This window comes from Hemiscyllium ocellatum, chromosome 16 (genome assembly GCF_020745735.1).
Source record: "Hemiscyllium ocellatum isolate sHemOce1 chromosome 16, sHemOce1.pat.X.cur, whole genome shotgun sequence".
NCBI classification, from domain to species: Eukaryota; Metazoa; Chordata; class Chondrichthyes; order Orectolobiformes; family Hemiscylliidae; genus Hemiscyllium; species Hemiscyllium ocellatum.
Genome location: NC_083416.1, coordinates 47,183,081 through 47,250,471, shown reverse-complemented (window position 1 = coordinate 47,250,471; position 67,391 = coordinate 47,183,081). Strand labels below are relative to the sequence as shown.

At 40.9% G+C, this 67,391-nt stretch overlaps 2 protein-coding genes and 1 long non-coding RNA gene across 5 annotated transcripts; 2 read left to right on the top strand and 1 right to left on the bottom strand.

Annotated features, from left to right (window-relative positions):
• Positions 1-23,829: 23,829 nt before the first annotated feature.
• LOC132823408 (thymosin beta-11-like) lies at positions 23,830-25,487 on the top strand. 2 transcript variants are annotated; one of them, XM_060837218.1, is made up of 3 exons: positions 23,830-23,897; positions 24,728-24,832; positions 25,121-25,487. In XM_060837218.1, exons 2-3 carry the CDS (start codon positions 24,733-24,735, stop codon positions 25,156-25,158), a joined length of 138 nt encoding a protein of 45 aa, XP_060693201.1. In that variant the 5' UTR covers positions 23,830-23,897; positions 24,728-24,732; the 3' UTR covers positions 25,159-25,487. The 2 variants fall into 2 exon arrangements, with proteins under 2 accessions (XP_060693201.1, XP_060693199.1); XM_060837216.1 differs by having other exon boundaries at positions 23,835-23,897; positions 24,725-24,832.
• A 6,511-nt stretch (positions 25,488-31,998) lies between these two features.
• On the bottom strand, positions 31,999-53,023 carry LOC132823409 (uncharacterized). 2 transcript variants are annotated; one of them, XR_009645544.1, is made up of 3 exons: positions 52,496-53,023; positions 44,779-44,905; positions 31,999-33,426 (listed from the first exon to the last, which is right to left on the bottom strand). It is a non-coding gene; the product is annotated as an uncharacterized LOC132823409 (long non-coding RNA). The 2 variants fall into 2 exon arrangements; XR_009645545.1 differs by having other exon boundaries at positions 44,779-44,892.
• Positions 53,024-53,091: 68 nt separating this feature from the next.
• On the top strand, positions 53,092-65,050 carry rack1 (receptor for activated C kinase 1). The gene is made up of 8 exons (XM_060837215.1): positions 53,092-53,311; positions 54,290-54,461; positions 55,770-55,917; positions 61,861-61,956; positions 63,481-63,591; positions 63,883-64,023; positions 64,481-64,591; positions 64,909-65,050. The coding sequence occupies exons 1-8, from the start codon at positions 53,203-53,205 to the stop codon at positions 64,972-64,974; spliced, it is 954 nt and encodes a 317-aa protein (XP_060693198.1). The 5' UTR covers positions 53,092-53,202; the 3' UTR covers positions 64,975-65,050.
• The last annotated feature ends 2,341 nt before the right edge of the window (positions 65,051-67,391 follow it).

Here is a 67,391-nt window from a genome sequence, read left to right as displayed (position 1 = left end):
AAAATACACATGGTTCACGGACTCCATAGCGCCACAGAACAAGCAGTTGGGTTGGGAGTCCATGAAGCACCGCAATCTGCGGTTGCAGGGGACTGCTGCATGCAGCACCCTCCACCCAGATCCCAGAGAGAAACGGGAGGACTCCTGCGTAGAGAGCCCTCCACTGGGGATCCCCACTGCCCGGTGGCAAATGGGTATGCCAAGGCGCATCTGGGAAGGTGAATGAAGGAGAAGAGGTGGACGGTGTGCAGCAGCAGTCGATACAGGGCCTGTCATTTTATGTCCTTAAAGGGGACAAGACTAAAATTCTGGAGGCGGGTCAGGTTGTGGGGCAAGGGTTCCTGGGGGGAAAAGATCGCTTGATTATACCTGTCAGCCAGGACTCTCTGATTGGTCCAGGTAAACAGCTCCAATTAGGGAACTTATGTTCTGTGAGGTTTATCTGGCTGATCTCTTTACAACCACTACTGAATTTAATTGGTTGCACTTACATTTGTGCCCTATTTCCTATGTCCCTACCACATCAGCCCTTCCAACCCTCATCCTTCTGTAATGGCTGGCATGCTGATATCCAGATTTTCCTGCAATTTTTGTCAATATGATTTGCAGTGATGATGCAAATTTTTGAAAATATGTATATCCAACAACTTTTGGGTCAAGATAGCTTCCATGGTGTGTTCATTTGCGATTGTGCAAGCACTGATATAAAATCAATATAAAGCCAATGCAAACAGCTGCACCAGCAGGAAACCTTTATAATATCTTTTGGATGTGCTAATCAGTCTATGTTAATACAATACTGCCGTCAAGAAAACAGCCACCAATGTCTGGTCAATCACATTGTTATGATTTGTTCATATCTTTAAGGTGTTATGAAGCTGCTCCATTCAACAAGGTTATGTTGTCCTTTTTCAGAGAGGTCATAAAAGATGCAGACTCCAAAAAGTCTGGAGTTGAAGGATTTCAGGGCCAGTTTGATTATAGTTAATAGATACTGTCTCAGGAAACAGGCTTTCAAGTTTTAGAAAAAAAAGCACTGTGCAATGTAAGGGGGTGATCAGTTCTCCCAACTCAGCTTTTCTCTGGTTTGATTTGATTTTTAGCAGTGGTGTTGAATAACTGCTGGACCGAAAAAAACAGGTCCAGGCTGGTACTCTCTCGCTGCTTCTCTCTTGTAAGACCCTGTGTTTGATTTTATCTTTTGTGCCAAAGCTTGTTTATGGGGATTGTTGCAAGTATTGGGAGCAGCATCACTAAGTTGGGATAATCTGTTGGGTTTTCACATAGGTTACATTATTCTGTAATCTGTAATTTGCTTTAAACAATGTGGTTTGACCAGTGGTATCTCTCCTGGAGTATCCACTTTACTCCTGCTTAAAACAATGAGCAAAGTTAGGGTCTTGGCTACTTTCTTGAAATGTTTTGAAGGTGTCTGGCCTGGTCCTTAACAAAGGTTAAGAGAAATAGATAATGGCTATTAGTTGTCTTCGAGCACAAATAAATAAGGAGCACTGTGACACCAGATACAAGATGAGAAGTCAGGCCTGACCAAGTTGATAAATGCTCTCTAAAAAGAAAAGATATGTATCTTGGTTTCTATCTCACCATTCAGCTTGGACTGTGTTAACAACGAACACTGGTTTTTGCATCATCCTCCGATTACTTCACTACATATCTTAGAAATATTTTAATTACATTTTGACAGAACTATGAAATGTTATGTACTATCTACTCCCAGAGGGCAGCAGCATGAAGCACCAAGACATCCTATTAACTACCTCCTGTTTCCATCCGTATACTTCCTTGCCAGTTAACAAGAGTATGTGAAGACTAACCACACTACTGACACTAAAACCTATTATCTAGCCCTTCATCAATTAGCCTGTGATTGAGAACAGTACAGTCACAAGTTTCGGTGAACAGTTTAATATTATCACAGGAAGGTAGCGGTCTCCAGCTATTGTGAGAGTGAAAAACACATATTATTAACGTGATTTGTATTCCACCCAGTGATGTCAGAATCCTTTGTCTCAATTCTACTCGAACGAATATAAAAATGCAATTTACTTGTAATGTTCAGAGACTTACTGGAAAGTGACTCCACAAGAAGACTGCCAGACCCCTTTAGTGGTAGTCTGGATCTCTTCTGCAGTTTTCAGATCTGAAGATGGTGTCATCCAAAATTACTTTAACAGGTGGAAATGGCAGGTGAATTTTAATGCAGAGATGTGGTTCATTCTTAGGGGAGGAGCATGATGTAAGGAATAGCATATAAAGTTGGAACTCTAAAGGAGCTACAGGAATCAAGTTCTGGGGTTACAAGTGCATAAATCATGAATGTGACAAAGAATTTGAGATAGCCTAGTTAAAAAGGTATACAGAGTCATGGACTTTATAAGTAGAAGCGTGGGGTTGGATTTTGTCATCCCAGTTGGTGGGGAAAGGGAACAAACCCATGGTGTGTGGGACCATAATTCTGAAATTTCCATCTGATTTCACCCCTCACCCCACTTGATTTTAAAAAGCAGCAATCATTGCCACTATTTTCAAAAGCAGAGCTTCCATGTTACTGCTATCTCAATTCTGTACTGTATATCCTGTAGTTCGAAATATTCCATTAGGTGGTAGGTTTCTGAAGTCTGTGAACCATGTTGGATCAGAGGGTCGTGATCCAAGACTGTTTTGCAATCTTTCCACAGGTAAGGACATCACACAACATTGATGAATGCTGTGTGATATTTTAAGGACATACTTAATACAAAGATTGTTGATTTTTCTTAAAAGTAAGTACCATTAAAATGACCAATATCTTGAAAGTATAAGGCAATACCCTTGGGGAGGGTTAACGTGGCAAAAGATTATGTTATGAATGGTGTGAGCCTGGAAAGAATTGAGCATCAGAAGGACTTTGGCATGCATATCCACAGATCTCTGAAGGCAGCACGGTGGGAAGATATGGTGGTTAAGAAGCCATATGGGATATTTGCCATTGTTAGCCAAGACATAGAATACAAGAGCAGGGAGATTATATTGGAACTGTATAAAATGCTGGTCAGGACACAAGTGGAATACTAAGTGCAAGTCTGGTCACTACATTTTGGGAAGAACATGATTGCATTTGAGATGATGCAGGTGAAATTTACAAAGACACTGTTTTGGCTGAAGTGGCTGAGCTATGTTGGATAGGTTAGTGTTATTTTCCTTTAAGCTGCAAACATTGAGAGTATCCACATTTAGACTGTATTGTTGTGTATCCTCAAGTACAAGGCACGGGTGTATGGTGAAAAGATTTATATGTCACCACACACGGCGCCATCTTAGGTACAAGTACCCAAGGTACAAAAACTTAAGAATAAGGTAGAAAGAAATAAACAACAAAGTTAAAAGCTAAGCATTACGGTCAGTCTTAATATTGTGTTAATATGAAGTTGAAAAATAAGGAAATGAAGTTCAAACATTGCAGTCTTAATTGTTTAGCCATGCTTGGGACTGCACATCCAATGAAGGGTTAATCATCTCTGCTTTGTCTTGCGAGCTCAATCTCCCCTACTCTTGTTGTCACTGCAGATTCTGGGAAACCTCCATTGCCACAATGGGTTTGCTCCTAGAATCCTCAGATTGCCAAAGTCCTGATCCAGGGCTTCAGTTGCTGTCACACACCTGACTGCCAAAGCCCTTGTCCAGGCACTATCCCCGCATTGCCTCAGCCTTGCAACTCACCGAGAGTCCTGGTCAGGCCCCCAGCCGCTGCCAGGCAATCTGCTTCGCATTGAGCTGACTGCCAAATTCAATGAGCTTGATGTTGCCATAGCCTCTCTCCAGAAGTAAGTTAATAGAAAAGAACTGAAAAAATTAAAAGTGAAAAAGAAAAATGGATGAGGAAAGAAAGACAAAGAGTAGATGAGCCTACTCCACTGCCATGTTGCCGGAGAGAGGACCTGATGGAGACGTTTAAGATTGAGCAGCAAAAACAGGGTGGAGCTGAGAGCATGTTTTCCAATACTAAAGAGGTCAATAACCAGCAAGCACTACTGCTGCAGTAATGCTTATTTTTGCTCCTGTTTTTTTTTGTTATCCCACATTATTGCTACATAGCAGGACTGCTTACTTTAGCTCTTGTGTCTAAAAGGATCAAAGGATATGGGAAGGGCTGTATTAGAATATTGAGCTAAATGATCAGCATGATCATATTGAGCTAAATGATCAGCATGATCATATTGAATGGCAAGCATTCTGGAGGGGTCAAAGAGCCTACTACTGCTCATATTTTCTATGTTTCTATGTAGGGCAGGTTATGTATGAATACTTTAAAGTTGAATCGCCCAAAGATATCATACAATCATTATCATGAGACATTTATTGATCAACACATAAAATCAAGAACTGCAAATAACGCAGTTTACAGAAATAACAAGGTTCACATCTTCTCTACCCTTATTAGGGAAGGGACAGATCTAAAACAGGACTACCAACATTCTGAAGTCACGTATGCTGAATGACTTAATAGAAAGAAGCCAACCCCGAACATGAGGTGAATGCTTTCTCCAGGAATCCATTAACTCCCCCCCATAAACTCATTAGCTATTATTGATTAAACCACAATGACTAACTGTAGTTCAAAACAATCTTAATAAGATGGAAATGAATAGAAATCAGGTTCTGCCATTCAAGGGCAAGGTTCTGAAGTCACCATTTAAAGCTTGAGGGAAAACTCATTTGAGGTTTTCTGGACTGATTTTTTTCATTCTTGCCCAATTTTATCATCATATCTACCGTTATTCTCCCTTACCCTTATATACCCTTACCCGTAAGGGTAAAATTTCATGCCACTGCTCTAATCATTCTATAGAACTGAGTTCGCTCCCCTTGAGATTTGATTCTATTGTTACGTCACTGATGATGCCATAACTCCTGTGACTGCAGCATATTAATTTTTATCGTGCATCATTTATTAAAATTTTTACTGGTAAAATTTTGTTCATGCTTGATATTCAGAATTGTGGAATGGTCAGTGAATGTTATATGGTGTAACTAGTGTATGCGTTCCTGCAGAATGACATTGGACCTTCTAAGATTTTATTCTTCAGATACTGCCAGTTCGATTGTACCTCACTCAAATCCATGTTATTGTTTGCGGGCTGAAGCACATGTAGGGGAATAGGCATGACTACTAAATCATAGGGACTCTGGTATCCGCACATTGACAATTTAGCACTGAATTTATCTAGAGATGATAATTGCTTTGTTTTTCATGCCCTTGCTATAATATTTAGGCAAATTGCATTAAACTTGCATACTTGTTTAAATCAGTTAACTCATCATTGACTTGAGGTGATACATGGTAATTCCCTTGACCACTTGACCACGGCATCAAAAGCAACTCTGATGCCAATGCTGGTTCTAAGAGCATTTGTTCAGGAAGGTTGTGGACTTTGATACTTCAATTGATTAAGATGGCAACAGCATCAGCAAGGTGGGCTCAGTGGCAAGTGATGGCAATGGAGCATGGCAACTTTGATGTTGGTGGGTCTGGCACAGACAGCAGCGAGACGCAGATCTTGAGGCAGTGGCATTGGTGGTGGCGAAGCAGCAGTTTCAGTGATGATGGCACCGTGGAGTTGATGGATGCAGGACACACGGCATTGGTGAGCCGGCTTCAGACTCCTGGCGGTATTAGTGGAGAGGGTGATCTGGACATTTTCTTTTTCTTTTCTTTAATTCTTTAATTTCTGCTCTCATTTTAAATTCTAACTATTGTATTCTAAGATGGTGCCATAGAGTGACAACTCTGTCCACTTTTCACTGTACTCCTCTACCCTTGTACTCAGATACATGTGCCAATAAATAAAATCTGCAATCTGGAAATCTGAGATCCATTTTATCAAGACAGCTAACAATTGTGTGAACAATGGGAAATTGAGATTGGTGTGTTAAAGGTTGTATCTCTGAGGTTGGGGCAAAAACACATTGATAGGTCAGGATAGAAAAAAAAATCACCATCATGAAATCTGCTTCCAGTGCACCCTCCTTGTCATTTGTAGGGTGAAGTTCTTCCATTTCAGCTTGTCATTCTTGCCTTAAGCTACCAGAACCAGCGAGTCTTGCTCCATTGTATAGTACCTCTTCAGAGGCCAGCATGCCAGCATCAATCACTCTTTATTTACAAATGCATAGCCTTTGATGACAGCAGTGCCTCTCTGAATTGGGCATTCTGGGCTCAATATTTCTGACATTTACCCTTTATCAGCCATATTAACAGTCCAATCAAAGGATTCATACTCTATGAGGTCCAGCTGGTTGATCTTATTATAATCACTACTCTTTGTGACCAGAAATACAGCAACATATCTATCAGGATAAGATGAACAGGTTAGGTCTGAGACTGTAGGTAGAATTATTAGACATGCATAAATCTATGAAAGGCTTTAATAAAATAGACAGAACTAAAGAGTCTTCTGTTTTGCTGTATAACTGTGGCATAGGCATGAAAGTGAATTACTTCTGCTCATTGGTTGGTCAGGTTATCTCATGCAATAACGTGCTTCTCAGCTTATTAAAATGAATGCACAAGGAGAATTTTATTGGTAGGAAGTTCTCACCCTAGCCAGGAGCTTCCAGGATCAAGATTCCAGGCACCATACTAGAGGCCACCCAGACAGCATTTCACTCCTTCCAAGTCTGGACTATAACTTCACTGTGTCTGTCAATCCAACCTACGCTGGGGATGTCTGAGACCAGGTAGATAATGGTCTGATGGATTAATGAAACTTCATTTAAGCTAGTTCTCTGAGGTACCAAGGAAAGAAGGGATTTTTTTTTTGCGCAGGAATGACAACAGCAGTCAGTTTGGCCTGAATACATCAGACTGGACTGAGGTAGCAACAGAAGTCAGAGACCAGGAGTGGCACTGGAAACCCTGGCTCAAGTGCTGCAAAAGGACAAATGATCTGCTGTTTTCCACAAGAGTGCATGGTACTGTCTGCACAATGCAAAGCCACATTAATAGGGACATGAGGCTTTGTACATTTGTAATTACAGAAGACTGTCACACTGGAGATTGGGTAGCAGGCACACCTATCAGATGCCTTAGGTGCACTGAATTTGTCACTTAATGTGCACAACATAGATATTGGTTTCCACACATGCCAGTATTCACAGGTTAAAAGCAGAAAATGTTCTAGAATGCTTAGCAGACTGTGCACCATCTGGTCTCAGATCTTTCATCAAAAGAAGAACTTAGTTTTTCAGCAAAGGGGCAAAAACAGAACTAGAAATGTGGTTTTGGCTTTCACAGCTCAGAGACAAAAATAATTCTTGAGTTTAACTTTTTGACAAAACAAAAACACAATACATCTAGGAATTTTATCTGCTCAGATAGCCCATCACATTTTTCTCACCAGTTTAAGGCATACACAGAAATTGGCTGTTCGGGAGGCCTGTTATCAGAATCTGTCGATATGAATACAGTAAGTGCTAAAGTACCCATGCCCAAGTCTCTTAATTATTCTCCCTGTCTGCAGAAGAACATGCCCAATTAAATGTGAATGTGCCTAGAAAGGAAGGAGGAACGTTTGACAATGGGATCCTGTCCCCCTTCAAAGAAGAGGCTGCTGAGTTTTGGCAAGGGAACAATGGTCAGGTAAATATGAAAGGGGAGAGTGAATTTATACAACCAGCTAGTGAGAATGCCTCCACTCTGCTACTCCCAACTGCACATGAAGCAACAGCGTCTAATTCATATCTTGTGTAAGGATGGCAACTCACAGCACTAATAAATTGCCATGTTCGATTACACAGCATCCACAGTTCTTCACTAAAAGCTTAATGTTAGAACAAAGAACAGTACAACACAAGAGCGGGCCCTTCTAAGCCTGCACCGACACATTCTGCCCTTCCATACTAACACTGTCTTTACTTATGGGATCGATATCCCTTTATTCCCTTCCTAATCATGTATTCATACAGTATTTCTTGAATGCAGCTATTGTGTCTGCTTCCACCATCTCCTCTGGCAGTGTATTCCAGGCATTCGCCACCTTTTGTGTGAAAAATTTGCCTCATACATCTCTTTTAAACTTCCCCTCCAGCATCTTGAACCTGTGTCCCCTGGGGGAACTGGGACCCCTCCACCTTGGGAAAAAGCCTCATACTTTCCACTCTATCCATGCCATTCACAGTCGTATGAATTTCTATCAGGTCGCCCCTCAACCTCTTGCGTTCCAGTGAAAACAAACCCAATCTATCTAAATTTTCTTCATAGCTAAACTCCCCCATACTAAGCAACATCCTGGTAAACCTTTCTGTACCCTCTCCAAAGCATCTGCATCCTTCTGGTAGTGTGGTGTCCAGAACTGTATATAATATTTTAAGTGTGGCCTAACTAGAGTTCTGTAAAGCTGCAGCATAATTTGCCTATTTCTACACTCCATATTGATGTGCGTCAATATTGATACTAGTAGTTATACAATTTTCTTGGGTTTTTGCAGTTCTTATATTGTAAATGCAGCAAATTTGTAGGAAATCATCTATGATATTCAGAGAATGGTTATTTCACAGAAAGAGGTCACTTGGCCTACATGCTGGCTCGCTGAAGGGACAGTTCACCGAATGCCACTTCCTTGCCATTTTCTCACAATCCTGTTCATTTTCCCCTTTTTAATAACTGATTCCTTCTTGATGCCTCTGTTGAACCTGCCTCCACCATATTCCCAGACAGCACATTCCCAATCCTAACTACTTGCTTTGTGAGATACGTATTAGTCATATTATCTTGTCTAATATCTTCACATTCTTCCTATAGTCTGGTACTCACAATGGTTGCAATCCTCCAGTTGAGACTAAATCCATGATTTATACATTTAACGTCACTAAGTCCCCAATCTTAAAACCGAGAATGTTGCATACTTTGTTAACCGTACTCTCAGCCTGCCATCTTTCATGATTTATATTCAGATACACTCAAGTCCCTTTGCTCCTGCGTCTCCATGTTCATTCTATTGTAGCCACTGCACTTATTTTTATTTGTACATGGAATGTGGGTGTTATTGGCCAGGCCAGCTTTTAATGCCCAAAGTCAGGTAAATATCAACCACACTGTATGGGTCTGGATTCACATATCGACTAGACCAGGTAAGGAAAATAGATTTCTTTCCCTAAAGGACATTAATGAATCAGGTGACTTTTTTTAAGACAATCAACAATGGTTACTCAGTCACCATTAGGCTTTTTTTTTAGTACATTATTTTAAAATTGAATTAAAAGTTCACACTCTGCCAGGGTGAGATTCAAACATGAAAGTAAGTCAAACAAGCTGTGGAGAATGGAATTAAAGTGAATGGGACAGAAATTGCCCTAGTTGCCTTCAAAATCATCAGGCAGCCTTCCAAACATTATTTTTCTGTGTATCTATACACAAATTCTTTGCATCTGCTTTAAAGTATAGAAAGTTTTTTTTCTGTGCTTCTGCATTTCTGATGAATGTTGAGACCCATTATCCAAAACTTCCATTCTGATCACTAGCACAGACCAAGAAAAGGGAACAATTGGGAGTAGAAAGGTTTTCCTTGAAAAACTCCAGGGGTACAACACAATGACAGCACCTTTTGCTGTTATTGGGATAGGTTATTTCAACATAGAACTGGGATTAAATTTGGACTTCTCTGTGTAAAATGGTTCACTTTACTCCAAACAGTACACTTAACAAAGCAAAAGCAAACTATTGCATAAGTTGGAATCTTGAAATTAATTAAGAGAGAAAATGCTGAGAATATTTAGATGATCAGGCAACATGTGCAGAGAAAAAAAAGTTCACATTTAGGTCAATGACCTTCAATGAGAACTGTAAAACTTAACCGGTTTTGAAAAGGTACTGGACCAGAAAAAAGGGGATAGGGAGGAAACAACTGAAGAGAAGCTCTGAGGTTGAATTGCAGGCAAAGAAGACAAAAGAGACAATGTACAAGTAAAGAAACTAAAAAGAAGCTCCAGAGGACCTGGAAGTAGGAATAGAGGAAACAACACCAGCTGTTGGCTGTAAATGTGGAATTATTAGGTGTGACCTGAAATTTTTGAGCTGGGAAGGCTGAAGAATTACTAATCAAAACATGAGGGCTCATAGTCAAGTAATTGCTATGTTCTTAAAGCTTGCTTGTGATATGCTGTCATGCTCAGATACCTATTGTTGAATCTACCTTAAGCTTTCACACAGTTTTATTAGATAATTGAAAGAAACCAAGGTTAGAGTGGGGTGGAGAATTAAAATGAGAGATGACCAGAGGTTCAAGCTTGCAGACTGTACCTTTTTTATTCATTCAGATGGCCTTCAATGGCTGGGCCAGGATTTATTATTCATCTCTCGCTACCCTTGAAGTAATGGCGATTAGCTGCCTTCTTGGATTACTGCAATTCATCTCGTGTTGGAGTCCCCACATAGGTGAGAGAGAGAGGAAGTTGCATGATTTTGAGCCAATGACATTGAAAGAATACCAATATACTTCCAAGTCAGGATGGTGAATTGGAGTGGACCCTTGCAAGTGATAATGTTGTTCCCATGTTTTTGCTGTCCGTGTACTTGTGGACAGTAGTGGTCATGGGTTTGTTAGGTGTGTACAAGGAACTTTGATGAATTTCTGCAGTGCATCTTGGAGATGGTGCACGCTGCTGTTACTGTGAATCAGTCATGAAGACAGTGAATATTTGTTGATGTGGTACCAATCAAGCAGCTGTTTTGTCCTGGATGGTGTCAAGCTTCTTGAGTGTCACCCATCAGCTGCACCCATCCAGGCAAGTGGGAAGTATTCCATCACACTCCTGATTTCCTCCTTGAAGATGGTGGACTGGATTTGGGGAGTCAGGAGGTGAATTTGTTGCTGATATCTTACCTACTCTTGTGGCAACAGTATTTATATGGCTAGTTAATTCAGTTTCTGTTCAAAGATAATCCTCAGAATGTTAATATTAGGGGATTCCAAAATGATATTGGCATTGAATGTCTGAGGGTGATGGTTAGATTCTCTTTTATTTGAGACAGTCAGTGCCTAGCACTTGTGTGGTCCAAATGTTACTTGCCAGTTGTCATTCTGAGCCTATGTTTGGACATGGACTGCTTCAGTACCTGAAGAATGACAAATGGTGCTTAACATTGTAGAATCATTGGCAACCTCCCCACTTCTGACGTTATGATGGAGGGAAGGTTATTGATGAAGCAAATGGTTGGGCCTAGGACACACACGGAGAAGCTCCTGCAGAGATGTCCTGGAGCTGAGATAACTGACCTCCAACAAAGATAACTATCTTCCTTTTGCCAGTATGACTCCAAACAGCAGCGAGATTTCCTCCTGATTCCCATTGACTCCAGTTTTGTCAGGGCTCCTTGATGCTGCTTGAAATTGTTGCATTTCTTCTTAATAAGCCTTTGCTGAGGACTGAAGATTTTTCTCTAAACACATCAAGTTCTTTGTCCATTATACAAAGATTTGTGCATGTAATTGGCTTCTGCCTGTGCAGTGTGGCTCCATCCATTCTGATTGCAGCTTCAATCGTCTTGAATTTGTTTTAAAGCTCTGAAACCTCAATAACACGAACTCTAGGTTACCTTTACTGGCTGTAGAAAGTTCTGAAGCTTCATTTCTTTTCCTTATTGATTGAACAAGCAAAAATGACCAAAGTTGGAGGTGTAGTGGACAGCAAAGAAGGTTACCTCAGATGAGCCAATGGGCTGAGTAGTGGAATTGGAATCTAATTTAGATAAATGCGATCTGCTGCATTTTCGGAAAACAAACCTTAGCAGGACTAATGGTAAGGTCCTAGGAAGTGTTGCTGAACCGAGAGACCTTGGAGAGCAGGTTCATAGCTCTTTGATAGTAGAGTCAGCTCCTTGAAAGTAGATAGGATAGTGAAGAAGGCATTTGGTATGTTTTCCTTTATTGGTCAGAGTATTGAGTACAGGGGTTGGGAGGTCATGTTGCAGCTGTACAGAACATTGGTGAGACCACTTTTGAAATATTGTGTGCAATTCTGGTCTATCAGAAGGATGTTGTGAAACTTAAAAGGGTTCAAAAATGATTTCCAAGGATGTTGCCAGGGTTGGAGGATTTGAGCTATAGGGAGAGGTTGAATAGCTGGTGTCGTTTTCCCTGGAGCATCGGAGGCTGAGGGGTGACCTTATAGAGGTTTATAAAATTATGAGGAGCATGGATAAGGTAAATAGACAAAGTCTTTTCCCTGGGTTGGGGGAGTCCCGAACCAGAGTGCATAGGTTTAGGGTGAGAGGAGAAAGATATAAAACAGACCTAAGAGGCATTTTTTTTCACGCAGAGGGTGGTGCATGTGTGGGATGGGTTGCCAGAGGAAATGGTGGTGGCTAGTACAATTGCAACATTTAAAAGGCATCTGGATGGTATATGAATAGGAAGGGTTTGGAGGGATATGGGCTGGGTGCTGGCAGATGGGACTAGATTGGGTTGGGATATCTGGTCGCCATGGATGATTTGGACTGAAGGGTCTGTTTCTCTATGACTCTATGATATTTTTGTTTCCCAGCATTATAACTCTGGAAGGGACTTTTTGGTCCAATGTGATTGCAATTGCTGTTGCTGCATCTGCTGGGCAGATTCTGTAAAATAAGTAGACAACTTTACTACTTTATCTTTGCCAACAAAAGACTGAGTCTGTTTGAGAGAGACGGCTGGATGCTCAGGAACAGTGTCCTCTGAATCCAAACATGCAGCAATCCAAAGGTCCAAAATTTCTGATTTGAGGAAATAGACAACACATGGGCTGGTTTTCTTGAAAAGCAAGCCACTTACTGGACTGACCTGTTGGTTGGCTGCCACCTTCTTTGGAATTTTCTTTTCCTGCCACTTTTAGTTTCTGTTTTGAGTGAAATGGAGAGTCTATCCTGGCCTCTTGCAATGATAGAGTCGTGGAGTCATGCAGCAGAGAAAAGGCATTTCACCTGTGGTGATTGTAACAAGGTCAACCAGATGGACCCCATAGAATATGAGTTCCCTGATTGGGCTGTTAACCTGGTACAACCAGGGGTCCCCAGCTGACAGATATAAACAGGAATATCCCAGGTTCTGTTCACTCTGAGAGCTAACTCTGAGAAAGCCGGACCAGTGTCAAGTGCTATATACATGTAAATAAAGGGGGATTTGGTCATGGGATACCAGCCTCTGGAATTATTTTAGTGGCAACCAAAGAGGAAAATATGCTCCTGAAGAAATTTGTTTGCAATCGTCTTTAGAGTCATGGAGTCATTGAGATTTACAGCATGGAAACAGACCCTTCAGTGCAACTCCAGGTATCCCAACCCAATCTTGTCCCACCTGCCAGTACCCAGCCCATATCCCTCCAAACTCTTCCCATTCATATACCCATCCAAATGCCTCTTAAATGTTGCAATTGTACCAGCCTCCACCACATCCTCTGGCAGCTCATTCCATACATGTACCATCCCCTGCGTGAAAAAGTTGCCCCTTAGGTCTCTTTTATATCTTGCCCCTCTCACCCTAAAGCTATGCCGTCTAGTTCTGGACTCCCCGAACCCAGGGAAAAGACTTTGTCTATTTATCCTATCCATGCCCCTCATAATTTTGTAAACCTCTATAAGTTCACCTCAGCCTCTGACGCTCCAGGGAAAACAGCCCCAGCCTGTTCAGCCTTTCGCTGTAGCTCAGATCCTCCAACCCTGGCAACATCCTTGTAAATCTTTTCTGAACCCTTTCAAGTTTCACAACATCTTTCCGATGGGAAGGAGACCAAAATTGCACGCAATATTCCAACAGTGGCCTAACCAATGTTCTGTACAGTCACAACATGACCTCCCAACTCCTGTACTCAATACTCTGACCAATAAAGGAAAGCATACCAAACGCCTTCTTCACTATCCTATCTGCCTGCGTCTCCACTTTCAAGGAGCTATGAACCTTCAGTCCAAGTATTTCTGACAACATGCCTTTATTTAGAAAGCTTGACTTGTTTGATACTGCTGTCGAAGACGGGGGCCAGTATGGGGAAAGAATATGTCTTTTTTCTGGGCAAATGACATTGGGACAAATGGAAAGCAATGAGTAATTCTAACAGCTTGTGAACCCACACCTTTTTTAATTATTAGGTGCCTAATTTTCCCTGAGGCATGAGATATAAAATCTTTCAAGAGTTCATGATTTAGTTAAGGAATATTATAACTCCAAGCCTCCCCTAATCCTGAGACACTATCAGGTTTGCTCAGCAATTCAAAAACTTGGAAATCTACGACAGGATTTTGATGAGGTTAACTTGACAGGCAGAGGCACGTGACTTTGGTTTAACCCTTTACGAGATGCTGAGAGACTGTTTGGTATGTGGGATTAATTATATAAGCATGTAAAGGTGCCCACTACATGAAGTCCAACTGGACTTCAAGCAGGCAGTACAACTGGCTTTGCCATTTAAAAAATGTGGCAAATGGAGCATATGAGTTACAGGGAATGGCAATTGAAGAGGACACCCTCGCCAGGCCAATCTTGCTTGAACGACACAGCTTGACTGAAGGCAATTGCATAGCCTCACTCACAACATATCCTGGATGGAGGGACTCTAGGTCAGCCCACAGCAAAACCCCAAATCAAAGCCAAGCCTCAACCAAATAGTTAAAATTTTCTTAAGGTCAAGGCCAGCAAGCCATTGTAGTTGCTACCGGTATGCAGACCGGAAATAGCAAAGAAGTCTCACTAGACTTACATTGGTTAGGCCACTGATGGAATATTGCGTGCAATTCTGGTCTCCTTCAAATCAGAAAGATGTTGTGAAACTTGAAAGGGTTCAGAAAAGATTTACAAAGCTGTTGCCAGGGTTGGAGAATTTGAGTTATAGTGAGAGGCTGAACAGGCTGGGGCTGTTTTCCCTGGAGCGTCAGATGCTGACGGGTGACCTTATAGAGGTTTACAAAATTATGAGGTGCATGGATAGGATAAATAGACAAAGTCTTTTCCCTAGGGTGGGGGAGCCCAGAACTAGAGGGCATAGATTTAGGGTGAGAGGGAAAAGATATAAAAGAGACCTAAGGGGCACCTTTTTCACGCAGAGGGTCGTATGTGTATGGGATGAGCAGCCAGAGGAAGTGGTGGAGGTTGGTACAATTGCAACATTTAAAAGGCATTTGGATGGGTATATGAATAGGAAGGGTTTGGAGGGATATGGGCCGGGTGCTGGCAGGTGGGACAAGATTGGGTTGGGATATGTGGTTGGCACAGACGGGTTGGACCGAAGGGTCTGTTTCCGTGCTGTACAACACTATGACTCTATGACATAGAGTAAGAGAGCTCATAGGCTGGTATCCAGGAGAGTGCACACCCTGGAAAGTCCACCTCTATCTGGTTTGGAATAGTTACGTTGCTTAGCAACATCCAAATCAGAATTAATCAAAATAAATGGCTGGTTAAAAGGTCACCCAGTTCTAACAGGTTCTGGCACGGCTGTGTCAGTGATTGCAAAACCAGTCTTTAACAAAATTCGTTCTGGGCTCCAACCCTTAAGTTTGCACATGATCTCGGCTAAACTGAGAACCTTCTACCAGGGAACCTTTAAAGATTAAGGGTACAACTTCAATCCCGGTCTTGTATGAGAAACAGCTGGTTCAGTTACCACTGATTGTAATAAAAGGTTCTGTCCTAAGCCTAACTTAGTTGACAAAGATTCACTTTGATTTTCTATTAGAAAATGGCTGTCTGAGTGAAGTTCAATTTAAATACCTGGAATTTTTTTCCAGAAGGTTTAGGGACCATCAAAGGGTGCAAGGCCACCTTGTATATTGACCAAGAAATGATTCCACAATTGTGCAAGATCCTCCCAGTGCCTTTTGCCTTAGGGGCAAAAGTAGAGACAGAAATTAGAAGGCTGGAGATCAAAGGAATTATTAAACCAGTACAGTTTACAGAATAGGTAGCACAGTCTTACTGATTGTGAACCTAACGGGTCAGTTCACCCTTATGGATATTTGAAACAAATGATAAACAGCTTCTCTCAGCTGGATAAATTTCCAAACCCTCACACAGAGAGGACCTCTATGCAAAGCTGGGGTTGGGGGAAGGGGGGCGCTATTGTTGTCCTCGACAAAGCTGGAAATGAGCCATGTGTTCTTGCATTTGCGGTTAGATGAGAATTCACAGAAGTATGCTACAATTAATACTCATAAGGGTTTGTACCAATATATGAGACTCTAATTTTGGATATCATCAGGCGGTGCCATTTTCCAGCCATGGAGAACAATTTACAAAGACAACCCCAGGTCATCATTTATCTGGATGATGTGCTATTAACGGGACACAGATAAAGAGCACTTAGAGAACTTGGACATAGTCCTTAGATATTTCTCCAAGGCGGGTGATATGACTTAGAAGGAAAAGTGTATTTTCCAGGCAACCCAAATGACCTACTTGGGCTACAAAATTAACAAGATTGTGTTACACTTGTTGTAAGATAAAGTGAGGGCGATCAAATGTAATTTGGCTCTCATGTCTGTCCTGGAACTTAAGTCTTTTCTTGGCTGGTGAACTATTATTGAATGTTCATATGTAACCTGGCCTCAACCCTGGCATCTTTGCATCAACTCTTAAAAAAGGGTCAGCCTTGGAAATGGTCTCGTAACCGAGACACAGCCTTGACGGAAGTGAAGAAGCAGCTATCATCAGCTAAGGTGTTGGCACACTATGATCGCTAGCAAGTTCTGATGCTGACATGCGATGTCTCCCCATACAGTTTCAGGGCAGGGTAACTCACAGATGGCCCAATGGAGAGGAATACCAATAGCATACATTTCCCAGACATTGGCTGATGTAGAGCGCTGACACGCCCAGATAGAGAAGGAAAGTTTGGCAGGCATCTTTGGTGTGAGAAAGTTCCACCATTACGTTTACAGATGTAAAATTGTAATAGGAACAGATCACAAACCCCTGCTAGAGCTACTCATAGAGGACAAGGACGTGCCACCCATAGCTTCAGGTTGAATTCAGCAGCAGACTCCCATTGTAAGTGTGTAAAATTACAAGTTTGAACACCATGTGGGAGGCCAAGTAGCAAATGCAGATACCTTGTGCTGCCTCCTGCTGGCAGGTACACAACCAGTGGTGCTGCCATTAGAAGAATCTGTTCTGCTTTTAAACTTTCAAGATACTTTTCCTGACACTGCTGACAATATCAGACTGTGGATACAAAAATATCTGGTCATGGACACAACTTAACAGCTGGTGGTAGTGGGGCCATCATAACCAGAATTGAAATCTTTCTGGATCCAGTGAGACCAGATCACTGTAGAGGATAGCATTTTATTGTGAGGAGGAAGAGTGATTGTCCCAAACAATGTTTTCTGCCAGATACTGCTGAACTCCACCAGGGTCATCCAGAGGGGTCCAAAATGAAAATATTGGCGAGAAGTTATGTCTGGTGGCCAGCATTGGAAGAAGACATAACTACGTTGGTGAGGCAGTGCCCAGAGTGCCAACAAGGATATCAATTATAACCAGCAGCTCCCCCACATTGGTAGGAATGGCCGGGTAAACCCTGGACTCCGTTACGCATTGATTATGTTGGCCCTTTCATGAGCTCAACATTCTTAGTCATTGTGATGCGCACTCAAAGTGATTGGACATGCATGGAGTTCATTTGTTACGCAGAATGACGATGATAGGAAAGGTGCAAGCAATTTTTGCTATACATGGGCCCCAGAAGTGTGTTACCAGCAGGGAATTCAAGTATTTCTTAACGTTGAATGGTACTCGGCATGTAAGGACAGCACCATACCATCCATCACTAGATATCAAACTGACCTGGTGCCTATTTGATTATCAGACCACCCTTCATGCAACTACAAGGATAGCTCCAGCAGAGTTGCTAATTGGGTGAAGACTCTGCACCAGGTTAAATCTGATCTTCCCAAATGTGGGGAGAAGGATGACATGGCGTCAGGAACACCAATGCCAGACATAAGACACCGCTAAGCAAGAGAGACAGTTTATGTTAGGGACAAGTTTGGTGCCAAAAACAGAAATGGCCTGGCATGGGTAATAGGCATGGTCAACACAAGGTCAGGTCCCAGGACATACAAAGTTTGAATTGGTGAAGTGGTCCTGGACAAACATGTGGACCATATGAAAGCTGCAAACTCGCAAATGGTTCAAAAGCAAAATATATATGGCCCCTCAGAACAGCAGGAAAGGTCGTCAGAACCCCTAGGTTCTCCCAGTCCATCCAGCATCAAAGAAACTTTGGAGTCTGAGATGGACATGGTGGATGTCACAGCCTCGATGCCACTATCACTTGAAGGAGAGGATGAATTTCTTCCAACATGCTCTGGGTTCAAGAGGCAGGCTATAGTCCTGTACACACCATTATATCCAAGACTCAGTCAGAAGAATCGGATCCAGTGCAAAAATGCCCCAAGACAGTCTACAAGAGAAAGAACAGGCTTATGTCCCCACACCTGGAGGGTAAGGGATGTAGTAATTGTAACAAGGTCAGCCAGGTGGTTCTCATAGAAAATGAGTTTCCAAATTGGTTCCAGTCAGGGAGTCCTGGCTGAGAGACATAAACAAGAGTGTCAGGGGTTCTGTTCGCTATGAGAAAGCTGGACAAGTGTAAGAGCTATGCACATATAATTAAAGGGTGACTTGGTGACAGGATACTGGCTTCTGTGGAGTTGTTTCACAACCCATTGAGTCTGTGTCAATCAATCTACACGAATCCCACTTACCAGCATTTGGCCCAGAGCGTTTTGATGTCAATTGCTCACTTACATCCTTTCTAAAGGTTGTCAGGTTTCCCACCTTTGTCAGGTAGTGCATCCAGATTCTCACCACACTTTAGATGAAAATCTCCTTTAAAGCTTCTGCTCTTCATCTGAAGTCCAAAATTTTGGCATAGTTTTTAACTGTTTTTGGTATGTGCTAATTGAAAAATGTGGAAGCTGTACAAGTAGCCTTGCTCAATAAAAAAAACTTCAGGAATTACATGTGAAGGTCTTACTCTGATTATTGTACTTCTCAAACACCAAGGTTTAACAGATGACAGTCTGAGGATTTCTGGTTTCCATCATGACATCTGCTTCTGTATCCAATTTCAAACTTTTTTTTTGCCATTCACTTTAATCTCTGCATACCAAAATTAATCCTGTGGGACTATCACTACACGCAAGTGGAATGCATTGTAGTCATCTTGTTCATTTGGGGCATCTGTTTCTTAAACTGCTGCAGGCCTGAAAAGACTGATATTTATCTTTCAAAATGTAGGTTGTGAACTCCTTTGCTACTTCAGCAAACCACCTGAAAATGGCCTGTCCTCTGGCATACGTGTCACTCAGCATCTGTGATGGCACAGTTCTGTCACTGATGTGGGCTTTACCTGCCACAATTAAGACACAAAGCAATGACAGAAGCAGTGTCATACTCTCCTTGTGGTTCTGAACTGTTTGGATCTTTCTGATTGACAAAACAGAATGAGTTGAAGTTAGCAGTCTAACTCCAGAAAGATTATCTGACTACTCAGATAAAAATAACCTCTTAAGGGCACTGCTTGTCACTGGCCACTTGGGTGTTTTCCTATTTTTTCTGGTGGTGGAAATTAAATAAAGATTTGTGCACTTTGTGTCTCTCACTGTGTCTCACACCTGCACACACACACACACCATGGGTGCTAGGGAAAATAAGCACTACCGCAGTTAGGCAGTAGTGTGGGAGGGAAAAAAAGAAACAAAAAAAATTAACAATGTTAGTCTTTTAAAAAAAAGAAAAAAAAACCTCTTTTGTTTGTGAAGTTCGGTCTATCTGACATACTGCACTATGTGAGTTTTGAGAAGATTTGTAGCTCATGTTGAGGTTTTGGATGTGGGTTTGCTCACTGAGCTGGAAGGTTCATTTCCAGATATTTCATTACCCCACTAGATAAAACCTTCAGTGGGCCTCAGGTGAAACAATGCTGAAAATTCCTGTTTTCTACTTATATGTTTGGGTTTCTTTGGGTTGGTGATGTCATTTCCTGTGGTATGTTATTTCCTGTGGTGAAGTCATTTCTCATTCCTTTTCTTAGGGGGTAGTAGATGGGCTGAAAATGTGTTGCTGGAAAAGCGCAGCAGGTCAGGCAGCATCCAAGGAACAGGAAATTCGACGTTTCGGGCATAAGCCCTTCATCAGGAATGAGGAAAGTGTCTGGAAAATGAGGAATGAGGGTAGTAGATGTGTTTGTTGATAGAGTTTTGGTTGGAATGCCATGCTGGTAGGAATTCTCGTGCATGTCTTTGTTTGGCTTGTCCTACGATGGATGTGTTGTCCCAGTTGAAGTGGTGTCCTTCTTCATCCATATGTGAGGATACTCGTGAGAGAGGGTCATGTCTTTTTGTGGCTAGTTAAAAATCACACAACACCAGGTTATAGACCAACAGGTTTAATTGGAAGCACACTAGCTTTCGGAGCGACGCTCCTTCATCAGGTGATCACCTGATAAGGAGCGTCGCTCCGAAAGCTAGTGTGCTTCCAATTAAACCGGTTGGACTATAACCTGGTGTTGTGTGATTTTTAACTTTGTACACCCCAGTCCAACACCGGCATCTCCAAATCATTTTTGTGGCTAGTTGGTGTTCATGTATCCTGGTGGTTAGTTTTCTACCTGTTTGTCCAATGTACTGTTTGTTACTGTCCTTGCACGGTATTTTGTGAATGACATTAGTTTTGCTTGTTGTCTGTATAGGATCTTTTAAGTTCATTAGCTGCTGTTTTAGTGCGCTGGTGGGTTTTGTGGGCTACCATGATGCCAAGGGGTCTGAGTAGTCTGGCATTCATTTCCGAGACCACACATCATGTTACTGATGATCGAGAGTAGACTAATGCAGCAGTATTTGGATGGGTTGGATTTATCCTGCTTTTTGTGTACAGAACATATCTGGGCAAATTTTCACATTGTCAGGTTGATATCAGTTTTGCAGCTGTACTGGAAAAGCTTGGCTAGGGGTGTTGCAATTCTGTAGCATACATTTTTGGTAGTATTGCCTGATACTAACTGCATGTTCTGCCATGGGCCTTCTCCCATTCTAACTTCAGTTTCTGTACATAGTTTCCTGTTTCATTGCATAGGTATGCCTCAAACTCTGTCACTTGCCGGCCTCTACCACTATTGGGTTTCATTTCAGGTATTTCCTCCACCTCTGGCTTTGGATCACTAGGTTGATCTTGTGGTTTACTATGATTGGCTGTACAGGGTTTTACTGTCTGCCTAGAATTCTGTGGCTCATGCCAGTATTGCTACCATGTAGTGAGATCTGCACTGTTATGATTGAAAAGTGACCGACTTTATTGACCATAATTAATTACAAACCGTCAATGGAGTCCTACATACCCAGGTTCCAGTTTAATGTGATCTGATCTAACTATGAACTGATTCTTTTTGATCACACTCAGTACATTTTCCAGAGTAAAGGCACAGTTTCGTTTACTCCACAGTGTATAACTTGAGGTCACCAATATAAGATTATCACCAAGAAATCCAATAAGGACATTCAGAATAAACTCCTTATCCAAAGAGTGGTAAGAATATAGAACTTGCTGCAACAAGCTGTGGTTGAAGTGAATAACATAGATTAAGGCAAAGTAAAATAAGTATTTGAGGGAAAAGGGTAGATTTAGATGAAAATCAATGGGAAGATGGTCAGGTGTGCAATTCTGGTCTCCTTTCTATCAGAAGAATGTTGTGAAACTTGAAAGGGTTCAGAAAAGATTTATAACGATGTTGCCAGGGTTGAAGGATTTGAGCTAAAGGGAGAGGCTGAATCGACTGGGGCTGTTTTCCCTGGAGTGTCGGAGGCTGAAGGGTGACCTTATAGAGGTTTATAAAATCATGAGTGGCATGAATAGGGCAAATAGACAAGGCCTTTTCCCTGGGTGGGGGGAGTCCAGAACTAGAGGGCATAGGTTTAGGGTGAGAGGGGAAAGATTTAAAAGGGACCTAAGGGGTAACTTTTTTATGCAGAGGGTGGTGCATGTATGGAATGAGCTGCCAGAGGAAGTGGTGGAGGCTGGTACAATTATAACATTTAAAAAGCATCTGAATGGGTATATGAATAGGAAGGGTTTAGAGGGATATGAGCCAAGTGCTGGCAAATGGAACTAGATTAGGTTAGGGTATCTGGTCAGCAAGGATAAGTTGGACCAAAGGGTCTGTTTCCGTATTGTACGTCTCCATGACTCTCTGTCTAAGTTCAGTATGAACACTGGACTTAACTCATTGAACTGAATAGCTTGTTTCTGTGCTGTATATCCTATGTAACCCTCTGTAGTTTCCAAGTGTATTGCTTTGAATTCTTCAGTTCTGCAGCAGGACGGATGTCTTGGCTAACATTTGACATGACAAATGCACATTCGTTTGTTGAATGGGAAACTGTGAACATAGTTTTCATATTAAATCTCTTTTAGAAGTTTATTTCAGTGTAAATAGTTATGTGTTCAAATGCAGCTGAGAAATAGAAAGCTATTCATCCAAAAACAATTCATACATCACACTGCCAACCCAGTTCATTAGCATCGGGAGACAAAAAAACTTTGTATTTTGTGATAGACAAAGATTAAAAATGGAACATACTTTGATTTCAAGCTGAAGTAGGGAGCTTGCAAAATGAGGTTTTTAAGGTTACCATGCTAATATTGTATTAGTTGGCCTAATTGCCTGTAAGAAACTGGAACTTTTTTTCACAAAAAAATGTTTACAAATTAATTTTGCATTCACATAAATATCATCTTGCCTCATTTTAAGAGCCTCTAGGAGAAAGTGAGGTCTGCAGATGCTGGAGATCAGAGCTGAAAATGTGTTGCTGGAAAAGCGCAGCAGGTCAGGCAGCATCCAAGGAGCAGAAGGGCTCATGCCCGAAACGTCGACTCTTCTGCTCCTTGGATGCTGCCTGACCTGCTGCGATTTTCCAGCAACACATTTTCAGCTCATTTTAAGAGCCACGGAGTAGGGAAGTATTGTTATCACAATGCTAGTTTGTTAAGCTATAATATAATTAATCCCTCATTCCCCCATCCCTGTAGCTAGTTATTCGTTTGAACTGAAATAAAACCTTTCAGAAAATGTACAGCTAATTCTACTTTATAGAATTGTGTACGAGGGGACTGGGTTATTTGAAAATGAAGCTAAGTCTTTGTCACTTTTTACCCTCCTTTGTAGATCTTCGATTAGTGACACTGATAATAATAATAGAACAATACATGTTTCATTGGAACTGATCAATTGAAAGTCTAGACTATTGTGACGGATGTCATTCTGATTAGAATCTGCACAACGCGCTTTATAAAGCGCGATTAAGTTTATTTTTCAACGTGTTCAGATAAACTTTGAGTGTTCCTGCCTAATATCAACAATACAAGAAAATGTCATTTTAATGTGTCATGATAATTATAATTTGTATTACACTGAAAATAATATTCGGTTCTTCTATCTCCCTCAAATAAAAAAAAGGTCTCATTATTGGAGTATCCTCGCTTTTCCGAGTATGTTGTTCACGCCTGTTTGTTGTTCCGTGAATGCGAGGGTGTTGGTGCAAAGGTACCTTTCTTCCCATCTCTGGGAGAGGACAATACCCCATTCACTTGTCCATCACAGTACAAATCTCCAATAGTGCAATTCACTCGCGCCCTGAATCCGGAGAAATGGCTTCTCCAGACCTCAGCTTTGCATCAGTTTTCTGCTGATGCTCACCGCCTGTTCCAGGAATACTGCAATGCTATTTGCTGCACGCTTGATTTCCGGAAAGGCGGTCCTTGTTCTGTCAGATATTTATGCTAATCACGCGGAGCTCTGCGCTTTTTAATCCACGCCCAAGCAGTGCAGATAGAGAATTGTATCTGAATCTTTCGTAGAGCGGGACAAAGATAAGGGTAAGTAATACTTTTACGATCGCTTTTTAAAACAGAAAAAAAATCTGATCCCCTCACATTTGGTGACTAGAACATTCAAATTTCTTCTCATTTTGTATATATTTGAATTTAAGCTTTATTGATGCTCGCAATTTTAGCAGGTTTGCTGAGCAATCACATCCTTTATTAAAATTAATAACGGATAAAGGTGTTAGTTTATTTAGACTAAGGCTGGATAAATCTTCGTGACGAATTGTTAAAGGGTGGAAAATTAAATAAAATTACAAACACTGGCAATTTAACTTAGAATAATACTATTTAATTTCAAATTCTGGGTCTTGGGAGGTCTCATTGTTAGCCTGTTTCATTTCAGATCAGTTATATGAAACGCAATCATCTAACCCCCGTAATTTGTGTTTTCTAAAACAATAACAGTAAAAAGTCTGAGCCTGAATTAATGTAGGGCGGCTCCCATTGACAACAATGTTAAACAGAGGAATGTAGGATTAGCGTGATCTTAATCCAATTTTAGGGAGGACATCAATCCCAAAAAAGCCAAATGAAAGGTCATTTAGCAAAACATAATTTTGAAATTTATGTTGTCTGCAGGGCTACTAACACCTTGTAGTTTTTGTTGCAGTTTTATTCTATGCATGTTTTAGCATTCATCTAACGGTCGTTTTGCTGATTTTTGCACAAAAGGGCTATATTTGAAATATTATTCTGAATTTAAATGTGTAAATGCATCACCCTTCTAATGTGCGTGTTCTATTCACAATAGGAAGCAATAAATGACTTTACATGCCGCATTGCACTGTACCGTCTTTGATAGTGACTTTATTTTGCAGCAGACGCCATGTCAGACAAACCAAGTCTTTGCGAAATCATACAATTTGATAAGAAAAAACTGAAGAAGACAGAAACCAAAGAGAAAAATCCTCTGCCAACAAAAGAGAGTGAGTATGTCAAAGATGGAGGCAGCTACTGACTACTGACCACACCTGTACGGTACCATTGTGAAGGATAATTATAAATTACCAACATTTGGCACGAAATAGTGAAATCGTTGTTTAATAAAGCAGCATACTTTTAATGTCTGGTGTAGTAGCAAATTGTGACCAATGTTAAAATCGATATATAGTACCGTAGTTTACTCGGAAGGTTATTGTTACAGAAACCTGGCTTGGGCAACTGAAATTAAATTGCATAGGTTTTGCTAAAAGTTTGGCTTCTTTTTGTTGCAGCAATTGAAGAGGAAAAAAGACAAGAATCAACTTCATGAATGTGAAATGGAGGAGATGCAACTTGTTATTTTTTTTTAAGTTGACTGGTTTTTGTTTCAAAATCCTTACTGCTAACTGACTCGCGGATGGGACTCTGTTGTAGCATACTGTCCACTCCCAAGATGGAGATTACTCCCTGTAGTGCACCAAGGGACCAACTTATCAAAATAATGGTGTTTGGACCATACAATGATAGGAAACAATGTATCTGCGCACTAAATATTTGAAGTCAGTTTAATTTTATTTATGTATTTAAAATCCATCTTTCCATGGACACTTCTATGCTTAACATGTTACAAATCTAATAAAAACCAATGAAATAACCAAATGTATGGAACAGTTTAGATTTTTTTCTTGTCCTTCCACACCCCAAAGAAATCTTTACAGGTAATTGGCAAAATCCGTGGCGTTTCTTTCCTTAAATCTTGCATCTAATAAATGTTTGCTCCTCTTTAAAACACTAATTAAATGAATGTTGTAGTTGCTTGATGTGTTTCTTTCTATGAGACTTCTATAACCTGTTTCAAAGGAATGAGACAACAGTTAAGTGTCTAGGGACAAATGTTATCTTGCAATGTTTAATTGCATTTGCAATTTTTTGTTAACATATACCAATCATGAAAATGTTTTTGGGCAGTCCTCTGTCATAAGTAATAATACTGTAATGTATAGGAAGTTCTGTTCAGGCTCCTTAACAACCTATCATTGCTTAAAATAGTCACTAATGAACATAATTCAAGTGTACCTGTCTTTTTAGAAAGTCTTTTTTGTGCAATACAAAACATTGAAGCTGTGATTTAATTAAGAATTGTCATATGTGATATTCTAATCATCTCTGCCTGCCTACAAACTTCAAGAGAGCATTGTAACAACATAATTTGTAATGGTTGTGATTTGTGAATTTTGTTTCCAAATCATAAAGAACCTTTTAAATTTTAATTTGTCCAGTAGACACCAGGTTTTAAAAATTGATACTTCTTGTAAAATTGCATATTTTTGTTTCAATTACCTATTTTGTAAACTGGAAGATTACATTGCAAAAAATGCATATTATATTTTGTTCTAGTTAAAGTTTAATGTTTACTCAAATCTTATGACACTCCTAATCAACAAGCTGAGGTCAGGCAGTCTGTTCCCAAGTATTTGTAAGAAAAGTTGGTGAATGGTTTATTTAGTCCTTCCTCCTTGAGGAACAACCTCAAATTATCCAGTGAAAACAAACTATTGTCAAATTTGTGTCCTGTTTTCATACTGTAAATCTTACAACTTCAATGTATTTTGGTATGTAGTGTGGCTATTCTTTCATATTGTATTAGGAAGCAATGATTAGGTTCCTGACAGCCTGTAAAACATAAATACAGGATTGCCTGGCTTGGCTCTCGATATACTACAAATAACTCAAAATCCCCAAATTAGCGGTGAATTGCACATCTCCTGCTCGTGATATGAGTGTATATGGACATGAGATGGAAGTACATTGGTGGTAGCTGGATGACCCTCCTCTCCTCACCGTTAAATGCCTAGGCTTATACATAAATCGAAGTTAGAAGATGGCTGCTGCTGCAACCTGTGGAAATTATGCTGAACTACATCATTTTCAGGAGAAAGAAATTAGGAAAATTTGTGGGAAAAGGAACAAAGTCAATTAATATTTTATCAGGTATATAATATCTTAAATTGTGTATTTCATTTTAATTACAGTTACAAGAATTTAAGATTTACTCCATTAAATTATTTTGTTAATTTTCATTATATCCTTCAAATTTCATGACATATCTCCCCTTCTTATTTATAAGGTGGAAATGGTTATATATTCTAACAAACAGACAATACGCAATACTTCATATTGGGTGAAATTCTGTTTTATAATGTATTGTATTCCTCAAAGCTGGACTTCAGAATGCCTTATCTCGATGACGTATAAATTTCGTGGGAGCCGGGAGAAACCCACTAGACACAATAGTCCTCTGTATTGTACCGTTGTTGGCAGAGGTGGTTTTTTAAAAAAAATTTCATATTGTATGTTCATTTTTGAAAACTGCTACCGCACAATTAGTTCTAGGTCAGCGACTCTTTACACAGAAAAAGCTAATCACAACTTTCCGTATTCGTGTATTTAATAACCATGTAAAGTTACTAAAAATAATAAGACATATAATCTGTTCAGTTTCTAGAATTGAAACAGAGGGGTTACAATTGCGCAATTTAGAATATATAAAAACAAATACGGCTCACATCTTTGACCAATAAAAACTTATTTGATTTTCAAATCTACTGCTGTTTACAGACGATGTCCGTTGAAGGTAAAATGTTTTCAATATCTGAAACAGCTCTGAAATACTATGCATAGTTTTCCTGCTATAAAAATATCGAGGTGCGGAGCCTTCAAGTTCTCTCAAGATTTCCATAGGGAACAATAGCATCTCTATGACAAATAGGCGGTCTGGGAGAAATGGAGTTTCTGGAAACAGATCTGGTATCTTTCATATCGAGTATCACACTTATTATGCCTATAGAAAGGGTCCCGATTAGACAATGCCAGTTAGCTAGCAGATGGGCAATTGATTTTGGAACACTCGGAGCTTGGAACAGCTGGTATCACAGTGGAACAGAGGAGAGAATTCTTAAGTCTTTGTTGAAGGATAGACAAATTTGTGAAGAAAACTGGCTGACATAATGCTAATAATGCTCACTCTGTTTATATGAACATTATTTATTAAATTATTGGTAATTTTCTTCTTCGGTACATATATTAGAGGTAAAGTCCTATTTTACAAAAAAAATGCTATTGCGTGTCTGTACAATTTGAGGTGGTGATTTGATTACATCCGGAGTTCGCTTGAATGTTGAACACGGTGATCTGTTTCCGTGCTGTGCATTGTGCCGCCTGTTACATTGTGTCTGGAAAAACAGTCAGCTGATTTCATCGATGTCTGCACCACACCGACAGCATGTTTAGCTGGTCCAAGCGTAATCAGACTGTTGAATTAGTTTCTAGGTGGAAGGCAATGAACAACTCATGGTACCATTTAGAATCGGAAACATTGTTATTTTCATGAATTTCTTACCATGATATTTCTGTTTATTATATCTACAGTTCTTTGATTTAGTTCTTAATCGTATTGTAATTCTATCATATTCCTATTTGTGATCTCATTAACGACATCTGTTTACTGTTGCAATGAGTAATTCGCTATTTTTATTATTTTAAAATGTGTTGTTTCTGCATAATCTGACTGCAAAAGATTAATGTACAACTTCCAAAAACTCTTTCATAATTTGAGATTTTTCTCCTTGAAACCAAAGGGCACAAACTTAGTGTCCAATTTATTTTGTAGCCATTCATCACTGATTTTTTTTTGGATCAAATCAAGCATGATTGGGCCTTGTAATAACTGACAATGAATCCAACATTATCTTGAACTGCAAAATAATTCCCATCTTATTTTCTTTACGACCAACAATCTCCTTAAAGCTCTCTCCTTTGTCACTAAATCCTCATCTTGAACAAAGTACTCAATACATTTTTCGATAAAGAATAATTTTCCATGCTTAAGGATGTATTTGTTGTTGCATTATTTTATTCTACTAGCTGGCTTTGACTGTATAAACTCTGTGAATTCCTGTGCTGGGATTCAGAATTTGCCACTGAAGGATGTAGATAAGGAATCCATTGACATTTTCAAAAGGGATGGATAAGTGCCAAGATTTTAATACATCTTCAAAAACAGGAATCACTGGAAAGGCTCAGGTTTGCCAGGAACTGTGGAAAGAAATCAGAGTTAATATTTTTGGTTAACATTTTGGGTCAAAGGACTGAGGAAGGGTCAGTCGACCTGAAATGTTAACCAAAAACATTAACTCAGTACTGAGAAAGGATCGGTCAACCTGGAATGTTAACTCTGATTTCTTTCCACAGATGCTGCCAAATCTGCTGAGCTTTACTAGCAATTTAGTTTTTGTTTCTCATTTACAGCATCTGTAGTTCTTATTTTTAAAAAAAAAAGAAATATACCTTTGTAGCTTAGTATAGTTCAACTCATCCTGTCTGGATAATACTCCATTGCCCAAATGAGCTGGCCTGTGAAAACTCTAACATGTGACCCCTGTCCTTTACTCTAAACTCTCAGTGACACGTCTTGAAATGTCAGTAATTTCTAGGTACGACAGAGGCCAAGGGCAAAAATATTTCATTTTGGGGGTGGTCTGGGGGTAGTGTTTTAGGTTCTGCTAAACTCAGCAGGTTTACAGGAAAAGATAACAAAACACATTTTAAGTTTTTTTTATTGGGTTCTCTAATAATTTGACTAATATGCTCTACCTGATATTTCCCTCTGCTCTATTTTTACATTACCAACATTTTCAATCATCTTCAAGTGGAACACATGGAAACCAATTTATAGTCATAGAGATGTACAGCACAAAAACAGATCCTTCAGTCCAACTTGTCCATGCCAACCTGATATCCCAACCCAATCTAGTCCCATTTGCCAGCACTTGGCCCATATCTCTCTAAACCCTTCCCATTCATTTACACACCCAGATGCCTATTAAATGCTGTAATTGTATCAGCCTCCATCACCTCCTCTGGCAGCTCATTCCACACACGCACCACCCTCTGTGTGAAAAAACTGCCCCTTAGGTCCCTTTTATATCTTTCCCCTCTCATCCTAAACCCTATGCCCTCTAGTTCTGGACTCCCCCACTCCTAGGAAAAGACCTTGTCTATTTATCCTCTCTATGCCCTTCATGATTTTATAAACCTCTATAAGGTCACCTCTCAGCCTCCAATGCTCCAGAGAGAACAGCCCCAGCCTATTCAGCCTCTCCCTACAGCTCAAATCCTCCAACACTGGCAACATCCTTGTAAATCTTTTCCGAACCCTTTCAAGTTTCCTTCCAATAAGAGGGAGACCAGAATTGCACACAATATTCTAAAAGTGGCCTAACGAATGTCCTGTATCAAGCACCAGAATCCAGAGCATCCTACCACCCACCTCATCAAACCTGTGACAGAGACTGTGGCTCCAGGATTGAATGGTTCAACCAACGCATAACCCCACCCCTTCCCCAGAGTGGAAACAAGTCATCCTCAACTCTGAGGGACTGCCAAAAAAGAAAGAATTGTCATATTATGGTGGCGATATGGCGTGGTGCAAATCAAAGGTGAGATGTTTTTTCACATAATGGGAATCCTTTTATTACATACAGATTCAGAATAGCAGAAAGGACTTTGCGTACAAAATGATATACATTGCACATTGAACCATCTTAACTTGAAGAAAAGGATAGATAAACCAGAGGCATCAAGCTGAACACAATGTCATTTTCAAAATTAATGACAAGCTTTAGTCTGTGACAACACTATGGCTTTAAGAGGTTTATTTTGTCCTGATTTTTAATGAAGAGAGGTTGAGGAAAATGTGGTGAGTAGTGTGTTCCAAGCTAAAAAAGTAAAAAGCTTATGAGGCTTTGGTTTTTTTTTAAGGTGGAACAATAGAAGCAGCTTAAAGGGGTGGGCTCACACTCCCACAGATCTAGGATTTTAGTTTAACTTTCAGTAGCTGTTGGGGCCTGGAAGCTGCTAAACATGTCTCCCTGCTATAGCAAAATGCTTGAGTTCTCATTCTCTCTTGATATTCTTTCCTCTTGGACTGGGGAATTGCATGTAAAACAATCTATTTTACTGAGTTTGCCTTTGTCAAGGGTGTGTTTATAAATGTTACTATATTAGAACAGTTGCTGGTTAGAAGTTAAATAATCTATTATTCTGTCAGGTTTTCCAATAGAGTTGTTATTCCAATTCTTCTTTCTTTTGTTTGTATTTGAATTGAATTTATTGTCATATATACCGAGACACAGTGAAAAGTTTTGTCTTGTGAGCAATACAGGCAGATTAGAATAGATTCCCTACAGTGTGGAAACAGGCCCTTTGGCCCAACCAGTCCACATCGACCCTTCGAAGAGTAACCCATCCAGACCCATTTCCATTTGACTAATGCACCTAACACCATGGGCAATTTCGCATGGCCAATTCACCTAACCTGCACATCTTTGGAGTGTGGGAGGGAACTGCAGCATCCAAAGAAAACCCATGCAGACACGGGGAGAATGTGCAAACTCCACACAGGCAGACGCCCGAGGCTGGAATCAAACCTGGGATTCTGGTGCTGTGAGGCAGCAGTGTTAACTACTGTGCCACCTTGCCGCCCTGCATAGATAAGTAAACAATAGATAAACAGTGGCAAAAACAAAAACACAGGTACAGGCAAATGCTAAGAGTTTGTGAGTCCATTCAATATTCTAAAAGCAGTAGGGTAGAAACTGTTTCAAAATCAGCTGGTGCATGTGTTCAGGCTTCTGTACTTTCTCCCCGATGGTAGACGTTGTAGAAAAGCATTGCCAGGATGGGATGGATCTTTGAGAAAGCTGGTGGCCTTTCCTTGACAGCGGGCTGGTAGATGGAGTCCATAGATGGTAGGTTGCTCTTTGTGATTTTCTGGGCCAAGTTCACCACTCTCTGTAATTGTCGCCGATCTTGAATGGGACAGTTGCCATACCGGGTCATGATACACCCAGACAGAATGCTCTTGATTGTGCACCTATAAAAGTTGGCAAACATTTGTCATGCCAAATGTTCTCAGCTGTCTGAGGAATAAGAGACGTTGTTGGGCCTTTGTAACCAGTGCATCCACATGAAGAGTCCAAGAAAACATGTTGTAGATGACCACTTCCAGGAGCTTGACACTCTCCACGCATTCCACCTCTGTGCTGTTAATGTATGTGTGTGTGTGTGTGGTGGTTGGGGGGGGGGGGGGGGGGGGGGGGGGGATGCTGAGTAACATTCTGCTGAAAGTCAATAATGAGTTCCTTGGTTTTGCTGGCATTGAGAGCTAGGTTGTTCTCAGTGCATCATTTTTCCAGGTTTTCCACTTCCCATCTGTCGTCTGTTTCATCATCATCTGAGACTTGACCAACTATGGCAGTGTCATCAGCGAACTTGTAAATGGCATTTGTCTGGTATTTGGCGACACAGTCACAGGTATGCAATGAGTACAGTAGAGGGATCTGGGGGGCTCCACTGTTGAGTGTTAGTGATGATGAAATATTTTCCCCAATCTTCACTGATTGTGACCTATGGGTCAGAAAACTGAGGATCCAATTGCAGACAATGGGGCTTGGTCTGCGATCCCAAGTTTAGTAATTGTTTCATGGGGATAATAGTGTTGAATGCTGAACTGTACTCAATGAGTAGGATTCTTACGTAGCTATTCTTGGCATCAAGATGTTAGAGGGACGAGTGAAGGCAAATGATATGGCATCTGATGTGGATCTGTTAGTCCGATAGGCAAATTGGAGTGGGTCAAGAGTAGTGGGGAGGCTAGAGTTGATTAATGCCAATGACCAGCCTTTCAAAGCACTTCACGACCACAGAGGTTAGGGCCACTAGGTGCCAGTCATTGAGACATGTTACATAAGCCATCTTAGACACAGGGATGATATTGGCAGGGACAGTGGCCTGCTGCAGGGAGAGGTTGAATATGTCCAAGAAGATCTTTGCCAGTTGATCTGCTCATGCTCTGAGTGCACGGTCTCATACTCCGTCTGGTCCCATCACTTTCCTTGGATCCACACGAAAGAAAATTGATCTGACATCTGATGCACTGACTGTTGGGATGAGTTCATCAGGACTTGTCAGAATAGGTGTTACCTCTCCACTGAAATTTTGCTCAAAGCAAGCATAGAAGGCGTTGAGATGATCTGGGAGAGAAATGTCATCGTCTGCTATCTTGCACTGTCTCTTTTTAGAACCTGTGATGTCATTCAGTCATTGCCATAGGCGCTGGGAGTCTGTCTGGGTCTCTAGTTTTGGATCGATATTGGTCCTTGGCTGTCTTAATAGCTCTGCGAAGGTCATACTTGGATTCCTTATATTTGAGTGGGTCTCCTGAACTGAAGGCCTCTCACTTGGTTTTTAGCAGGTTCTGTATATTGTGATTCATCCCTATTGGGGAACACCAGGATTGACTTCCTCGGTATGCAGTCCTGTACACACTTGCTGATAAAGTCTGTGATGGTGGTGGCGTACCCATACATGGTACCTGTGGACTGTTTGAAAGTGGCCCAATCAACCAATTCCAGACAGCACCGGAGTTGATCCTCTGCCTCCTCCGACCAGCACTGGACCTGTATCCTCGAGGGGGATCGCCTGTTTGAGCTTTTGCCTGTAGGCTGGGAGAAGAAACACGGCATTGTGGTCGGAGTTCCTGAAATGAGGAAGAGTGTTGGAGCGGTAGGCAACTTTCACAGTGGTATAGCAGTGGTCAGAATATTTGTATAGGTAATGCTGTGGTGGTATTCAGACAACACCTTCCTTAGGTTGGCTTAATTGAAGTTGCCAATTACAATAAACAGGGTCCCGAGGTGTTCCATCTCCAGGGTGGTTTTTTAGATTAGATTCCCTACAGTGTGGAAACAGGCCCTTCAGCCCAACTAGACCACACCGATCCTCTGAAGAGTAACCCACCCAGACCCATTTCACTCTAACCAATCCACCTAACACTATAGGCAATTTTAGCATGGCCAATTTACCTGACCCGCACATCTTTGGACTGTGGGAGGAAACTCGAGCACCTGGAGGATACCCACACACACACGGGGAGAACGTGCAAACTCCACACAGACAGTCACCCGAGGCTGGAATTGAACCTGGACCCTGGTGCTGTGAGGCAGCAGTGCTAACCGCTGAGCCACCATGCTGCCCACATTAGCGGTGGAGTACAGCACATCCAGAGCTTCTTCAACCTTTGTTTATAGCGGTATGTACACAGCCACAACTATAGTGTAAGAATAACTATAGTGTAAGAATAAAGTATGTTTGCTTCAAGCCTAATAGTTTGGCCATCAAATTACTTCCAGAACAAAATGCCTTACACTTGCCTTAAACATAAGAAGTTGTTGGGATCTTGGCTTCTTAATATATTTTGAAGGGGTTTAGTCTGTTCTATAATAAGTTGTAAAATAGAATTTTCCTCTAGCAAAATTAGATCACATGGGATATGGTGAGAATTAGCCATTTGGATACAGAACCGGCTCAAAGATAGAAGACAGAAGGTGATGGAGGAGTGTTGCATTTCAGACTGGAGGCCTGCTTAGTAAGTTTGCAGATGACAATTAAATTGGAGGTGGAGTAGACAGCGAAGAAGGTTACCTCAGAGTACAATGATAGCTTGATCAGATGGGTCAATGGGGCGAGGAGTGGCAAATGGAGTTTAATTTAGATAAATGTGAGATGCTGCATTTGGAAAGGAAAATCAAAGCAGGACTTATACACATAATGAAAAGGTCCTGGAGAGTGTTGCTGAACAAAGAGACCTTGAAGTGAAAGTTCATAGTTCCCTGAAAGTAGAGTTACAGGTGGATAGGATATTAGATATGCTACAGGAGAGAAACAGGCCCTTCAGCCCAACAAGTCCACACCGACCCTCCAAAGAGTAACCCACCCAAACCCATTTCCCTCTGACTAATGCACCTAACACTATGGAGAATTTTTTAGTATGGCCAATTCACCTGACCTGCTCATCTTTGGACTGTGGGGCGGGACCAGAGCAAACCCATGCAGACACAGGGAGAATATGCAAACTCCACGCAGACAGTCGCCCAATGCTGGAATTGAACCTGGGACCCCGGTGCTGTGCTAACCACTAAGCCACTGTTTAGTATGCTTGCCTTTATTGGTCAGTGCATTGAGTATACGTGTTGGGAGGTCATGTTGTAGCTGTACCACATGTTGGAATTCAGTTTTGGTCTCCCTGTTATAGAAGAATGTTGTGAAACCTGAAAGGGTTCAGAAAAGATTTACAAGGATGTTGCCATGGTTGGATGGTTTATGCTATTGGAATAGGCTGCAGCTCGTCTCCCTGGAGCGTCAGGGTCTGAGGGATGATCTTATACAGGTTTATAAAGTCTTAAGGGTAATGGATAGGGTGAAAAGACAAGGTCTTTTCCCTGCGTTTGGTGAGTCCAAAGCGAGAGAGCATGGTTTAAGGTGAGAAGAGGAAGATTTAAAAGGAACCTAAGGTGCAACTTTTTCATGCAGAGGGTGGAGCATGTATGGAACGGGCTGCCAAAGGAAGTGGTGGAGGCTATTACAATAATGATATTTAAAAGGCATCCGGATGGGTATATGAATAGGAAGGGTTTAGAGCCGTATGGTCAAAATGCTGGCAAATGGGACTAGATTAGTTTAGGATATCTGGTTGGCATGCAAAAGTTGGACCGAAGGGTCTGTCTCTATGCTGTACAACTTTATGACTCCAGTTAGCCAAAATTTTAAAAACAGGTTTCTTTAAACTTGTAGTCATGGATGCAGCATTCATTAGGCAATTATTTCATTCCTAATGAAGATCGATGTTCTTCATTTCCTCATTTCGGTAAATGCACTACCTGTTTCAGCATTTGGCTGGACAGATTAGAAAGGTGCCCATTTTTAATCCTGTACTTGTAGGTGTAAAAGGACCAATACTGCAACATCTCCACGAAGGAAATGGTGTCTTTAGAGAAAGGAAATGTGAGAGCAGTCCTCGGCATATTCAGTGGTGAATTCCTAATTATATAACTGAATGATTTTTAATTATTTGAGAAAGTGTCACATGTGTGGGATGTCCTCATTTGAGACCGTGAAATTATTTAATGAATCAGCATTGTGTCCCATGGTCTTTTACACTACAGCTTTAGATTCATTATCTATCTGTGCCTAGCCATTTGATCCACCATGTCAATACTTTAAACCAGTTGTCATGGTTGTAACATATATTCTGACTTTTAAAATTAAACAATATACATTATCGACAGTATTTATTTTCTCAGATACGTTTTTGTTCGTCGTTCCAAGCATGGAAAAAATAAGAAATATGAAAAAAGAGAATTAAATGAAGTTAAAGAGATGAGGAAAACGAGAACATATTAATGTAATTTTCATACTCTTCTGTTGATAACAAATTGCAAATACAGGTAAGTTCTGACATTCTTCTTCTAAAGATACAAAATTGGGAATGATAGAGAATGCATAAAAGCTGTTCACCAAACTTCCACTGCCACATGTTGACTGTTTGTCAAACACTTTAGTCAGTTGTTTTCAATTGTTAATAAAAATGAAATACAAAAAGCCCCCCTCAAATTTATGTTCAAAATTTAAAATTTTTGGGAAATCCCTTCTCTAAGTTGCTTTTACATTAGGACTGCTATTTGGAGCTGGACAGTTCGTTTTTGGAGTGAACTGCCCAGACCATAACCTATTTTAAAAACAATTATTTAAAGTTTATTTTTTGCGCAGCTGGAAAAACAAAGAAGCTGGAACAGAAAGGAAGTACAGAATAGGCAGTAACAAACACTGTGCTTAGGGATCTGTATAGTTTTGTCAGCCAATCTGATGAATGGAAAATGAGATTTAATTTTGGACAAATGAAAAGTAATAAGCTTAAAGAAGGGAAATAAGCAATAGGAATATATTAAAGCTCTAACGGAGCAATTTAAAATGGATGTGGGGATACCAAAAACATATTGAAAGGAGAATGATATCCGTACCCATAGGGATGCCTCAACCGGGACCTTGGGTTCATGTCACACTACAGGTGACCACCATTACATTATACACACACAAGCACAGGCACTCCTATACACACAGACACACACACACGCTCACAGACTTAAAGACACTCTACACTCATATACACTTTCTCTCATACTCACAACCCCCATCCCAGACAGACGGACAGATACACATGTACATTTGTGGGGTGAATTTGTACTTGCAGAGTTACATTATGCTTTGCTCAAAAAATGCATGAATTCACGTAAGACTCTGTTATCTCACTTTTTAGATTAGAATCATTAAAACATGATGGCACAGACAGAGAATACAGGGGGCTAACACCTTCAACATATTGTCTGGCTAACACCAATTGTGACAGTTAACCTGAGAATGTAACTTTTAAAAAAGGTTTTGTGATTTACACATGAAAGAAGTGAAACTATCATCGAACAGATGAAAGACTCAACAAACAATGGGCGGCACAGTGGTTAGCACTGCTGCCTCACAGCGCCAGAGACCTAGGTTTAATTCCCACCTCAGGCAACTGTCTGTGTGGAGTTCGCACATTCTCCCCGTGTCTGCATGGTTTACAAATTTGTTTCTCAATTTCCCTCTGACTATTGGGAGGTCTTTAATACAATCCCAATAAGGTGATCATCCCTTTCTTATTTCTCCGTTCCACCTAAATAACTTCCCTGGATGTATTTCCGGGAATATCCTCCCTCAGCACAGCTGTAATGCTATCCCTTATCAAAAATGCCACTCCCCCTCCTCTCTTACCTCCCTTTCTATCCTTCCTGTAGCATTTGTATCCTGGAATATTCTGCTGCCACTCCTGCCTATCCCTGAGCCATGTTTCCGTAATTGCTATGATATCCCAGTCCCATGTTCCTAACCATGCCCTGAGTTCATCTGCCTTCCCTGTTAGGCCCCTTGCTTTGAAATAAATGCAGTTTAATTTATTAGTCCTACCTTGTCCCTGCCTGCCCTGACTGACTCACTTCTGTTCTCAGCTGGAGCCGTCTCAGATCGATCTCTTTCCTCACTCTCTCCCTGGGTCCCATCCCACTGCCCCGCCCCCCCCCCCCGAACCTTGCTATTTTAAATCCTCCCTGTTTTAAATTTTCCTGCCGGTATATTAGTCCCTTCCAATTCAGGTGCAATCCGTCCTTCTTGTACAGGTCACTTCTACCCCAAAACAGCTTCCAATGATCCAAAAATGTGAATCCTTCTCCCATACACCAGCTCCTCAGCCATGCATTAATCTGCTCTATCCTCCTATCTCTGCCCTCACTAGCTTGTAGCACTGGGAGTAATCCAGATATTACTACCCTGGAGGACCTCCTTTTCAAATTTCTGCCTAACTCTCTGTAATCTCCCTTCAGAGTCTCAACCTTTTCCTTTCCAATGTCGTTGGTTCCATTGTGGACAATGATCTCCTGCTGGCCCCTCTCCCCTGTGAGAACATTCTGCACCCTCTCTGAGACATCCTTGCACCAGGGAAAGAACACATCAGTCTGCTTTTTCTCTGCTGGCCACAGAAATGTCTGTCTGTACCTCTGACTACAGAATCCCCTAACACAATTGATCTCTTGAAAGCCGACGTACCCCTCATTGCATCAGAGCCAGTCTCAATACCAAAAACTTGGCTGTTCATGCTATGTTCCCCTGAGAATCCATCACCCCCTACATTGTCCAAAACAGCATACCTGTTCAAAATGGGTATATCCACAAAAGACTCCTGCCCTCAGTGCCAACCTCTCTCACCCTTTCTGGAGTTAACCCATCTATGCGACTGTATCTGAGACTGTCCCCCTTTCTTATAACTGCCATCCATTACATACTGTTGCAGTTGCAAATTCCTCATCGCTTCTGTCTCTCCAACTAATCCACTCAATCTGATAAAATTCACAGCCAACAGCATTTATGGCAGATACAATCCGCAGTAACCCTTAAACTGTCTTTAAACTCCCACATCTGACAAGAAGTACATATCACTGCAAAGGCCATTTTTGCTCCTTCACAATCCACAGACCCAGAAAATAACACCATCTTATTTCTCTACAAACACTGCCCCAGGTTAAATTAATAGCTATGGCTTATATTTTAAGTTTAATCAAGAGACGTATCTCCAAAAACATATAATTAAGAAAGAATCCACAATACTCACTACTGCAGCCTTTCTCTTGGTCAGACTTAAAACAACAATTAACTTATCTGATTCTATACTGTGAACTTCGCCCAACAGTTCCTCCTAGATGGTGAAAATTATGGCACCATTCAAATTTTTCCATGTTTCTTAGTGAAAGACTGGTGTCAGAAGACTGGAGACTTACAGATGTCTTGAGTTTGGAAGCAATTTTGGGTTTCCAGCAGCATCTGCTTCCAATGCAGATTCACTGGAATCTGGAGGTGGCAATGGGTTTGAGCCCAGTATGAGACCCAGTGGCATCAGCAACTGCTGCATCACCGAGGTGGGTCCGAAGCAGATTCGTGACTTTGGAGGAGTCGAATTTGGGCCAGTTCAGTACCCGGCAGCATTGATATATCTTCACTGGTAAGGTCCAGTGAGGACTCATAGTGGCGAGGGTGTTGGTGGAGGTGGGATGGGACTGAACAGTGGCGACTTTAATCCAGTGGCGGTGTGGCAAAGGAGACTATGCCTGGCCACCAAGCATTTAATAAGAAGGGCTGTAAAGGTGGATGCTTTCTTTATTTCTTCAATTTTCTGCTTTTATATTCTATGATTTAGTTTACTTTTCTGTGTTTTAAGATGGTGCTCAACAGTGCTGACACTATGCAACACTTTTCACTGTATTTTGTAACAAGATACATTTGACAATAAATAAATTAAATCAAATGTCACACACTTCTATGAAAAAGAGTGTAAATATAAACATCTCAACCATGCTGGAGGAAAAGCTTTTCAAGATTAAAATCTAGCAGAAAATTGGATTAATTGAAGAAAGTCAACTTAGATTTGGTAAAGGCAAATCACTTTCAACCAAGTGGATGAGATAATAGAGGTGTTGATCAAGGTAATACAGTTGATACATTTTCAAAAAGCATTTTATATGGAGCCATAAACAAGCTTACTTACAGAGTTAAAGCGCATGGAATAAAAGTGACTGTGGTATCATGAGGAAATCAAGAGCAGTGGTGAATTATGGTTTTTCAGCTTCAAGGAAGGTTTATAGTGGTGTTCTCCAAGGGTTGATATCACGGCTATTGTGTTTCTTGATTGATACTAATGACTGAGACTTGAATGTGCAAGGCTCAATTTCAAAATTTGCAAATGACACAAAACTTGGAAGTATTATGAACTGTGATGAGGGCAGTGAAAAGTCTTTAGGCCAAGCAGACTGCTGGAATGGGCAGACAAATGACAGATGAAATTTAAAGTAGCTAAATATGAACTGATACAGTTAGATAGGATGAACTAGAAAATTGAAACAAAATGAAGGAGCTAATTTTAATGGTGATACAGGAACAGAGAAACAAACACATACATTGCTGAAGGTGGCAGAGCAAATTCAGAAAGTATTTAAATCATAGACAATTCTAGACTTTTTAAATAGAAGCATAGAGTACAAAAGCAAGGAAGTTAGAGTGAACCATTATAAATTAGATGGTTAAATCGCAGCTGGAGTATTGTATCTCCGGGAGCTACACTTTAGGAAGGGCCTAAGAGAATTAGACAATGTGGAGAGATGATTTTAGAGAATAGTTTCAGTGATAAAGAGCTTTGGTTAGCTGATCGATTTACTGAATTGCTAGGACTGGAATGCATTGCCTCAGTATGTGGGAAGGTAAATTCAATTGTGGCTTTCAAAAGGGAATTAGATAAAAATGAATGTAGGACTACAGGGAAGTGCAGAAGAATAGGACTAGCAAGGCTGCATTTGCAGGGAGCTGATGAGGATATGACAGGCCAAATGTGCCAAATATATCAGGCATCTCTAGTTAAAAAGGCATAATTCAATTAAGGGAGCTATTTCTTTTTTTACATTCATTCACAGGATGTGGACGTTGCTGGCTAGACCAGCATTTCTTGACCACTTAAACTGCCCTAAGTTAAGAGTCAAATACATTACTGTGGGTCTGATGTCACATGTGTATCTGACAAGATAAGGATGGCAGATTTCCTTTCCCAAAAGAAATTAGTGTACAATGATTTATTGGTCATCAATTGACCCTGTATTTTAGAAATTAATGCTGGAAATGCATTTAACTTCTCATATGGTGTATGCATGGACTGCTCCTCATGCTCAGAATTATCTATTTTTCAAATAATGAAACAAAAAGTATTATAGCTATTTAACAATTGTAAAGAATATTTTTTAAGAAGTGCGATTAGTACCAAGGAAAGCACAATAGCCAACAATAAGCAGAAAAAAATAATTCAGCAGATCAGGCAGTATCAGTGGAGTTAATGCAGTTAGCATTTCAAGTCCAGTATGACTCTTCTTCAGTCTGAAGGGTGCAATGCCTGTTATTGCACCCTTCAGTCATGTGTGCAAATGAGGTATGGTTCTGACGTTCACAACAATACTAGGTACATGTGGATGCTACGGAGAATGTAACTGTCAAGAATAAGCTCTGATTGAAAGAGATTGTTGGTAGATGTGTGATGAGGATGTGGTAGAGGCTGGTGATGCTGTTCATAGAATCAAAGAATTGCTCCTGTGCAGAAGGAGGCCGTTACCCTATTGTGCGTGCACCAAGTTTATTGCTAAGTGCCAATCTCTTGTTTTTCCCTATATTTGTGTACACCATTTCTATAAAAATAATCATCCAATGCCCTGTTGAATGCCTCAATTGAACCCGCCTCCACCACATATCCAGGCAGTGCTTTCCATATTCTGATTACTCAATGTGCAAAAATATTATTTCTCACATCACCCATGCTTTGTTTGCATCTTAAATCTATACACTTTAATTTTTATTTCTCTGCAGGAACACTATCTACTATTTCCCTATGTACTCTGTCGAGCCCTCTCATGATTTCGTAAATCTCTATTAAATCAAAGAAAAATCCAAAGAAAATAGTCCCACTTCTTCAATCTCTTCTCAACTGAAGTTTCTCATTCCTGGAACCATTCTTGTAAAACACTTCTCCACTCTCTCCAGTATATTCACATCTTTCATACCCATTACTGTACATAGTACTCCAACTGAGATTTAACATATATCTTGTACAAGTTCAATATCACCTCTTTGCTCATGACCTCTATGTCCTTATTAATAAAATGGAGAACACTGTATACTTTATTAACTGCTCTGTGCACCTGTCCTGACACTTTCAATGATCTGTGCACATATATACCCAGGTTCCACTGCTCCTGCACCCCGTTTAGAATTCTACTCCCTATTTTATAACGTTTTTCAATGTTCTTCCAATTAAAGTGCATCACTTCAAACTTCTCTGCACTGAACCTCATCTGCAACTTATCCGCCACCTCCACCAACTTAGAATTATAGAATTTCTATCATGTGGAAGCAAGCCATTTGGCCCATTGAGTCCACTTTGATTTTTCAAAGAGCATCCCACCCAGACCCATCCTATCCCTGTAACCTTGTATTTCCTATGGTTAATCCAGCTCGCCTGCAATCCCTGTACACTAGGGCCAACCCATCTAGCCTATGAATCTTTGGACTGTGGGAGGAAATTGGAGGACCCAGAGGAACCCTACACAGACATGGGTAGAATGTACAAACTCCACACAGTCAGTCGCTCAAGGCTGGAATCAACCATGATCCCTGATGCTGTCAGGCAGCAGTGCTAGCCACTGAGCCACTGTATTGATGTCCTTTTGGAGTTCCTCCTCACAATTTACAATTCTTCTAAGTTTAGTGTAATCTGTAGACTTTGAAAATGTCCCTACACACTAAGATCAAGATTATTGATATAATAAATAAAAGTAAGGGTCCCAAACCAACTTCTACTGCAAACCTTCCTTCAGGCCATAAATATATCCAGTAACCATTACTCGGTTTCCTAGTCAATTTTGTACCCACATTGTTAATATCTTTTTTTTAAATCATGATCCCGTAACTTTCCTCACAAGCTTGTTGTGTAACATTGCATCAACTTTCTTCTAGGACACTATGTATACATGTAATACCATTACCCTCACTAATACTCTGTTACCTCTTCTATAAAGCTGCTGCAAGTTAGTTAGACACAATTTCAAATTTAGAAATCCATTCTAACTCTTCTTAATCAACTCACCTTTTCCTAAACAAATACTAATTCTATACTGAACAATAGTTTCTAGGTGTGGCACAGTGGCGGCATGGTGGTTCAGTGGTTAGCATTGCTGCCTCACAGCACCAAGAACCTGGGTCTGAGTCCAGCCTCGTGTGTAGTTTGCACATTCTCCCTGTGTCTGCATGGGTTTCCTCTAGGTGGTCCGGTTTCCTCCCACAGTTCAAAGATGTGCAGGTTAGGTGGATTGGCTGTGCTAAATTGTCCATAATGTTCAGAGATGTTTAGGTTAGTCAGAGATAAATGTAGGGGAATGGGTCTGGGTGGGTTACTCTTCGGAGGGTTGGTGCGGACTTGTTGGGCCAAAGGGCCTGTTTCAACACCACCAAAGTTAAGCTAACTAGTATATAATTGCTGGGACTACCCTTACAACTTTTCTTGGATGAAGCCATTGTGTTTGCAATTCTTCAGTTTGAGTTTCCACTTCTGTCACCATATCCTGGGCATCATTCTCCTCTTGTAAAGACAGATGCAAAATATTTACTTAACACCTCAGCCATACCCCATGCCTCAATGTGTAAATCCATTTTATGGTCCCTGATCAGCCCTATTCCTTCTTTAACCATTCGCTTACTGTTCATGTGCCTATAGAAGACTTTGGGATTTCATATAGGCTGCTAGTTTTTTTGCGTAGTTCCTCTTTGCTTTTCTTATTTGCTTATTCACCCCGCCCTAATCCTTCAATATTCCTGTTGCTTCTTAATTGTACTTTCTGCCCCATATCTGCCATAGCACAGTTTAATTTCTATCTTGTTTGTCATCCAGAAAACCCTAGATTTGTTTGTATTGCATTTTCTTTTAGAGGAAACATAACTCAACTGCACCTGAAAAATCTGCTCTTTGAAGGTGGCTGTTACTATTTGCCCAGTGACTGTTCAGTTACTGTTTTTGCCCATTAACCACTTATTCCAATCAATCTTGCTCAACTCTGTTCTTGTCCCATTAAAGTCAACACTTCACCAACTGTATTTTCTTACTCTGAGTTGTTACAAGTCATTCTCCAGCATCCTCCGGACCCTTAGGGCTCAGCGATCACATTCTCCTAAATGTAATCCCACTGACACTTGATCTACTTGGCTCACCTCATTTCCAAGGATCAGGTCCAACAATGCACCCTCCCTTTCTGGTCTGTAAATATACTGCTGGAGGAAACTCTCTCAAACACAAACTAAGAATACATACCGCTTACACTACTAGCATCTCAATCAATATTTTGGAAATTGAAGTCCTCCATTATAGCCACTCTATCATGTTGGCATTTCTCTGTAATTTCCCTTCAGATTTGTCCTCAACATCCTTTCCAATCTTGGACAGACTGCATTGAGCAATGTTACTGCAACTTTTTAAATTATGTGACTTTAGCCAAATTGAGTCTGCCCTTGGATCCTCTGAGACATCTTCCTTCTCTAGGACTGATGGAGGATGGGGAAAGAATTGTGGCTGTAAGAGTGGCTCCTTTTTTGAGGTATTTTAGGTGTTGGAGGTGATTTCCTTGAATTTCAGGAGCAGCTGTTACTGTTTTATATACTGTTGCATTGTTTTGGAACTTTGAGGGGCAAGAGATCAAAACAACGGCACTTTTAAAAGGAGGAAGGCAGACAAAGGTAGTGACCGCGTGGTCAGAGAAAGAAACCTATACTACTGTCTGACTGTGCAATAAATCTGCACAGTTACTGCCTTTGATGTTTGAGTTCATGTACTTCTGGACATTGGAGTGCATCTAGGAAAAATGAACAAACAGCAAAATTCACAACTGACCTTGAAGGAATCTGTATGGGAAAGCTAGGAGCTGTTGCCCGAAACGTTGATTTTCCTGCTCCTCGGATGCTGCCTGAACTGCTGTGCTTTTCCAGCACCACTCTAATCCAGAACCTGTATGGGAAAGCTCATAGTGCAGGAACAGACAATCAGATTACAACGGGATCTTGATCAGATGGGCCAATGGGCTAAGAAGTGGCAGATGTAGTTTAATTCAGATAAATGTGAGGTGCTGCATTTTGGGAAAGCAAATCTTAGCAGGACTTATACACTTAATGGTAAGACCCTAGGGATTGTTGCTGAACAAAGAGACCTTGGAGTGCAGGTTCACAGCTCCTTGAAAGTGGAGTTGCAAGTAGATAGGATAGTGAAGAAGGCATTTGGTATGCTTTCCTTTATTGGTCAGAGTACCGAGTACAGGGGTTGGGAGGTCATGTTGCGGCTGTACAGGACATTGGTCAGGTCACTTTTGGAATATTGCTTGCACTTCTGCTCTCCTTCATTCGGAAAGGTGTTGTGAAACTTGAAAGATTTCAGAAAAGATTTACAAGGATGTTGCCAGGGTTGGAGGATTTGAGCTAGAGGGAGAGAATGAATAGGCTAGGGCTGTTCTCCCTGGAGCGTCGGAGGCTGAGTGACCTTATAGAGGTTTACATAATCATGAGGGGCATAGATAAGATAAATAGACAAAGTCTTTTCCCAAGAGTGGGGGAATCCAGATCTAGAGGGCATAGGTTTAGGGTGAGAGGGGAAAGATATAAAAGAGATGTAAGAGGCAACCTTTTCACGCAGAGGGTGGTACGTGTATGGAATGAGCTGCCAGAGGAAGTGGTGGATGCTGGTACAATTGCAATATTTAAAAGTCTTCTGGATGGTTATATGAATAGGAAGGGTTTGGAGGGATATAGGCCAGGTGCTGACAAGTGGTACTAGACTGGGTTTGGATATCTGATCAGCATGGATATGTTGGACAGAAGGGTCTGTTTCTGTGCTGTACATCTCTATGACTCTATGTGCATAGTTTTTAAGTGGAGCCTTGCTGTAAATCTACAATAGTGAGTAGAGTTGGTTCTTATTTGATTATATGTTTTATTGAGATCTGTGTCTTGATTAAATTTTAAAAATATAAGCTATAAGTATTAAATTAGCCTGGAGCAGAGTTTTTTTAGAGCAATAAGAGGGTGCTGTTTTCTGAGTCTGTGGATTGTGCAGGAGCAAAGGTAGCCTTTAGTAGAGTGACGTGCTGTCGGGTGTGGGAGTTTAGGGAGAGTTTCCATGTTACTAATGATTATGTCTGCAGGAAGCGTCTTTGGTTGCAAATCCTATAAGATCATGTGGATCAGCTGGAGTGGCAGTTAGAGGCAATAAGGAATTTATAAGAGCTAGGGGGTGATGGATGGCAGTCATAGGAAGGGAGAAAAGCAGCAGATACAATCAAGTAGATGGGTTAACTCCAGAAGAGGTAGGAGGGGTAGACAGGTAGTGCAGCAGTCTCCTGTGGCTATCCGCATCTCAAACAAGTATTCTGTTTTTGGAAAATGTAGGGGGCGATGGAACGTAGCACGAACAGCCAAGTTTCTGGTACCAAGAATAGCTCTAATGTAAAAGGGTACATTGGGTTCCAAGCGATCAATTGTGATAGGGTATCCGCTAATCAGAGGCACAGAGAGACGTTCTTGCAGCCAAGAGCGAAAATTCAGAATGCTGTGTTGCCTCCCTGGTGCCAGGATCAAGGATATCTCGAAGAGGATGCAGACTGTTGTCAAAGGGGAGAAGGAGCAGCAGGAGGTCGTTATACACATTGCAATTAATGAGATAGGAAGGGAAAAGGATTCTGAAGGGAGAATATAGAATAGAGGAACAGGACGATAGAGCAGTTGAATGCATGGCTGAGGAGTTGATGCAGGGGAGAAGGGTTCACATTTTTAAATTATTAGAATCTTTTCTGGGGTAAAAGTGACCTGTACAAGAAGGCTACATTGCACTTGAATTGGAAGGGATCTAATATACTGACAGGGAGATTTGCTAGAGCTGCTCAGGAGGATTTAAACTAGTAAGGGAAATAGTGAAGAAAAAGATCAATCTAAGATTGGTACAGTTGGGAAAAGGAGCGAGTCAAACAGTCAGGGCAGGTGGGAAGAAAGCAGAGAACAATGTAGGACTGATAAATTCAACTGCATTTATTTCACCGTAAGAGGCCTAAAAGGGAAGGCAGATGAACTCAGGACATGGTTAGGAACATGGGACTGGGCTATCATGGCAATTAGAGACGTGGCTCAGGGATATACAGGACTGGCAGCTTAATGACCCAGGATACAAATGCTATAGGAAATATAAAAAGTGTGTGTGTGGTGTGTGTCTTTAGTGGTGGTAGTGGTGGTGGTGGTGGTGCGGGGGGGGAGGGGGCAAGAGAGGAAGGGGAGTAGCATTTTTGATAAGGGATAGCATTATGGCTGTATGTCAGGAGGATATTCCTGGGAATACAGCCAGGGAAGTTATTTGGGTGGAATTGAGAAATAGGAAAGGGATGATCACCTTATTGGGATTGTATTATGGACAGCACCAGTACTCAGTGGGAAATAAGAAATAATTTGTAAGAAGATTTCAGTTATCTGTAAGAATAATAGGTGATGATAGGGGATTTTAACATTTCAAAATAAACCGGGATTTCCATTCTGTTCAGTGTGTACATGAAAATTTTCTGATTCAGTATGTGGATGTACATACTAGAGAAGCGACTATAATTCTAATAGTTTTAAAATAGTGATGGAAAAAGATAGACTGGATCTAATAGTTGAAGTTCGAAATTGGAAGAAGGCCAATTTTAATGATATTAGGCAAGAACTTTCAAAAACCGACTTGGGGCAGATGTTCGCAGGTAAAGGGACAGCTGGAAAATGGGAAGCCTTCAAAGTTGAGATAACCAGAATTGTCTGGTTGTATCATAGACCCCCTAATAGTCAGAGGGAAATTGAGAAACAAACTTGTCAGGAGGTCTCAGCTATCTGTGATTTTAATTTTCCAAACATAGACTGGAACTGCCATAGTGTTAAAGGTTTAGATGGAGAGAAATTTGTTAAGTGTGTAGAAGAAATTTTTCTGATTCAGTATGTGGGTGTACCTACTACAGAACGTGCAAAACTTGACCTACACTTGGGAAATAAGGCAGGGCAGATGACTGAGATGTCAGTGGGGGCCAGCAACCATAATTCTATTAGATTTAAAATAGTGATGGAAAAGGACAGACCAGATCTAAAAGTTGAAGTTTTAAGTTGGAGAAAGGCTAATTTTGACGGGATTAGGCAAGAACTTTCGAAAGCTGACTAGGGGCAGATTTTCGCAGGTAAAGGGACGGCTGTAAAACGGGAAGCTTTCTAAAAATGAGATAACGAGAATCCAGAGAAAGTATATTCCTGTCAGGGTGAAAGGGAAGGCTGGTAGGTATAGGGAATACTGGATGACTAAAGAAATTGAGGGTTTGGTTAAGAAAAAGAAGGAAGCATATGTAAGGTATGGACAGGATAGATTGAGTGAATCCTTAGAAGAGTATAAAGGAAGTAGGAGTATACTTAAGAGGGAAATCAGGAGGGCAAAAAGGGGACATGAAATAGCTTTGGAAAATAGATTTAAGGAGAATCCAAAGGGTTTTTACAAATACATTAAGGACAAAAGGGTAACAGGAGAGAGAATAGGGCCCCTCAAAGATGAGCAAGGCGGCCTTTGTGTGGAGCCACAGAAAATGGGGGAGATACTAAATGAATATTTTGCATCAGTATTTACTGTGGAAAAGGATATGGAAGATATAGACTGTAGGGAAATAGATGGTGACATCTTGCAAAATGTCCAGATTACAGAGGAGGAAGTGCTGGATGTCTTGAAACAGGTAAAGGTGGATAAATCCCCAGAACCTGATCAGGTGTACATGAGAAGTGATTGTTGGGCTTCTTGCTGAGGTATTTGTATCATTGATAGTCACAGGTGAGATGCCGAAAGACTGGAGGTTGGCAAACATGGTGTCACTGTTGAAGAAGGGTGGTGAGGACAAGCCAGGGAGCTATAGACCAGCGAGCCTGACATCAGTGGTGGGTAAGTTGTTGGAGGGAATCCTGAGGGACAGGGTGTACATGTATTTGGAAAGGACTGATTAGGGATAGTCAACATGGCTTTGTGCGTGGGAAATCATGTCTCACAAACTTAATTGAGTTTTTTGAAGAAGAAACAAAGCAGATTGATGAGGGCAGAGTGGTGGACATCATCTATATGGACTTCAGTAAGGCGTTCGACAGGTTCCTCTGGGAGACTGGTTAGCAAGATTAGATCTTATGGAATATAGGGAGAACTAGCAATTTGGATGCAGAACTGACTTGAAGGTTGAAGACAGAGGGTGGTGGTGGAGGGTTGCTTTTCAGACTGGAGGCCTGTGACCAGTGGAGTGCCACAAGGATTGGTGCTGGGTCCTCTGCTTTTCATCATTTAAATAAATGATTTGGATGTGAACACAGGAGGTACAGTTAGTAATTTTGCGGATGACACTAGAATTGGAGGTGCAATGGGCAGTGAAGAAGATAACCTCAGAGTACAACAGGATCTTGATCAGAAGGGCCAATGGGCTGAGGAGTGGCAGATGGAGTTTAATTCAGATAAATACGAGGTGCTGCATTTTGGAACACCAAACCAGAGCAGGATTTATATATTTAATGGTAAGGTCCTAGGGAGTGTTGCTGAACAGAGACCTTGAAGTGCAGGTTCATAGTTCCTTGAAAGTAGAGCTGCAGCTACATAGGGTAGTGTAGAAAGCGATTGGTATGCTTTCCTTTATTGGTCAGACCACTGAAAATAGGAGTTGGGAAGTCATGGTGCGGCTGTACAGGATGTTGGTTTATGCCATGTTTGGAATACATGGAATTCAAGAAACTATACACCTGCACCCCTCTCTTTGTTCAGCAGCACTTCCCAGAGTTCTGCAACTCCTTCCTTACAAAAGGGTGTTTTGAAACTTGAAATTGTTCAGAAAAGATTTACAAAGACATTGCCAAGGTTGGAGGATTTGAGCTACTGGGAGAGACTGAATATGCTGGCTGTTTTCCCTGGAGTGTCGGAGGCTGAGGGGTGACCTTATGGGGGTTTATAATATCATAAGGGGCATGGATAGACTAACAAGGCAAGGTCTTTTCCCTGGGGTGGGGAGTCAAGAACTAGAGGATATAGGTTTAGAGTGAGAGGGGAAACATTTAAGAGGATCTAAGGGGCAACCTTTTCACACAGAGGGTGGTGCATGTATGGAATGAGCTGCTAAAGGATGTAGTAGAGGCTGCTAACATTCCAACATTTAAAAGGCATCTGGATGGGTATATGAACAGGATGAGTTTAGAGGAATATGGGCCAAGTGCTGGCAAATGGGACTAGGTGAGGTTAAGACATCTGGTCAGCATGGACGAGTTGGACTGAAGAGTCTGTTTCTGTGCTGTACACCTCTATGACTGAAACACCTCCTTAAACAATACTACAATACCTCCTTGTTTACCTCATTTCTATCTCTCCTGAAGAACTTACATTCAGGAATATTTAATACAGTCTTGCCCTTCCTTGAGCCAGGTCTCTGTCACTGCCAAATTATAATTCTAAATTGTAATCTTCATTTGTAACTTATCAACTTTACTTACTATGCTCCATGCACTTATGTGTATGCACATTTATTCTGTTTTAGACTTCCTTTTTTTCTCCCTTACTTCTCTCAGTTCACCTACTTATGATTTTCTATGCTATCGTAAGGCATTTTCTAAGTATTTTGCAAGCCCTCATATTCTCCTCAACTATTCTTTCTTGATTCAATCACCCTGCCACCTTAGTTTAACTTTGAAATGAGGTGGGCCAAGTGGATCAATGTTAGTGAGGGAACATTTAGCCCTCCCAATGACACTGGCAAAACACCCCTCATCATTCCCCATTGCAAAGGGCATTTTACTTGTGTATTACCTGTTGGTATGATATCACATTTGAAGATACATTCACTGACCTTACTACTCATACAAAATCACTTATTTTTTAATGGCCCTACATTCTGGTCCTCAGGGGTTGATTATTGGCATTGTCCTCCACAATTACCCACGTCCACTACCTTTTGTGGTAGATGATCTCTTGGCTACCTCCAGGTACAGAACACGTTTCTTACTTTACACCTCCTGCACTAAGATCTCCATAGCATCAACTAAAACCTTGGAGGCCCATTTTTCATGTTATGCCATTCTTCAGTTGTTAGATGTGGGCGGCACGGTGGCACAGTGGTTAGCACTGCTGCCTCACAGCGCCTGTAGACCCGGGTTCAATTCCCGACTCAGGCGACTGACTGTGTGGAGTTTGCACGTTCTCCCTGTGTCTGCGTGGGTTTCCTCCGGGTGCTCCGGTTTCCTCCCACAGTCCAAAGATGTGCGGGTCAGGTGAATTGGCGAAGCTAAATTGTCCGTAGTGTTAGGTAAGGGGTAAATGTATGGGTATGGGTGGGTTGCGCTTCGGCGGGTCGGTGTGGACTTGTTGGGCCGAAGGGCCTGTTTCCACACTGTAAGTCTAATCTAATCTAAAATTCACTTTGTGTCAGAGTTATACAGCATAGAAACCAGACCCTTCAATCCATGTCAACCAGATGTCCTAAACTGATTGATTCCATTTGCCAGTATTTGGCCCATATCCCTCTAAATCTTTTCCATTCATGTACATATCCAGATGCCTTTTAAATGTTGTAATTTAAAACTTTGTACCTACCTCCAACACCTCCTCTGGCAACTTGTTCTATAAACATATGACCCTCTGCATAAAAAAGTTGCCTCTCAGATGCCTTTCAAATCTTTCCCTTCTCAGCTTTAGACTCCCCTAACCTGGGAAAAAGACCTTAGCTATTCATCCCATTCACACCCCTCATGATTTTATAAACCTCTAAAAGGTCACCCCTCAGCCTCTGGTGCTCCAGTGAAGAAAGCCACAGCCTATTCAGCCTCTCCCTATAGCTCAAACACTCCAATCCTGGCAACATGCTAATAAATCTTTTCTGAACCCTTTCAAGTTTAGTATCTTTCCCATGAAGGGACAAAATTAAACACAGTATTCTAAAAGTGGCTTCACCTATGTCTTGTACAGCCGCACCATGATGTCCCAACTCCTACAGTCATTGCATTGACTAATGAAGGCAAGCCTGCCAAACACCTTCTTCACTGTCTTGTCTACCTGTGAATGTGTTGCTGGTCAAAGCACAGCAGGCCAGGCAGCATCTCAGGAATAGTAACGTCGAATTCTCTATTCCTGACATGCTGCCTGGCCTGCTGTGCTTTGACCAGCAACACATTTGCAGCTGTGATCTCCAGCATCTGCAGACCTCATTTTTTACTTGTCTACCTGTGACTCCACTTTCAAGAAACTATACACCTGCACCCCTAAGTCTCTTTGTTCAGCAGCACTTCTCAGAGTTCTGCCATTAACTATATAAGTCTTGCCATGGTTTGCCTTAGCAAGATGCAAAACCTCACATTTGTCTGTCACGCTTAGGCCCATCAGATCAAGACCTCCTGGTACTTTGAATAGTCTTCTTCACTGTCAACTACACCACCAATTCTGGTGTCATCTGCAAACACATTAACATATTTGCCAAAATATTCCCCTTTGTGTGCTGTAGGCTAACTTTGAATAGAACTACCCACTCATAATATGACACCATTTTCAGACTTACATAATCAATAGTGGTTGCTTAGCGCTGGCTGAAATAATTCAAAGTAGTACACAGTACGAAGTTGATGCGGTCACTGCTTTTCGGTGAACGGGTTCAAGTTGATCGCAATCCCCACGCCTTTTTTTCGGGAGGGAATTACATTTACATTTAAGGTACACCATACTGTCCAAGAACATCGCAAAGTATACGAACAAAACGAAACGTGCAATTTCCGATTAAATTAGATTCTTCTCGATATTTCATGTGCAGTCATCTTTTAATGTTTCAGTCTCCGGCCAACTGCTTGCTTGGTCAACAATTCCAAGTGATTGCTGCTGGCTGGTCAGTGCCTCTGACATTGTTAACAATTGGAAAAATAACTGGGGAATCGTTGGACCATTCCCTCCAGGCAGAAGTCCGAGTGTGATAGGAGGATTTGAGTACAGACAGAGGCAGCTAACTGTTTTCAACCAGATTTTCGATTTGTCACAAATATATCATTGACCTTTCGAATCGGTTTGCAGCGCCATCCGACACAGAAGTCACCAAGGAGATAGCGCCATTTTGAAACAACACCCAGTACGCTCCGCGCCGCTGACGTCATATCCGGGTCTGTCAGAGGCGCTTCCTTTTTGTCTGCGGCCTCGGAGAAGTGCGTTTATCTGAGGCCAAGTCCTCAGTCAGGATCCGCTTTCATCCGTGTCTAGGACGCCTCACCTCCACTCAAGATGACCGAGCAGATGACCCTACGCGGTACCCTAAAAGGCCATAGTGGCTGGGTGACACAAATCGCCACCACGCCGCAGTTTCCCGACATGATTCTCTCCGCGTCCCGAGGTACCGTTAGGGGATGGGAGGGGAACGGCAAGAGGACCGGGTGCGGGCTCTATTTGCCGCCCAAGCCGCATCGATCGGCCTTTTCCAGGCGATATATTTTATCGTGAATGCCTCTCTCTCTCTGGGACCAGTTATGTCGACTTTTTGATTTGTTGGCTGGAGTTGTTGGAGGTTACACGTATGCAGGTTTACGGCCCTCCACCGATTATAGGCCTGGCTCCCTCAGCAGATTGCAACAAGTCACTGCTGCTGAACCCAAGTTGGAATGCAGCAGAACCACGTTGTGTATCCATCAGGCAGCTAAAACTGAAAATCTTATCTTGCATTTTTTTGAGAGTTCAATGTGTTAAGGTTAATTGCGACCTGTAGGCTTTAACGTGTCGAAATGCTTTACAGCCCATGCTTAATTTATGTTTGCAAATATGCCAATATTTGCGTAATAAGCAAGAATTTTGAGTGCTGTCTTAGTTCTGAAGTAAAGAAACGTTATAACAGCGAAAGTTTTATCATGCGGGAAGTCCGAAAGAAAAAACTGCAAGTATTGGGAATTGGTAGAATCTGTGGAGAAAATGGACTCGTTAATATATTCTTCTCAATCCTATTATTTGAACAGGCAAATAACAACATTTGTAGGAAAAAAAACTTTCATATTAACCTTTTTAAAAGTATTGAAATCTGAAATGTTAACTTATGCTTTACAAACATTTTACAAATGTTTCCAGACCTGCTGAAAGCTGCTGTATTTTGCTTTTTAATGTTGTATTATTTTATTGTATGTAGTATAGTAAAAAGTCCCAAGGAATTTTGCAGGAATGTTACTACTTCTGTTCCTAGTTTTTGGGAAATTTGATTTCAGAAAAAACTTAATGCATTCCATCAGTTGTTCACACCCTTGCTCAAAAGTAACTTCATTTTAATATGGCAAGATGTTACCTTAATCGAAATACTGTGCTTTACAACTTTTATATTTGCTCACAGATAAATCTATCATCATGTGGAAGCTAACTAGGGATGAGACCAGCTATGGCGTACCACAACGTTCCCTCAGTGGTCACTCTCACTTTGTTAGTGATGTAGTCATTTCTTCTGATGGTCAATTTGCTCTTTCCGGCTCCTGGGATGGAACTCTACGACTTTGGGATTTGACAACGTAAGAATGCAGATAATTTATTGTTTGTGATCAGATTTTTAATGTCAATAGTAGCCATGATGTGAAGGTTTGGACTGGGGTGGGCAAAGTCGGGCATCTCTCAACACCAGGGTATAGTCCAACAGGTTTATTTGAACTCTCAAGCTTTTGGAGCACTGTCCCTTCACCTGGTGTTGTGCAACTAGAGGTCGACTCATAGAAATGTACAACAGGAAACAGCCTACAGCACCTGATAAAGGGAGACTACACTGGCTTTTTTCAGGCTTCGGATCACAGGAATAGAGATGTACAGCATGGAAACAAACGACCTTTCTGTCCAACTCATCCATGCAGACCGGGTATCCTAAATTATTCTAGTCGTATTTGCCAAAATATTACCCATATCCCTCTAAATCCTTCCTATTCATACAGCCATTCAAATACCTTTTAAATATTGTAATTGTACCAGCCTCCACCACTTCCTCTGGCATCTCATTCCATGCATGTGCCACCATCTCTGTGAAAAGTTGTCCCTTTGGTCCCTTGTAAATCTTTCCCATCTCACCCTAAACCTATGCCTTCTACCTCTGGGTTCCCCCACCCCAGGAAAAAGCCCTTGTCTATTTACTCTATCCATGCTCTTCATGATTTTATAAATCTCCATCCCAGGCAACATCCTTGTAAATCTTTTCTGAACCCTTTCAGGTTTCACAGCATCCTCTTGGAGGGGGGCCAGATTTGCACACAATATTTCAAAAGTGGCCTAACCAATGTTCTGTACAGTTATAAATTGACCTCCCAACTCCAATACTCAATGCTCTGACCAATAAAGGAAAGCATACTAAATGCCACCTTCACAATGCGTGCGACTCCACTTTCAAGGAACTATGAACATGCACGCCAAGGTCTCTTTGTTCAGCAACGCTTCCCAGGACCTTACCATTAAATATGCAAGACCTGCTGTCACATTTATTTGTTTTGAACTCTCATCTGCCACTCCTTGGGCCATTGGCCCACCTGAACAAGATCTCGTTGTACTTTGAGATCAGCTTTGCTGTCCACTGCGCCTCCATCTGCAAAGGTACTAACTATACCTCCTATGTTTACATCTAGATCATTTATATAAACGATGAACAGCAGTGGACCCAGCACTGATCCTGATGGCATTTTTAACAAATGTAAAATAATCTGTTCAGTGAACATTTTAAATGTTATTGATAATTGTATGGTATCTGTTCCAAAGAAATTAATGAGTTGTTTTTATTGATCATTTACAATAATTGTGTTTTTTCTTAGTACTTGAGATGATTAGTATAATTCCTTTTCTAGGGGGACGACTACCCGTCGATTTGTGGGTCATGCCAAAGACGTGCTGAGTGTTGCCTTTTCAGCAGATAATCGCCAAATTGTGTCTGGTTCCCGTGACAAGACTGTAAAACTGTGGAACACTCTGGGCGTTTGCAAATACACAATTCAGGTAGCTTAGGTTGCATTTTACTATTCCTAGCGTGGCTATTACACTGTGTAGAAAAAAGTCTCCATTCTGTTATCATACATTTTGATAATTCTGTGCAAAATTTGCAGGAAGCTGAAGCAGCTGAAAATGTTATTATCAAGACTATTCAAATCATAAATGTGAACTTAAGGCACCTACAAATGATCTTTCACTTTGGCATTGCCATGTATTTAAATGCATTCCTAGTCTTAGGCTGTCAATTCCTTGAGAATTAACTTAACAGTTCATCTGAATGTTTCATTCATTACCTTTCCACCTGAATTGAAAACATGCACTGGTAACAATTGTTTATTCATGAAATATGGCTGGAGTGTGTTCTGAACTGTAGTAAATTTGTATTGATAGTGTCAATACAGTGGCTAAGCAAGTATGGCAGAGATTAAGTTCTAAATTATAATTCTAGCTCATTCTTTTATTACCGTAAATTGTGCTTGATGTTTGGCTGGGTTTGATCGTTGATTCTGTTTTTTTTTGGTAAAAACATTGAAATAAAATGGGTAGGGTTGCTATATAAATAGAGAAGGGAGGCATGGGAATTAGTATTGAAAGGGAAAAGAATGAGATTCTGAAGGGAGGATACAGCAAGTTAGGCAGGAATTTAAAAAGGAGGTCCTCAAGGGTAGTAATATCTGGATTACTCACAGTGCTACACAATAGTGAGGGTAAAAAATATGACGATAGAGCAGATGAATGCGTGACTGACGAGCTGGTGCAGGGGAGAAGCATTCACCTTATTAGATCATTAGAATCTTGCTGGGGTATAAGTGACCTGTACAGGAAGGACAAATTGGACCTGAATTGGAAGGAGTCTAATATACTGGCAGGGAGATTTGGTAGAACTGCTCGGGGGGGAGTTAAACTGGTACGGTTGGGGGGAGGAGGAGGAAGTAATTAGATTAGATTCTCTACAGTGTGGAAACAAGCCCTTCGGCCCGACAAGTCCACACCGACCCTCTGAAGAGTAACTCATCGTGACCCATTTCCCTCCAACTAATGCACCTAACACTATGGGCAATTTAGCATGGTCAATTCACCTGACCTGCACATCTTTGGACTGTGGGAGGAAACTGGAGCACCCGGAGGAAAGCCACGTATGGGGAGAATGTGCAAACTCCACACAGTCACCCGAGGCTGAAATCTAACCCGGGATCCTGGTGCTGTGCAGTGCTAACCACTGAGCCACTGTGCTGTGGTGCCGTGGAGATCAATCTGAGACTGGTATAGTTGCAAAAAAGAGCAAGACAAAACAGTCAGGGCAGGCGAGAACATGGTAGAACTAATCAATTAAACTGCATTTATTTCAATGCAAGAGGCCTAATCGGGAAGGCAGATGAATTCAGGTCATGGTTAGAAACATGGGACTGGGATATCATAGCAATTACGGAAACGTGGCTTGGGGGTGGACTGGGCTAGCAGCTTTATGTTCCAGGATACAAATGCTATGGAAAGGGTGGCCAGAGAGGAGGGGGATGTAACTTTTGTTGATAAGGAATGGCATTATGGCTATATGTAGGGAATATACTCCTGGAAATACAGCCAGGGAAGTTATTTGGATAGAACTGAAAAATAGGAAAGGATGATCACCTTATTGGGATTGTATTATAGACCCCCCAGTACTCAGGTGGGAAATTAAGAAACATATTTGTAGGGAGATGTCAGTTATCTGTAAGAATAATAGGATGGTTATGGTTGGGGATTTTAACTTTCCAAACATAGATTTGAACTGTCATTGTGTTAAAGGTTTAGATGGAGAGGCATTTGTTGGGTTTGTACAGGAAAATGTTCTGATTTGATATATAGATGTACCTACTAGACAAGCTGCAAAACTTGACTTACTTTTGGGAAATAATACAGGGCAGGTGACTGAGGTGTCAGTGTCGGGGGCAATGATCACAATTCTATTAGTTTTTAAATAGTGATGGAAAAGGATAGATCGGATCTAAACGTTGAAGTTCTAAATTGGAGGAAGGCCAATTTTGATGTTATTAGGCTAGATCTTTCAGGTAAGGGGGCAGCAGGGAAATGGGCAGCCTTCAAAAATGAGATAACAGGAGTCCAGAGACAGTATATTCCTGCTAGGGTGAAAGGAAAGGCTGGTAGGTATTGGGAATGCTGAATGACTGGAGAAAGTGAGGTTTTCGTTAAGGAAAGGAAGGAAGCATGTGTCTGGTATAGATAGGATAGACAGCGAATCCTTAGAATATATGGTAGAAGGAGTGTACTTGACAGGAAAATCAGGAGGGACAAAAGGGATATGAGATAGCTTTGGCAAATGGGTTAAGGAGAATCCAAAGAGATTTTATAAATACATTAAGGACAAAAGGGTAACCAGAGAGAAAATAGGGCTTCTCAAAGATCAGCAAGGTTGCCTATGTGTGGATCCACAGGAAATGGAGATGCTAAATGAGTATTTTGCATCAGTGTTTATTGTGGAGGAGGACATGGGCGATATAGCATATGGGGAAATATATGGTGACATTTTGAAAAATGTCCATATTTCAGGGAAGGTGGTGCTGGATGTCTTAAAACACTTTAAAAGTGGGAAAATCCTCAGGATCCCAGCTGCCAGTCCTGTCCATCCCTGAGCCATGTCTCTAATTGCTATGATATCCCAGTCCTATGTTCATCTGCCTTCCCTGTTAGGCCTCTTGCATTGAAATAAATGCAGTTTAATTGATCAGGTATTATCTAGAACTTTGTGGGAAGCTAGGGAAGTGATTGCTGGGCCTCTTGCTGAAATATTTGTAACGTCAATGGTCACAAGTGAGGTGCTGGAAGACTGGAGGTTGGTTAATGTGGTGCCACTGTTTAGAAAGGTGGTAAGGAAAAGCCTTTGGATCGGTGAGCCTGACATCGATGGTTTGCAAGTTGTTGGAGGGAATCCTGAGGGACAGGATTTACATGCATTTGGAAATTGGGTAGTCAACGTGGCTTTGGAGGTTTAGTGGACAGCGAAGAAGGTTATCTCAGTGTACAACAGGACCTTGGTCAGATGGCCATTGGGCTGAGAAGTGGCAGATAGAGTTTAATTTAGATAAATATGTGGTGCTGCATTTTGGGAGAGCAAATCTTAGCAGGACTTATAGGCCTAATGGTAAAGTCCTGGGGAGAGTTACTGAACAAAGACCTTGGAGTGCATGTACGTGGTTCCTTGAAAGTGGAGTCACAGGTAGATAGGATATTGAAGAAGGCGTTTGGTATGCTTTCCTTTATTGGTCAGAGCATCGAGTGTAGGAGTTGAGAAAGCATGTTGTGGTTGTACAGGATGTTTGTTAGGCCACTTTTGGAATATAGTGTGCAATTCTGGTCTCCTTCCTATTGGAAGGATGTTGTGATACTTGAAATGGTTCAGAAAAGATTTACAAGGATACTGCCAGGGTTGGAAGGTTTGAGTACAGGGAGAAGTGGGAGAGGCTGAATAGGCTAGCTGTTTATCCTGGAGTCTGGATTAGTGGTGCTGGAAGAGCACAGTAATTCAGGCAGCATCCAAGGAGCAGCGAAATCGACGTTTCAGGCAAAAGCCCTTCATCAGGAATAAAGGCTGTGAGCCTGAAGCGTGGAGAGAGAAGCTAGAGGAGGGTGGGGGTGGGGAGAAAGTAGCATAGAATACAATGGGTGAGTGGGGGATGGGATGAAGGTGATAGGTCAGGGAGGAGAGGATGGAGTGGATAGGTGGAAAAGGAGTTAGGCAGGTAGGACAAGTCCGGACAAGTCACGGGGACAGTGCTGAGCTGGAAATTTTGGAACTAGGGTGAGGTGGGGGGGGGGGGGAAAGGGGAAATGAAGAAACTGTTGAAGTCCACATTGATGTCCTGGGGTTGAAGTGTTCCGAGGCGGAAGAGGAGGCTTTCTTCCTCCTACCTGCCTATCTCCTTTTCCATCCTCTCCTCCCTGACCCATCACCTTCATCCCCTCCCCCACTCACCCATTGTACTCTATGCTACTTTCTCCCCACCCCCACCCTCCTCGAGCTTATCTCTCCACGCTTCAGGCTCACTGCCTTTATTCCTGATGAAGGGCTTTTGCCCGAAACGTCGATTTCTCTGCTCCTTGGATGCTGCCTGAACTGCTGTGCTCTTCCAGCACCACTAATCCAGAATGTGGTTTCCAGCATCTGCCATTGTTTTTACCTTGTTTATCCTGGGGTGTCAGAGGCTGAAGGGTGACTTTATAGAGGTTTATAAAATCATGTGAGGCATGGATAGGGTAACTAGACAAGGTCTTTTCCCTGCTATGGGAGAGTCCAGAACTAGAGGGCATAAGTTTAGGGTGAGAGCAAAAAATTTTAAGGGACCACCTTTTCATCAAGATGTTGGTGCGTGTATGGAATGAGCTGCCAGAGGAAGTGGTGGAGGCTGAAACTTTAAAGGCATCTGGATAGGTACATGAATAGGAAGAGTTTGGAGGGATATGGGTCAAGTGCTGGCCAATGGGACTAGATTAGGTTAGGTTATCTGGTCAGCATGGACAAATTTAGAGTCTGTTTTTGTGCAGTAAATTTCTCTGACTCTGCAAGCGAATATAAGTGAATATTCTCAAGCTTAACAGCGTGCTTGGTATCTCTCAAGTTGCTTAATTTTTAATATGACAGCCTAAACAGCTGGGGCAGGTATCTGAAAATTTACCTTCCTGATGAGACTCTGCTTTTAAGATTAGCAGGAACAAAGATGAGGTTGGCCATTTTTACTGGCCGAGCACTGGGATGTGTTTGATAGTGTATTGTAGCCTGATTTGCTTAGAGTTGGTACGGAACCAGGTTGTGAGCAGGATACAATTTGCTGATATTTTGGCATTAGTATGGGGAGAAAATATAATTATCCATTTGCTGTGAAGAATAGGAAAGCAGAAAATTGAATGGAGAAAGGCTTCAGTGCTGGTTTACAGAAATCTGGATGGCAACTTTAATGAATCTCAATTGTTAGAATTCAGAAGCAGTAAGTAATTATGGGAACTAAGACAGAATGTTGGCTTTTAATACACAGGGCACAGTATGAACTCTGTTCTGCTACCGGGTGAAAGCATAAATGCTGAAGATCATAGCGGGTCAGACAGCATCCATGAGGACAGAGCAAGCTAATGTTTCGAGTCTAGATAACTCTTCATCAGAGTTACGCCCAACCATAGCATAAATGCTGTCCCCTCCACACTTCACTTCCACTCTGAAAAAGAATCATATAGACTCAGCACTAACTTGTTCTCTTTCCATGGTGCTGTGTGACCTGTGTGAACTCCAGCATTTGTTGTTTTCAGTACAAATTCCAACATCTGCAGTAATTTGCTCCTAAATTCTGCTAGAATGTGTTGGTCAACCCATACCCAGAGTACAGCTTGGGTCTCAATTACAAAGGGATATACAATACTTGCATTCGAGACAGTTCAGAACGGTTCATTTGGATAATTCCTGGAATGAGTGGTTGATTTGAGGAAGGTTGGACCTTTGACCTCAGTTGAGAAGAATGAGTAGTCTTCTTGAAAAGTACACTTAGGCTTGGAAGGTAACTAATGAAATTATGTTTTACCTTGTGGAGAGGTCTAGAAATATTAGGCTGTTTCAGAACAGAAGGATCCTGAATTAAAGCAATGTCTTGATTTGTTAATAATTGGAATTGTTCGCCCTTAGTGTGGGAACTCTCTCTCCTATTCATTATTAAGTTGGGCAGATTTTTTTGATGTACCTTGGAATCTGCTTATGGAGACCAAACAGAAAAATGGATTTGTAGTCTATTTTACTAAATGGCAGAGCAGACTTTGAGGTATGGATTTGATGGTAAGTGGCCTGCAGCTCCATTCTTTTAATTGATAGACTGAGTTGTGAAATTGCAGGGCTGGTGACAGTTGAAAACATTGCAAATCTTGTATTAATGTTCCAATTTGAAATTTTGCTCAACTTATTCTCTTCTATAGGATGAATGCCACAATGAATGGATATCTTGTGTTCGCTTCTCTCCAAATAGCAGCAACCCCATCATCGTCTCCTGTGGCTGGGATAAATTAGTTAAGGTAAGAGGGGATGGATCTAGATCAGTGTTAGGGGTAGAAAGACGCTTGCGTTAACAGATTATATTGGAAATTGCTTTTATTTTCTGCTTAGACGTATTAATGGTTGGGTGTGCACTTGTGCCAAGACTGGGTTGCTAAAGATCTGAAAACGAAGATGAATTGAACAAGTTAAATGTTGATTTGTTGAAAGTCATAGTTCTTGTTCTCTAGATTGCCAAGAAGGCTGGCTGTACCTACTTGGTTTCTGTTCCTTCTATGACTTGAGCTAACAGGTCAATTTCATTGGTTCCCACCAGACACACCATTAATTTCCGCTAGTTCACGTTAATTTCTGTAACAACGTTGTGTTCCATTGCACAGCATGTAATTTCTTGTATAAGAACAAATTACTGCAGGTACAGGAATTTGTATTGAAAACAACAAACAGGAAATCACAGCAGTTCAGACAGCATCCATGGAAAGAAAGAAAGCTAAAGTTTCAAGTCTAGATTCTATTTCATTAGAGCTCTGAAGGGTCATCTAGACGTGAATTGTTAGCTTGCTGTTTCCCTGGATGCTGTTTGACCCGCTGTGATCTCCAGCATTTGTTGTTTTCAGTAAATTTATTTTATACTTGGTTTCTTAGCAGAGTATTGACATCATCGTGAAGGTCTATGACTTGTCTGTGGTTCAGTACTAGTTATTTTTCGTTTCTGTTACCTTTTTACAGCTAGACTCAATGTACTGCTCAGTGTTTCACTCCATGTTTTGTAATCCTTTGGCTTGTCATTGATTTTAAACTGATTTCTTACCAAAGCTGTCTTTAGTGCTCATGCCTTTTTTATTCTGATTTTCATTAGTTTAACTGTATTTGGAAGTTTTTTAGTAATATTTGACTTTTATATATATTCTGTCAGTTTTGTTTTAGGAGGAATGAAAGTAGTTCATTATGTTTCGTTGTGTGTAATCTTAAAATGTAAATTGTATGATGGGGACCCCCCCCCCCCTGTTTTATTCAACCCTAAAATGGGTTTGCTTATATTTTTTTGATAGGCTCACCTGTGAAAAGTTGACCCTTTTTTTTTCCCTGTAATTAGCTTTCTTGTCATATGTACTCAAAAGTTTGTAAGTTGCCACTTAATAGTGTCGTTTTGGGTACAAAGATACCTAGGTACAACTTAAGTTAGATTGTTACAGTGTAAGCATGTCACCAGCATACTCTATCTAAGATGGCACTGTATCTAGGTAGAATCCTTTGCTACAGAATAGAGAAATGAAGAAAGAAAATTGTATTACAGCTATACATCATTTAACCATAGGTGGGAAAAACAAAGACAAGTTACAAAGTCAGATCACAATCTTTGAGGGTGCCATGTTTTTTAATCTTCCAAATATTTTACCTTTTATCCAAATTGGAATTTGAGCTTCATTTATGATTAAAGGTCTCTGTTTACTTGAAATGTCGTTTTAAGTATGTGATGAACAGGAGGTGGAATTTTCAAAGCACGTGTTTAATATTTGAATGTGTTCTCCTCGTTATTCCAGGTTTGGAACCTAGCCAACTGCAAACTGAAAACAAATCATATTGGGCACTCTGGCTACCTGAACACTGTTACGGTTTCCCCTGATGGATCCCTGTGTGCTTCTGGAGGCAAGGTAGATCTCTCTGGTTTATCATGATTATTAACATGGAAAGTAGATCTTTCTTCCCATTTTGATTAAGTGACAACAGCTTTCAATTGAACAACGTATTTTTGTGAAGTGTTTGACTTCTATTGTTTGTTATCCTGTTGCCACAGTATTTTAAGACTGTGTCCTTAGATGTTTAGTTTCAGAGGTAAAATATTTGAAAAACAAGCTGGTGGAAGTTCTTGCATGTAATTGTTTTGAATTGGCAAATTTGAAATGTCAAACATTCCTGATAAGATTCTTTTTTTTTGTGTGTAGGATGGTCAAGCCATGTTGTGGGATCTCAATGAAGGCAAACATTTGTACACATTAGATGGTGGTGACATCATCAATGCCTTGTGCTTTAGCCCCAATAGGTATTGGTTGTGTGCTGCTACAGGTCCAAGTATTAAAATCTGGGTAAGGACTCTCTGGGGTTGACATGGACCTTTTTTCCTTTTGAATGTTATAGGTTTTAATACTTTTTTTTACAGATGTAATTTTTACACTGAACTAATTTTAGAACAATTCCTTGGAATTGTAAAATGTTTTTAACAGTGCTGGATTAAACTTCAGATTAAAGTATTTGTTCAAAATAGACCCTGTTTTCTGTCTGGTTGTCCAAAGCTTTGTGACTTGTAATGTTACTATCTGGTTCCTCTTGTTTATGGTCTTAACATTTTAAAAGTACTATAATTGGTAATATAGTAATGGTCAGCCATTTTGAACTTAAAAGCAGATTGAAAAGTATTGCTATATTTAAAACGTTTACTTGAAGTTGCATTGTCATTTAAATGTTAGTTTTCCAAAATACACGTTTTCTTGAATGGTTTTATATTGTGAATGTAAAGTAATACCATGTATGAACTGTGCACAGGACCTGGAAGGAAAAATCATTGTGGATGAACTACGTCAGGAAGTGATTAGTACCAGCAGTAAAGCAGAACCTCCACAGTGTACATGTCTGGCTTGGTCTGCAGATGGACAGGTATCTTTTCATTTGAAACTTTATTTCATGTGTGTCCAGGATCCTGGTGATTATATTCATTCACTGACTTGTTTGGGTGTGATTGTAAGTCTTGGAAATATGAGGGATAATGAACAGTATATTTGTTATCATGCCAGTTGTTAAATGCACCTGGTTATTGAATGTTCTTGTGTGGCTAAGTTACACAAACTATGATAGTAATTTTTTTAAAATAGAAATTACTTTAGTGTTAGCTTCTAGTCTGTAAATCTTTTGAGATCAGTATGAAAGCCATATTTCTGCAACTGAATGTTTGTTTTTTTTTTGTTTTCCTCCAGACGTTGTTTGCTGGTTATACTGATAACCTCATCAGAGTTTGGCAGGTTACCATTGGAACAAGATGACAAGTTCCTTGCAAGAAGATACAGAGAATCTTTACTTGTTCAGGCTGATCTGAAATAAAATATTGCCTGTTTCCAATATCTGAATTTCAATTTGAGTCTGTAGTCTTCCCTTGTGAATTTCTTTTTCTAGATGTCATAACTGATTTAACTCATCTTCTGATCATGAGACTATCAATCAAATATTAGTTGTGTATGCATAACCCTGATTGAATTATTTAATTGTCCAAGATTTTTTCCAGTTTGCTAAATATTATGTCAAATTAAAACCTGGACTAGATTGATTAGGAACTGATTTCACATGAGACCTGAATGGATAGATGGAGTGGGCTTTATTTAGCTGAATACTTGCACTGTTGTACTACCTGAATTGCAATGATATTTTCAAGAATAAGCGCTGACCTTGTAATCCAGGCTCTGACATGTGACTGTCTTTTCCTTGCTGGATATGGCTCAGCGCTAAATGCCAGTCTCCGGTCATGTTTTTCATGGCTCTTTGTGAGACTTACTGTAGGCAAATTTTGCATCAATGTTTCAGTCTTTTGTGATGCAAGTTAATTTATTGCTAATATGTAGTGGGTGTTGAGGTTGGCAGGATTTGTCAACTTCTTGATATTAGATCTAGCATGTCACTGGATCAGTATAGAAACCTCTATGCAGCTGATATTTGATCTTTATAGTGTATTCTATTATTTTGAACATGTCTGAAATTGTTCCTTGCCCCAACAATTATATTCTTTAGTCTTTATGTGCACTAAAGCTAACTTTAAAGATTTACATTCTAAATGTGCTGCTGGATCTTTATTGCATTGGTCATGAGCAAGAGATGTGACTTCTGGTGAATGGAAAAGTGAATTTTACGTATGAAATGAAAAGAAAACTGCACATTGGAAATTTTTTATGCCAGAAATGCACAGATGCTCAATCCTCACATGAGGGGATCTGGTTAGCATTTTTCTGTATATAATTAGTTATTTTTGTTTAAGCAAATTGGTTCTAAATCTTTAGAGTTTGACAGAATATTAGCTTTCAAGTACAATGTTTTCATTTACATAAGGCTGTTCAGTAATTTTTTAATTAGTTTTATTTGACCTGTGGATGCTTCATTCACTAAACTGGAATTAATGTGTGGACTTTTTCTTTAAAAAAGTAGTTGGGACGTGCCACATGTGCAATCTTTAGAATACACCGAGGGAACACTCTATTTGGCCCTTTTGTATCTGTTCTGGCTCTATGCAAGAGCCATTTAACATAGGTGCAGTTGAAGGTTTAACCTAATATTTGCAATTCAGTTAGTCTGGATTTTAAGGTCAAAATTTTTTTCGACCTCCCTTTAGATGATTAATGTGTGAAAATGGAAAATGTATATCAAACTTATTTGAAATTGCTGCTGAATGCTGTCAAGTATACTTCTTCATCACAAAAATGGTGAAAAGCCTTAACCAATAACATTCAGCTCCTCTATTCATGTTAGCTTGCATAACCTCTTATTTCCCAGTGTTACATTCCATGTGTCAAATTTTTCCCCATTTGCTTAACCTTGTCTACATCCTTCAGCACTGTCATCCTCATCATTTGCCTTCCCATTTATTCCCACAAACTTGGCTACAGTACATTGACTTTCCTCATCCAAATCATTAATGTACATCTTAAATAATTGAAACCTAGAATTGATCCCTAGAACATCACTAGTTTATAGCTTACCATCCTGAAAATGACCCCCTTATCACAATTTATTGTTGTGGTTCTGTTTGCCAAGCTGGGAATTTGTGTTGCACACATTTCGTCCCCTGTCTAGGTGACATCCTCAGTGCTTGGGAGCCTCCTGTGAAGCACTTCTGTGTTGTTTCCTCCAGCATTTAGAGTGGTTTGTCTCTACCACTTCCAGTTGTCAGTTCCATTCCTAGATGTGATGGTACAGAGAACACCAAACTGAATTCATCACAAAGGTATACAGGAAAGCCACACATACAGACCAAGTCCGTGAACTACGAACGCATCCACCCCATCACACCAAAAGAAGTTGCATTAAGACACTGTTTAAAAGGCCACACCATACTGCAGCACACCAGAACTGCAAAGAGGAAGAAGAACACATCTACAATGTATTCGCCAAAATCAGATACCCCTACAATTTCATCAACAGATGCCCAATGGAAAGACAACAGAATGAGGACATGCCACAACCCAAAGGACTAGCCACGTTACCATACATCAAGAATACTTCTGAACTGACAGACTACTACAACCACTACGATCATAACAGCACACAAACCAACAGCCACTCTCGGACAACAACTCACCAGGACAAAGGACCTGACACCCAGCATGAGCAAAATCAACGTAATGTACAAAATCCCATGCAAGGACTGCACAAAACACTACATAGGACAAACAGGAAGACAGCTAACGATCCGTAT

What these genes read in the sequence shown, in the direction of transcription:
- LOC132823408 (XM_060837218.1), top strand. Translation starts at nt 24,733, where the DNA reads ATGTCAGACAAACCAAGTCTTTGCGAAATCATACAATTTGATAAGAAA. An exon ending in TCCTCTGCCAACAAAAGAGA is followed by an intron (nt 24,833 to 25,120) that starts GTGAGTATGTCA and finishes TTTTTGTTGCAG; the next exon opens with CAATTGAAGAGGAAAAAAGA.
- rack1 (XM_060837215.1), top strand. Translation starts at nt 53,203, where the DNA reads ATGACCGAGCAGATGACCCTACGCGGTACCCTAAAAGGCCATAGTGGC. An exon ending in TTTGCAAATACACAATTCAG is followed by an intron (nt 55,918 to 61,860) that starts GTAGCTTAGGTT and finishes TCTCTTCTATAG; the next exon opens with GATGAATGCCACAATGAATG. An exon ending in GCTGGGATAAATTAGTTAAG is followed by an intron (nt 61,957 to 63,480) that starts GTAAGAGGGGAT and finishes TCGTTATTCCAG; the next exon opens with GTTTGGAACCTAGCCAACTG.